The following is a 72089-nucleotide window of genomic DNA, read 5'->3' as shown; positions in this document are numbered from 1 at the left end:
CAAACTCAAGTATTTAAAATCAGTGAGAATTAAAAATATGCAATGTAGCACACAATGTTCTTATTTAGGTGAACAATTAATCCACTGAAATTTGTTTTAGCGGTACTTTTCTGTTGATGTCAGTTTGACAGCTTTAGCCACAATTTTCTTAACCATGCCGCTGTTGCTATAGGGGAATGATGCTCAAAAAAAAGTCCCGCCCCCTACTCAGGTTCATTTTAGTTGCAAGTACATCAACATACTGAAATAAGTAATAATGTGTTTACATTTAAAGCACAGTAAGTCATTTTCGCTGCAGGATTGTGCATAGTCACAACAAACAAAGGCGGATTATGATTTAGCTTGAGTGTTTAATCGCAGATGTCCCTATCCTATCTGACTTAAGCAGTCTTTTGTGTTTCTATGATTTCTATTGAACCAAGCTTGAAAATTAAGGGTGTGTGACATCATTACCGAAACAGAAGGGGTCACAACTAAAAATAGCTTATTTCTAAAAATATTCATTCTTTGAAACGTTTTGGATAATATAAGGACATGAATCAGCAAAAAAAATAATAGTTCTAGAGGTTTTTAAATATTCTAATGAACAAATCTCTCTATGGCATGAACATCACATATAAACAGTTCATTAATACTACTAACTCTACTACTGTTTTTGAAGATGTAAACAGGTTTGTGTATTTGGCTTAAAGATTTGTTTTTAAGTGGACGATTAAAGAACAGCACATTTTTCAGATCCATTTTTCCATCCAACCTAGTGTCACAGTGAATTCATTGGACCAATAAAGTTCCCTTTTAAGTGACTGTTTACTGCCTGAATTAATCAGAATTTCCTTTATGATTATGAACCAACCAGTTAAAAAAAATAACTGTGACTGCAGGCATAGGTGTATGTTACATAGAGGAGATTCTATCATTATAAGTAGTAGTGATAAAATTAAAAACTCTATGGATATATTTACAGCACAAAGGATGGCAACACTTCTGTCACAAATGAGTCCTGTATCAAGCCGGCCAGACACACCGTCCTGTGAAACCTACAAGATCCACCAGTCCAGTGCCTATTTCAGTGAAGAAGAAATGGAGTAAGTAGGGCATTTTTACTCATTTAATATTGTACTGAATTGAACATCTTTACCTTAAGCAGAACATACTATACTATGAGTACTCATCTTTTACAGTAGCTGTGATGTCCTTTATTGATTAATACACCCTTTAAAAAACCTATGAAAATTAATTGACTTGCATTGTTATTTTTAGCAGTGATGTGTTTATTGACTTTCCTGACCAACTCTCTCACCTGGAAGGGATGGTTAGGCGACTGAGCGGTGATCTGCTGAAGGTGAGACTCATTTGGTGCTTAATAAATGAGAAAGGTGTTATAGAGGGCAAACATGCTCAAAACACCATGTGTTCCTCTGTCCTCTGTTCAGGAGAAAAGAGACAAGGTGGCTCTTCTGACAGAGGTGTTGAAGCTCCGCATTAGCAATCAGCATCTGAGAGAAGAGTCGCTCTGTGCTGTTGAACAGCTACACAAAATCAGCAACATTTTAAACACAACACCTGGAGAATAATGCAAGGTTGGAAGAAAAATGTGTGGAAGATAAGATTAAACCTTCATATTACTTATGAATGGGAAAAATTCAGCACACTTTATAGTGGAAAAATAGTGCGTTCTGTTTATTTCCAGACTCAAATTAGAAAATCTAGAGGACCTGCAGCATCCCTGACATCCCTGACTGCTCAATGGGTTAACAGAAGTGAACAATTTGTATTTTTGGTTAGCATTTCGGTTTGATTGTGAATATGATATTTAAGCATTGTATGTGCAAAATCGTTTAAGTGAAGTTTTATAAACTAATTTCGAGAAGAGCACGTGATATGATTGATCATGGCTGGCTTCTGATCCGTAATCAACAATAACCCAATCATATTGATCCAAGCTTACACTAAATAGACGATTTCACCCTACTGCCTTATCTTCATTTTGGAAGAATCCCCCCTTCCACCCCATCTCCTCTTTTTCCTCCCTTTTCAGGGGGAGATCTCGAGACCCACCTGTGCTCGGACCCCCTTTATATGCCTATTGACCAGGTGGGAGCTCGGAGTAGAGCCGCTGCTCCTCCACATTGGGAGATGTCAGCTGAGGTGGCTCGGGCATCTGTTTCGAATGCCTCCTGGACACCTACCTATAGGGAGGTGTTCCAGGCATGTTCCACCAGGAAAGCCTCAGGGAAGACCCAGGACACGCTGGAGAGACTATGTCTCTCGGCTGGCCAGGGAACGCCACAGGATCCTCCCGGAGGAGCTGGAGGAAGTGTCTGGGGTGAGGGAAGTCTGGAGTTCTTTCCTAAGACTGCTGCCCCCACTACCCGGTCCCAGATAAGTGGACGAAAATGACATGACATAAAATGAAGCATTTTCTTCACATATTGGAAAGAGAAAATCTGCAGTATGTCTGAGGTACAGGGAGGCTGCAGAAGTCCAGCCTTCTAATTTAAAGAGCCAGTCAACTGGACGATAAAGCCATCATGTGACTGCTGTTCAAGCTACTGGCAACTGAAAGCGTAATAAAACAACTATAATGTAGAACACAGTAATCCTTTATCATGCTCTTGTGTTTTGTCAGATTGATTTTCAGGTCAGAAATACTAGTTAACCTATAATTGTTTTGAAAGATATTTTGTGGATGTTTTCCTAAGTAATTTTATGTGTCAATGGCATACTTTTTTAACAGTGTTGCATATATTATTTTTGCTGGAAATCAGATGATCTTAATATTGTCACATGCACCTCAACACACAGAATTCGATCCTGTTTAAAAGGATAATTAGTTCAAATAAAAATACACATTAAAATGATTAGTGCTTGTGGCAGGGGTTTATACGAATATTTGTTAGTTAAATGTTTGAATTCAGGGTATATACAGAAATCAGAGAATGAAACTCAATACCTTTTTTAAGGCCTGTTTTAAGACTCGTTCCATACATTTTAGGACCTTACCGCCACTTTAGGTTTCAACCGGTATCTTTGGTAACGTTTTAACTTAGTGTATTTAGTAAATAAACACTGATTGTAAGAAAGCATGACTAAAGACTCTTAGCTTGTGACAATTCAGAAGAGTGGAAAAAAAGAACAAGAATTATTTACCCCCATAAATTTTCATAAAAAAGAGAAATACAAATCAATAATTAGACCTGTGAAAAAAATGATGTGTAGCTTTAGTAAACTCTCTGACCTTTAAATGAATTCATGAAACTTTAGACTCCCATTTAATACAACTCAATACTATCATCTATGAATATACTGATGCACTGATCTTGATATTTAAGGATAGATTGCAATTTTTTTACAAGCAAATTAGAGGATTCCATAATTTAGGAAAAAATAAGTATGTGACTGTTTTTTATCTGCTCTATCACATGGTGAAGCAATAATCTAACTTCCATCATGATTCACACAAAGATTTAACATAGGCCTACATTAGTGTGGGCGAATAGTGATTCAAATAGATTCATTCATTCTTTTCAGTTTAGTGCCTTTATTAATTATGGGTCACCACAGCGGAATGAATCGCCAACTTATCCAGCATATGTTTTACACAGAGGATGCCCTTTCAGCTGCAACCTATCACTGGGAAACACCCATACTGTGCACTCTCATTTACACACAGACATACACTACAGACAATTTAGCTTTCCCAGTTCACCTATAGTGCATGTCTTTTGCCTTGTGGTGGAAACTGGAGCACCCGGAGGAAGCCCACGGGGAGAACATGCAAAACATGCTTACAGAACATGCAAACTCCACACAGAAACGCCAACTGGCCCAACCAGCACTCGAATCAGCAACCTTCTTGCTGTGAGGAGACAGTGCTAACCACTGAGCCACCATGTCGCCTAAACTAAGTTTATTGTAATTATTATCTGTTTTTGTGAAATTATGCTACATTCAACATAACTGCACCTAAATTAAAACATTGCTCATATAGTGGATAAAAATGGGCGGCCTGGTGGTTCAGTGGTTAGCACTGTCGCCTCATAGCAAAAAGGTTGCTGATTCGAGTCCCAGCTGGGCCAGTTGGTATTTCTGTGTGGAGTTTGCATGTTCTTCCCGTGTTCGCGTGGGTTTTCTCCAGGTGCTCCGGTTTCCCCCACAGTGAGCTATAGGTAGAGCCAGACGGAATCTGCGGACGTTTTTTTGCTATTTCTGCAGAGAATTTTGGTAAAAATCTGTGGATTTCTGCAGAATTATTTTGGGAACTAAAACCTTAATATATGAAATAAAAAATAATATCTTTTAAACTTTAATGTTTAAAATGCAAATCCAATTAGAATCACTTTGGTAAACAAAGCAAGTCTCTCATATAATATATCTACTAAAAGACTGTACAAACTGCATTATATCATAAATCAGATGAACATTTTCATATTAGTCAATAATATAACTGTAATTAATTTAAAAACTGAATAAATATCGATTTACACACATTTACTCAAGTAAATAAACAATTAATAATGGGCTAAAAATCTGCGGAATTCTGCGGAAAATCTGCTTAATTCTGGCGCGCAGATTCCGTGTGGGCCTAGCTATAGGTCATTTGAATAAACTAAATTAGCCGTAGTGTATGAGTGTGTGGGAATGAGAGAGTGTATGGGTGTTTCCCAGTACTGGGTTGAGGCTGGAAGGTCATCCGCTGCGTAAAACATATGCCAGAATAGTTGGTGGTTCATTACGCCATGGTGATGCCTGATAAATAAGGGACTAAGTCGAAGGAAAATAAAAGAATGAATAAAAATCCTAAATAAAAGCCAAACAAACTGCCAACTCAATCAACTTTTAATAACAGCCCAAGGTGTACAAACCAGAACAAAACTATAAGGCTGCTAACTCTCTTACATATTACAGCTCCTGTAAGTGAATAATTAGGCTACATCTGTAAAAATAAAGCTATAAAACAGCTTAATGTTAAACATTATAATAAATACATAAATATATATAGATTTTAGAGACAGATACTTAGCAGTTGCCACTTATTATAAATAAGTTTTTTTTTTATCAAACAATGCAAAGTCCCAATAAAAACAGTATACAAAAAAAAAACAGAAAATGTACAAATGCTCTATGATGGTTAAAAACAGTAGAACAATAAAAATATAAATACTTAACCCAATAAATAAGCTACTTTAAAATGCCTGTGTTTAATCACAACAATGAACCTTAATCTAACTGTATTGAACTATACAATGCAGCAGTTTAAAGACCTGTAGTCAGTTTCGCTTGCTTTTCTTAGATTCTTCCAACATATTTTCCCAGTAAATGAGCTGTGAAAACCTTCATTTGACAGTCTCAATCACCTCTTTATAGGCCAGTAGGATGTGCAGAGGACTGGGCGCAGATTGTTCAGCCTTCCTCTCCGCCTCGTGGACTTCAGCACGAACATTGCGATTCTGTTTGCGGCTAAAGCTACAGGCTTTCAGGCTAAAAACAGAGAGAGGTTTATATGAAGCTGGAATGCAATACAATTCAATTCATCTTTATTTCTATAGCACTTTTACAATGTAGATTGTGTCAATACACAAGGCTGACTGAAGTTTAGAGAATTTAGAGAGCATACCAGTACAAACGTCTCTCCCTCTTGGGTAAGATGTGCCATAGGTTAGCCAACTCTTTGGTGACTGTAGTGGAGGGGATCCCAGGATACGATCTGTTGTTTAAAAAAACATATCAATACTGTCTGCCATTAAATGATTATTTATCTAGATGAGTATAATCAAAGTTCCTTTAAGGCAAGTCATTTCAATCGGCGGCCATCTTTGAAACACCTCTTAGTGTATGCTCGGGCATTCTGTTTGAATGGGGAAACATCAAAATGCTCCAAAACTGCTTGCCAAGCTTATGATTAAATTTCATATTAGGAAACATCAACAGAATTAAACAACTGTCTCTTTAGTTTAATTTCTAAATGTCCAAATCACACAAAATCTGCAGAAACTCACATCTGGTCCAAGCCCCTCCCCCAGAGTATCATCAGTCTATAGTAATCGATGATTGGCTCCTGTACTAGAAGGCGGGCTTTTTTCACCATATAGTGATTGATGATTGGCTCCTGAACTAGAAGGCGGGCTTTATTCACCATATAGCAAACGATGATTTGCTCCTGTACTAGAAGGCGGGCTTTATTCACCATATTGACCGTTACACTTTTCCCCATTCAAAAAGATACGAGTGACATGTCTTGTGTATTCTATAGTCTTTGCTATAATACATAGATATTTACATTAGATGTCGCCTACGCTATTGTTGTCTATTGGAAGTGATGGTTCAATAGAGCCACCATTTTAGTACAGGGTAGCGCTCATTTGAAATGAATGCCGGACCAAGGTGCAGTGGAAGAGATATACAAATATAAACATATCAATGATCGTGAGTTTTCCCGGTGGTCAGTACACAAATATTTTTTTAAATTACAAAAATTATAATTATACATCACTTTTCTACATCAATGGATAAGTGACCGCACGGGGACATTGCTGACAAAGAGCGAGTGTTTGTGAGCATGGAAATGTATTATCCTCCCCCCTGTGAAATTTGATCTAATCCTTGTCCTGAAACACACCTCCTCTCCTGCTTTCACTTCTCATTCTAACAGAGGAAGCAATTCATTTGTGACTAAATCCACGTTCACTTAGCTGACAATAATACAAGTTTCTGGCAGCGCAGCAACTTGTTGTCATATTTCATTTACATTGTTTGCTTATTTTATTCCACAAAACTAGCATAAGGCTAGTAACGCTACCTGTTGAGCACAAAAGTTTGTAACACAAAATCGTGAAAAACGATAACACGAAAAAACGATATCTTCACATTGGCAACTATTGCAGTTGAATGACATTTGTCCTGGGAGCCCTGTACAAATGTGGCGACCCTATTGACGCATGCTAAGGAGCCTTTATGCGATATCTAGTGTATATATCTATGAGTATAATACACTAAAAAATGCTATGATGAAAAGTCATGATAACAAAAGTTTTTATGTTACTTTAACTTATTTTAACAAAGTTAATCAGGTTTCAACAAGATTTTCTGAGTTATGCAAAGCTTAACTTAATATTTTAAGTCAGTTTGATTGATGAAAGTTGAACTAAAAAAATGAAGAGAGCAAGAATTTTGTTCACAGTGTAGTAGCATACACACCTGATATATAACTTCCTGTTAATTCGGCAGAACATGAGGAAGCCGTTCACACATTTTTTCTTAGGGTTCGTCTGTGTTGAAACACGTCCTCTTCTTGAAGTGTGCCGGTGCAGACAGACTTTTCTTGCTTTTTTTAGAGGAATGAGTTGTTTTGGTGTCTCGTCTTTGATCTTTGGTTTATTCTTCATGAACACAAATCTGCCAGTTTCCACACTTAAGACAGACTCCTAATTTGAAGTACAAAAAGATATCATAAATAGAGAGCTGACACACAAAAGCCTGTTCACATCATGCATTATGACTGAAAACTTTAAGATAGAGTTCTAAATATAGTAAAGATAACAGCAGATAGAAATAATATCTATGGAATGAGCTTTTTTTCTTTGCTGATGAAGCATGACATCTATCATTAATAAAATGATAAAGTACAGTATTTACCATTATAGTTATCATTCTTAGTCACTAAACTAACTTGAAGTGGGTTCAAAAGATCATTAGTGAAAAAGCTTTTATTTTGCTTTAAAGAAAAAAGACATACAGTTAAAGTCAGAATTAGTAGCCCCTTTTGATTTTTAAAAAATATATATTTCCCAAACTTTGTTTAACAGAGCAAGAAAATGTTCACAGTATGTCTGATATTAGTTTTTCTTCTGGAGAAAGTCTGATTTGTTTTATTTCGGCTAGAATAAAAGCAGCTTTTAATTTTTTAATAACCATTTTAAGGTCAAAATTATTAGCCCCTTTAAGCTATGTTTTTTTTTTTCAATAGTCTACCGAACAAACCATCGTTATACAGTAACTTTCCTAATTACCCTAACTTGCCTAGTTAACCTAATTAACCTAGTTAAGCCTTTAAATGTCACTTTAAGCTGTATAGAAGTGTCTTGAAAAATATCTAATAAAATTTTATTTACTGTCATCATGGCAAAGATTAAATAAATCAGTTATTAGAAATGAGTTATTAAAACTATTATGTGTAGAAATGTGTTGGAAAAAATCTGCTCTCCATTAAACAGAACTTTGGGGGGAAAAAAATAAACGGGGGCTAATAATTCTGACTTCAGACAAAGAGTTTATATGCAAAAACCTCTAAAAGATGTTGATACTGTCATCTAAAATTAGCATTTTTTCCCTCATTAATTTAACTTTAAGGCTCAGTAATTTGGCTTTTATAGTGACATAAGTTATTTACATTGCCTTTAAAGTGAAATAACTGAACATAAACATAGGAGGCTGACAAAAATGCTAATTTTAGGAGAACATTTCAGATGGCCTTTAGGGTTTTTTAACTCTTCATACTTACATAAACCTAGGTATTACAATTCTGCTATTATGCATCTGATATATTTTCAGTGGTCTCAGACTTTTGAACCCTGATGCAATGTATAAAGTATATTTAGGCAAAAAGTTTGGCTTACTGAGTCATTTGCAAAGCTGTCAGACGAACTGGGGCTTTTCAAGATGGTAGATTCATGAGTGACCCACACGTCCTCGAATAATGCTGTTATGGTAAAAAAAATTGTTCAGTCAGCGTTACAGCAACATTGTTTGTAATTTCACACTGCCAGGAATCTGCACATTTGGCTCTAAGCAGATTTGCCTAAACTATTTTTGTTCCATAACAGCATCCATAAAACAACTAATGTACCAGTTTCATAAATGGCATACACACATAAAATGAACAAATGATGAAATGTGTGTGTAGGATCAGCTTTACATTCTAGCGCCCCTTGTCCTTCAGGAAAGAGCGAACGGCTGAGGCCTTGAGAAGGTGATATGAGCAGAGACGGGTTGAGGATATGGCTTTCTGTTTCCTGCAGAGGCCGTACTGGTGTTTTTGGCAGTGTAGTGCTGAAAGCAAAATGCTTTTTCCATGCAATTGGAAAAGCTCCAAGCAACGGATCTTTAAGATGGATTCCTGATCTGAAAACATGGTAAAACATAATGATTTAAAAATGGTGGGAATCAAACAGTTTATGGTTTACATTGAAAAACATTATCATGGGAGTCAATGTTTACTGTAGTGTTGTCAGAAATATAGATATATCAATAAATATTGATACTGAAATATTTAAAATGATACTATCTTGCTTTTGGTTAGTATCGATACTGGATCTGCTCTCTTGTACTCTCGCTTCTCACCAGCAGGGAAATGAATAATTAATAATAATATTATTAATAGATGTTTTTGATTTGTCAGTGTTTTAGTTTATATGTGATTATGCCTGCATGCTTTAAACTGACTTTTTAATTAATTGATTATTATTGTTTTATTTTTTTACCTGTCCAGAGACTGCAGGTGGAAAATAACAATCCTGCTACAACCTGGCACAATGCATCTTCACTTTTGGAGGTTAATCCAATTTTTGTGCATGTCCCCGTTAAATAAATTCATTCATTCATTCATTAAGATTATAAGACTTTGGTTTTAATCAGAAAATATAGATTTTTGTAGATTTGCTGACATTTTTTGATGAGGATTGCTGACACACCTGATATAAGCATTATATGTTTCAGTTATTTCTTTCCCTTTCTACTTAATTTGCATAACTTTAATGCTGTGGAATTTGTTCCCCGCAGTATCGAAAATGGTATGGGATATTGATATTTTTCAAGGTATCATATCGAAGTTGGACATTTCAGTATCGTGACAACACTAGTCTACTTAGTCTCTGGTTACCAACATTCTTCAAAATATCTTCTTTTGTAACTTATACTGGTTTGTAACTTGAAATTGAGTAAATGGTGAGTTTGCATGTTTGAGTGAACTATGCCTTTAGCTACTCACGAACATTGAATAGACAAACCCTAATGGAGGTGTATCCAATGACTTTCTCCCTGGACTATCATCTTCACTTTCACTTTGGACACTACAGGTAGATTCACTGCTGCCTGCTAACAAAAAATACACCAGATTTTTTTTTTAATGCTGAAATGATGTTTAGTAACAAAGAAACATAAGATGTTTTCACCTGTATAGGAAGCGGAAGTTGTGGAGTTGGAGTCTGTAGAGCTTTGTGATGCTTCACTGTCTTCAACAGGCCATGACTCTTTGTCTTCTGTAGGTTGAGTTTGTGACGAGTTGCTTTGTCTGTTGCAAACAAGCTCCTCAACTGCATTTATGATAAATCTCATGCAGTCTTCAGTCTGTGAGTCTCTCTTATTGTCACTCAGTTGTACTGTTTAAAAACAGTATTGTAAGTAGTGTAAGTGTAAATACAACAAAATGTTTTACTCTTTAAAAACGCCTTTACCTGTATACTTGTTTATGCGACTGTAAGTGTTCATGTTCTTGGCTTTCATGAATTGTGGCGGTGTGCTTGGTAATAGAGAGTCCTCACTCTCCCTCTCGGATTCTGCAAGCGCACACAGGACATATACATTTGACTGTTTCACATGTCCATTTTACATATTTAAAAATAAATGTACAAATAATGAGGTGACTGACTTTTCTCGTTGTTTTCAGGGAGACAGTGTGAAAGCACATGGCTATTTTGGTTATGAATGTGACTCTGGTGAAAGTTGAGGCACTGCAGCATGTTTGTCTCCTGTTGACATAAAACTCAGTCAATAACACACTTTTAACTGTATTATCAAATTTTTTAATGTAGGTTTTGCATCTATTAAGGTCATGTAGCAATATTAAAATAGCTTGCATGTATTTAATTTCGTTGGTTCATTCCGCTGTGGCGACCCCTGATTAAAAAAGGGACTAAGCTAAAAAAGAAAATGAATGAATGAATGAATATATTTACTTTCAGTTTGCCTTCATGCGTCTGAAATGCATCAATGAGTTTGAAATTGTATTCATTTATTTATTTTTTAGCAATATCTGAATTTAATAAAAGCAACATATTTCACTGACACACACTCTTGTTCAGCTAGCTTTATGGGGACTTCACAAAGATGTAGTGATTGTAATCCTGTACAAACTGTATTCTATTCCCCTGCCCCTAAACTAGGGGTGCTCAAAATTTTTCTCATGAAGGGCCAAAAATCAACCTTGATTGAGGCTAGTAGGCCGAAGGTAAATATAGTAGCCATGGGTAATTTTGTAATTTCATTCATTTTCTTATCGGCTTAGTCCCTTTATTAATCAGGGGTCACCACAGTGGAATGAACCGCTCATTCAGCATATGGTTCACGTAGCGAATGCCCGTCCAGCTACAACCCATCACTGGGAAACACCCATACACTCTCATTCACACACATACTCTATGGACTATTTAGCCTACCAATTCACCTATAGTGCATGTTTTTGGACTTATGGGGGAAACTGGAGCGCTCGAACCAGCAACCTTCTTGCTGTGAGGCGATTATGCTACCCACTGCGCCACCGTGCTGCCAATTTTGTAATTTATTTAATAATATTTAAAAATGACTAGAAAACATTACTTTATATTAACTAATACGGCATTTCTTACATTTTATATGAATTTATTATAGTAAAAACAAACACAATCTCATTTATAACAGATTGGAGTTGCACTAGTTTTTGTCTTGATTTGCTTACGATGTATAGCCCTCTATATCCATCGAGTATGTTTACATTTTAAAAAATCTGATTCATTTAAAACATTTAATTGAAACATTTCATTTCAGTTTGCTTTTTTGTAGTAAAATAAAAAGGTTACGACAAATTAGAAATGATGATCTCTTTTAAAGGCATTTGCCCCAGCCCTTTCCAGCCTTCTCACTCTCTTCTCAGATAGAATAGTGGGCCAAATCAGGTTACAATAGGCCAACTTTGGGTATCTCTGCCCTAAATCCAACCTGCATTTTTACATGTTAAAAATATCATCAATTCTGTGTGATTTATAAGCTGTTTTCCTCATTGGGACCAAAAAAAAGTCATCAAAAGCTCAAAATTTACTAATATTGCTAAATTTGTGACCTGCACCCTTGTGTATACTTTGACAAAAGAAATACAAGGTACACACACATTATATATATATATATTAAACACTCTAATTATACACACAAATAAAAGACACTGTTGGCGGAGTGTTAGTTACGCGCTTCAAATACATTTAAAAAAACTTTGCAATGGCATGTCAAGTATATTGGTATGTCAATAGGTATGCGTAAGTTATTTTTGTAAACTCTTAAGCATCTCTTTTATTTTCATCTCATATTCTTTTTAAGTATATGCATATTTTCGTTGGTAGATGTAGTCGCCTTACCTGATTTTTCTTGGGGGGTTTAAAAAAGTCACATTATATTGCGGATATATAGTGAATTAAATGTCCGATATAGAGCTTCTTAAAGTGACATTGGACGAGAAAAGAGCCAATCAGCTTCAGCGCTGACGCGGATTGGCTAACGAGAGGCATCGCTTTCTCCAGTAGGTACATTACACAGACCTCGTGACATTTGGTTACTGGGGCCTGTTTTTATGAGCTTCGTGCGTTTTTATGTTTAAAAATTTTTAATGTTTTATAATTTTATGTGGATTTTACTAAAATGTGAAAACACAGACTCCGTGGCACTTTCAAGTTGTATTTGAACATCAAAAAGTTAATCAAGCTTCGACCAATTACGTGCCTTTGGGGCGTGGCTGTCTGCAAAAGGAAGATGAGGTTATACTCAATTGTTGAAGATAATAATAATAATAATAATAATAATAATAATAAAGGACTTTGTGGATTTTGAGAAAACTTATTTGCAATACATTGGTCAATTTCTTTTTGTTACAATAGGGGCGCCAAATAGTATGTGGGTCAAATTCATAAGATAAAATAAAAAATGTCTATCTCAAAATATGTTAATGAGAGACTTAAACCATGTTTTATCTATTACTGAATAATGAAAGCTTTTGATTTTGATAGTGAACATGAAATATACCATGTTTGTTATTATCCTCCATCACTGCCAGAAGAAGTGACAGCGTGGACGCGCAGAGACAGAGAGAGATGAGCAGCTGCGTAGATCGCTGTCCGGTTCTGTCTCAATAACATCTACTGCAGTCTGCAGGACTGTGAATACGATCATTTACAGCCTGCATTATTGCCGAGATGCATAATAAGGACGAATCAGCCCGGCGTTGTTGATGAAATGCTCCCTAGACTCAATCCTCTCGTCGTTCAGCACTATGTGCTGCTCATTTACAGCGACCGCAGTGGATTTGCCAGAGCAGTGGTATGCCAGTCCCGGACAACTGGTAAGTGTGTCTGTTGTGCAGAATCTGCTGGGCATTAGCTACAACTTTCAACGAATTAACCCTGTTTTATTCATTTCAGTCTCTAAATGTTTTCTTATTGCCCATCTTGTTGTATTGTCTGTTTATGCGTTTACATTTATTTTATGTGTTCATTTATAAATTGTGTTTGCAATCTACATTCATTCTATACTCTTCTTACTTGCAGGATTAGTCCAGATTTGGCATCTCTCAGCAACGCAAAATGAACAGCATACGGTACAAAGCAGCGACGGTCAGATGGAGCTGCTCTGTGGCGCGCTGTGATCAGCCCCGCATGTGCCGAGTCCGGTTACTGCTGCTGTGCCTGTGCGTGCTGGTGGCAATGACATTAACACTGGCATTATCACTAGCTAACCAGCACCCGGAGGAGTTTGACTTACCACCCAGACCTCCTGACCTGATCAAAGACAAGGTAAAGGGACTACAGACATTTTTATTTACTGGTGCATTTACTGGTCATTTCAGAAATACAGTCCTGTTGTTGCCCTGTTTTGGAACATGACAGCTTGGTATTAGCTGTTTGACAAGATAATATGTTTCAGAAAACAATAAAACCAGATTTGTTGCTCTTCTAAACTTGGACTGCCTATTTAGCTTACACTAATCAGTTCTTTGCTGAATTGTTATTTGTGGTTGACAGAACAACCCATCTTTACATTAATCAAATCTTTTTTTTATAGTGAATAAGGTTTTTTAGATCTTTTAAAAGGTTCATCACAATTAGAAAAAAATATGTTTCTGTAAAGAACTGTTCTCTAAAAGGACAGAGCCTGCTTATGTAAATTTCTGAGTTCTTGCTTAATGCTCAATGACTTTTTGCATAAAGTAGTTCACCCCCACCCCTCCCCACCCACAAAAAAAATTGTTCATCATTTACTCACACTTCACTTGTTACAAATCTGATTGAGCTTCTTTCTTCTGTTGAGCACAATTGAAGTTATTCAGAAAAATTCAAAAAATTGTTAACCATTGACATACATAACATTTTCCTACTATGGAAGCCAAATTGGTTACTGGTTTCTGACATCTGCAAAATATATCTTTGTGTTCATCAGAAAAAGGAAATCCAAATAGGTTTCAAGTGTTCACACTTAGCTGATGATTGATTATATAGTGTGTTTGGCATGCTGTCCTGAGAGAAAGCCCTCAGCTCATAAGATCCTTTAGCCCTGGGCTCCCTCCCGTTTGCAGGGCGAGAGGGGAGTTTGAGCTCAGGTAGATCTCGATGAACTCCCCCTGGCTTATTTCTGGCTAATGACAAATATAGGATGGCTGAGGAGAGGTGTACTCGCTAAGAGCTTGGCTATGGTATCCATTTGGTATGTTCAATTTACTTATGATTGCATGTTTTTTGGACTGTGGAAGGAAACCAGAAAACCCCGGGAAAACGCACACGAGCATGGGGAGAACAAGCAATCTCCGCACAGAAATGTCAACTGGTTTGGAAAGGACTTTAACCGGAGACATTCTTACTGTGAGGCAACAGTGCTAATCACTGGGCCGCCGTGTTACAATTCTGGAAAGGAGAGCGAGTAGGGGTAGGTAGAGGGGGGTTCTTCAAGTTGAAAATATTGAGATAAGAAAACTTTGGTTATTAATAGTGAGTTAGGAATCGTCTGATTGGAGAATCAATCATGAGCTGATGTGGGACCAGCTGAGAACAATCATAAGCACATGATCTTCTTGAAATTAGTTTATAAATAAACTTAACTTAAAACCATGCGAGGGTGAGTAAATAGTTAGTAATAGTTTTCTTAAACATTTTTCAGAAAGCAAAACAGTTCTTCTATGCCACCACTGTGAAAACCCATTTTTGGAAATTGCCTGGAAATAGGCATTACATTTTAAAACTGAGATTTTATGAGTGTATTGCAATAATGAGTATATCTTGCTAGATTCTGTATGTTTCTGTCACCACATATTCACCATCCTTAACCTCTTGTAGCTGAATCACCAGCCAGGCAAACCCACTGTTGCCCAAGTGAAGCGGCTCATCTCGCAGGTGAATTGGGAAAGACTGTGGTATTTTCAGCTGCGGCCCATTCTCATTCAGCGACAGCCTGGAAGTCGAGGAAGTCGAGCTGTTCGTAAAGTAAGACATGTCTGATTTAGCATTAGATTGAATGAAATGTCAAATCCTACTAAATATGTTAGAATCCATCATAATTCAGTGTCTGCCATTTCTGTGGTTTAGCACATCTTTTCTCAGCTGGATTCTCTTTCGGCTGGCTGGTCTGTTGAAGTGGACTCTTTCATCTCTGAAACACCACGTGGCCCTGTTAGCTTCTCTAATATCCTGGCTGTGTTGGACCCGATGGCTCCCCGAAGATTGCTTTTGGCTTGTCACTATGACTCTAAATTGATACCTTCAGATACAAGTGAGCCACAGAAGGTGTTTGTGGGTGCCAGTGACTCAGCTGTACCCTGTGCCATGATGCTGGAACTGGTCACAGCTTTGGACGCACACCTGAAAAAGCACAAGCAGCTGGTGAGACAAAGTATTACACTCATTCTTTAAAAGAAACTATTTTGAGATATATTTATATACACTTTTAATGTCACTACATTTCAAATTGTAACTTGACTGACTTTAACAAAAACACATAGTTTCTCGTTATTTTGAACTGGAGAAATTATTATGCTATAGCTGTGTTTGACTCATGAACAAGCTGATACTTTCCAGTTAAACTGTTATACTGCTTCAGGCCTGTAGCCAGCCTGGTAAAAAGGGGTAAAGGACTTTTCAGTTCTTTGCCTAATTTTCTATTTAATTATGAGGTTTAAATAATGCATTTTAGTGAGATTTAAAGTTTTTTTTTTTTTTTTTGCTGCATTAGCTTGTCGCATGGTGATTTATAACCACACGGACCAAAATATTTCCTAAAAACTTAAGAAAGGCGTTTGAAACTTGATGAAGAAACTTAATAAAGGAATGCAAAAATTAGATATTTTTTAATACAAATTTATTACAATGTATCATTAGCAAATATATGAATCTGTTAAAGTTTTAAATTAAAAACTGTTTCCTATTGTTATTTATTATGCAAATTGCAAACTAGCCTGCACAACTTTCCTTGTTGTTGAATTTGGCCATTTGAATAATAATAAAAAATCATAATAAATAATATTATTTCTAGCCTGTCTACTAAAAAGTACATTTGAAAAATTATAGATAACAACAATAGCCTAATTAGTATTAAAATTAACTTTAATATGGGCCATTTGTGGTGCTTCATGGCTTTTTATTGGTCATTTTTTAATTATAAGGCCCAGGATTTAGAATAAATGTTACTTCTGAAATGTTTTCTCTATTTAACAACAATACAGTAGGTAAGTAGTAAAAGATGACGTCACTTACGTCAGATTGTATGTTTTCTTGCACAGCTGGATGTTAGACTCATGAAAAAATAATTGCATAGGCCAAAACTGATTAGCTGAAGTCACATCGAAGCAACATCCAACAGATGATTCGGCTTGATTAAAGCCTTTTTCGACTGGTTATTTTCACAATTTATGATGGCATAGCAGTTAAAATAGGACAAATGAGCTCATGTATGGGGCAAATTCTGGACCTTTGTCAGTGGAGGGTGGACCTTTTGAACCACCCGAACCTCTCCTGGCTACAGGCCTGTGCTTCACAAATTGCATTAAATGACTCATTTGTGAAACTGGCAAGTTACAATTTCCTGAATTTACATGTCAGACTCAAAATGAGTAAAGAATATGAGATTCTCAAAGTCTGACGTTACACCCAATTTTAGGAGTTATTATTTTAAATATTATTTAAGTATAGCACTATCTGCTATTAGTGCTATACTTAATTAAATAATGATTAATACTTTCTTTTTTTAAGGAATAACCACACATTGTTTACATGTTTTAATTTTACTCCAAATAAAATGGAATTAAAAGGAAAAAGAAAACTTTTATAGGCTTCAGAAAAACTATCATAGAAATTCTAATAAATAATATAACTAATTAATTTCATTTAAATATATCTGATTAAAATTTCAGTTAAATGAAAATGCTTTAGATTATTCACATTTATTTTAACCATAAAAACAGAAAAAAATGCATCTAGAAGTAGAAAAAAAATAAAAAAAAATAAAAAACTGGAATTTAAAAAAATAAAACCATACTGTGGCATAACATAGCATTCTTTAAAAATGATTAATTAAGTTGCTGTCAATGCATTTGACGTCTGTTTTTGTATTTACTAGTGGTACTACTGTATATAATACATTTGGTTATTTTCACTTGTTTGCACACTTTAATTATTATATACATATTGTGTGCCTCACACAGGTGAGTGGGTTTGACAAACCACCTGTAGAAAACACTCTCTTTCATCTCTTTGACACTTTAACCATCACTTGCACCAGTTTTTGCACATTTGCACCAGACACTTTCTTACAATTACTTGCACTCGTGAAGTGTGCTTCACACAGGTGAGTAAGCTTGACAAACCACCTGTTGTAACACACACCCCCTTTCTTACTCTAGCGCTATAAGTTCCTTTGTATATCTCAATAGTATCTCGATGCAGCCTTTATGATGCAAGTTGAGACTGCATCTCTCAGTGATGCAATGTCAGACACAATGCACTCAATGGAGCTAGTGACGTCACCGTGAGGGGTAGTTAGGGGTGGGGTTAGGTGAGCTCAATAAAAAGCATTTGATGCAGCTCAGATTGCACTGCACCAGGTCTGCATCCAGACCCCTCTCCAATGCCTCCTCAATTGTAAGTCTTTTTAGACAAAAGCTAATTGACTGGAATGTAATGTAATGTAAAATGTCTTCTTGTTATATAAACATTCATCAATCAGTACAATGAATGCATTTACTGGACCAATGTTTTAATAGGTCATTTTACTCTAGTACTTGATTTGTGTTTTTTCGTCCACCATTGCGCATTAGTAGCTCATGCTGTCCTGAGATGAAGAGAGCTGTACAAGTCTCAGAGGAGGTCCCTTCAGCTTTTTCACAGACTTCTGAATAGCTGCAGTGCTGTTGAATTTAGAGTCAGATCTGTTGTTTAACTTGTACCAGAGCCAGCAGCTACAAAACACTGCAAGACTGGAAAGGGTTTTGATGAGGAGAGAAGATCCTTGCAACCTACATGGCAGCTGTAGAATATCAAGTTTCTTATGCTTGGGGACTTGCTATTGATTTTATTTGCATAGTTTAGTATCATAATGAAACGTCTTCCTCCTCATTCAATGTGGAAGTAAAATGGCCATGATTTGAAATGTTTAGTAAACAGAATCCTGCAGCAGTAAGTCATTTGATTGATTTTTGTGTGTGATTTGATTGTCTGTTCACTTTATTTTTGTGAAGATGTCCAGGGTGACCCTTCAGCTGGTCTTCTTTGATGGAGGAGAGGCGTTCGAGCAGTGGTCTCCGACAGACTCATTATATGGTTCACGGCATCTCGCAGAATACATGTCCAGCATTCCTCATCCGCCGGGGTCTAAACAAACCACTCTTCTCAATGCTGTGGTGAGATGACATGAATGTGTATGTGCCTGTGTGTGTGTTGTTGTTTTTAAAGAGATAGTTCACTCAAAAAAAAGAAAATTGACCTCTCTGTGAATCCCACTATCACCCGCTACCCAGCAGGCACATTCAAAAACACTTCAAAAATACAAATAGATTTGATGTCAGTTGACCACCTTAATGTCAAAATAACATGAAATTAACATCTAAAATTGATGTCGAAATACACATCAAAAATCACTTAAAGGACTGTTCTGTCATTGATTTTATGACTCGAGTCATACAGGCATAGAACAGTATGAAGATGAGTAAATACAAATTTGTATGTACTATCTCTATAACTATGTATTTATTGCTCATGAAGTATGAATATATTGAGTTATGACTGTTATTTGCAGGATCTCCTTGTCCTTTTGGATCTGATTGGTGCCGCTGACCCTATGTTTGTGAATCACTTTGACAACACAGCTCGTTGGTTTGACCGCCTAATCGCCGCTGGTAAAGCTGATTTGACTTCCCATTAATACTTAAGTAATGCTGGTTAATCATTAATAGTGTTAAAAACTAATGTTTGCTTTGCAATGACTGAAACTGAAGTAAAAACTTACTGCCACTTTTGCTTTGTTACTTGCTATAAAAAGAAAATTACATTTACCAAGTTTTTATGTCCATTTGTTTAGATTAAAAAAAAAGTTCAGTAATGAATATGGAACATTGAATAAAATAAATGAGTGCTCACAACATCTAAGCTTATTTTAGTATCGGTGAGACGCTATCAAGGTTTTTTAAATAGTTCAAATTAAATATATTAGGTATTATGCTAGTTCTGTGCATTACTTTGTGTGTAGTTTTGTGACTGTTAATATATTACCTATTGTCACTAATCATTTACTAGAACGTAATAAAATCAGAGACTTTCTCACTGAAATTTAAGTAGTTTAATGTTTTAATTAGGTAACTTATCTCGTCAGGCAAGCTTAACTCTCTTTCACATATTTCCCCCTAAAACAATCCACTTTTCTTGACTGAGCATTATTGTCAAAGGCACAATATGTTCGTAATACAACAACTTTCAGCCTTATTCTGCTACATACTTCCACAATCATAAGTTTTGAATACTATAGCTCATCTTTGAACACAATTTTTGCAGGAGTCCTGTAGGATATAAGATGACAACTCCCATGCTTCCACACTTAGTCATCAAACTATGCATTTGTTTGTTGATAATATTACATATTGTACCTTTAGGTGTGGGTGATATCTTGTAAATAACTATAGACTGTATGATAGGGATGTTATACTAAACATGAGCTTGAATTTTGATCTCTTCCACTTATATTTCTGGATTTTTAAGAGAAAAGACTTCACACTTTGGGGCTCCTGACATCCCATCCCAAAGAGCAGAGATATTTCATGAAGGATATGAACATGGGCCCAGTTGAAGATGATCATCTTCCTTTTCTTCAGAGAGGTGAGAGATTAATGTGACTAACAGAAATACGGACATACCCCAGCAAACAATTTTGTGTTTAATAGACGTCTAATAGACATCTAAACGTAGACATCTTGGCTAAAACAAGGGTAAACTTGGGCTGTCAGTAAAAATCTAATAGACATCTAAGAATAGCCCAGCACAAAAAGACCGATTAGACAGACTTTATATGTGTAGTCATTCATTTCTGTTTATTTGATGACTAGTCTAGTTTTGGACTATTCTTAGACGTCTATTAGATTTTCTATTAGACAGCCCAAATTTAGCCTTGTTTTTGCCAAGACGACTATGTTTAGACGTCTATTAGACATCTTTTAAAAACACAAAAATGCTTGCTGGGACAGTATAGCGCCTTCCACTAATATTAGCACCCTTGTTAAATATGAACAAAGTAGGTTAAAAAATGTCTTTATAGCATAACCTCTTGATTTTCAGTGTAAAATATAACCAAAAATATGATTGAGTTTTGGATGAATGTAGAGGCTTTTTTTCTTAAAACCCTATGGTTTGAGGTGATGCAGGTAAAGTCAGATGATTGTTTTGGAGACTTTATAACCAACAAGATCAAACTGACTTTTACAATTCTCCAGCAGTAATTGTTGGAGATTTTTTGGCTGTTGGAACTATGCATGGGACGATAATCAGTTTCATACTGAAGGTATACCGCGGTTTGGAAAAGTCAAGGTTTTAATACCACAAAAATGTTTTGTTATACCATTCCTATGGTATATGTAAGTTATTGTTTTCTTTTATAGTTTTCTTTACCAATATTTTATTTAGTTTTTTAAGGCAACAGTATCTCTAGCATAAAAACACCCTCCATATCAAAATCTACTGGCTAGCCCTTGATTCAGGAAACATCTGAAAAACAAATCTCTTATAAACCAACATGCCAGCATGCTATAAACATGAACAGTAATAATAAATATACTTTGTTAAATGGGGAAAAGTTGTTGTTTTTTACCCAGACATTTAAAAAGGACTTATTTTCGAGCAGTAATCACAATACAGTGAAACAGTGATATTTTTATCCAAAGTTATCATACTGTCAGAATCATATACAGGCCCATGCCTAGTTTGAACATTCATCCTAATAGTGTGTTACGAAAGACAGATATCAACCTCCTTATAAAGAGATGAGTTTTTTTTAGGTTTATCAGTGTCTTTTCATTTGAGAAAAATAACAGTAAGAGCTAAGTGATATGACATGATGCATAAATGTGCATTAAACAGCCGTTTACATGCGTTTGCTGGCTCATTGCAAACATAAGCAGCAACTTTCACAATATACACATTAAACTAACAAAATATACATTTTAAGAGTTGATGAGCGAGTTTGGCATGCGTATTGGACTGTGGGAGGAAACCGGAGAACCCAAGGGAAACCCATGCGAGCACAGGGAGAACATGTAAACTCCGCACAGAAACGATAACTGGCCTGTTAAGCATTTGAACCTGTTCTTACTTTGAGGCAACAGTGCTAACTACTGGGCTGCCGTGCTGCCCTATTAAGGGAAAGGTGGAAGAGTAGGGGTGGACGGGGGATTCCTCAAGGCGAAGATAACTAAAGTAAGAAACTCTGGCTATTTTTAGTGAGTTAGGAATCATCTGATTAGTGAATCGTGTGTTAGTTAATGCGGGACCAGCTGTGATCAATCATAAGCATGTGCTCTTCTTGAAATTATTTTATAAATAAACTTTACTTAAACAGACCTTATACCACTGGGGGGTGGCACGGAATACATTTATACTCCATAAATGTAAAATCCAAATGCTTTGTGGTTTGCTGCCTGCATCTCGGAATGGCTTACTCTTACTTAAAGCCTGTCCCATTTTCAAAATAAGAGTCCCACATACAAAGAGAGTATAAAGTTTAGATAAAAAAATTTAAACTTGAAAATTATTGTAATCAATCAACTTTTTCCCAGCAGTCTTAATGCTCAAATTTACTAATAGTGCCAATAAGGGCAATGTTTTTTTCCTGTAGGACTGACTATATGAATCTTCCATTCATGAACGCAGGAGTTCCAGTGCTACATTTGATTGCAACACCGTTCCCTTCATTCCTGCACACAATGGAGGACACGGCAGACAAGATTCACAGGCACACTGTGGAGAATCTCACCAAAATCCTGGTGGTTTTCTTGGCTGAATATCTGCGGCTATAATATTACATCCGCTGCGGATCGGTCAATACCTCAGCTGCACTGCTTTAGGATATCTGAAAATCAATGTGTTCTCAGAGATGCGTGATGTACTGTATATTCTCAGGCTGCCATCTTGTATCCTCACATATGCTTACCTTTAGACTTTCTGCCATGTTAGTCAATTGGTACTGTGCCTTCAGATAGTTCTGCTATCTAGCAATGCACTATATAGACGGAATAATATAACTATCTGTGCCAAAAAGGTTTACCAATGTTTATTCATCTGTTCGATAACTGTGCAATACTATCAACAGAACGCAAAGTAGATAAGCTCAGGAATGGATGTGAACCTGATGCTATGTAAGAGATTATTATACTATGCACTACAATGAAGCTCTATAATGCTACAACAGTTCTGATCATATTTACTATATTTAATCTCACAAACATTCTCTCAAAGGAGCAGTCTGTAATCTCTAGTAGCTAAATGTTCAATTATGTCTTGATTATATAGTTTTCTAAAAGATATGGAAAGTCGTACTTATGTAGCAAAAAATACTGACTTCAGACTTGACATAGACTTGACTTGTGAGGGACGCTTCCGATCCGAATATCTTTGAATAATGCAGCATTTTTAGATTCGATTTTTTTGTTAGCAAATTATGATAATTTATGGCATTTACTGAGAGGATAATAATTATCTCTTATTGTTTCTTATTATGGGTTAATTAATAAAGGGTCTAAAAAGTAAGTAAAACCCAAATTCCTTTAGAATAGGAGTTTGATTTTATTTGATGCTGTGGATCTAAGGTACCTATACATTTCTTATATAAAGACAAATTATACAATGAAAGATAAATGGTTTAAAAATATTATTTTAATTGCATAGTTTCTGCTAATTTACCTTATATTTTTTTCTAGTTGTACTGTATTTATATTTTGTGACAGATTTATTTACTTTATTATTTATTTTTTGTAATTATATATTTTTATTTAGCTTTTTCAAAAGTTAACAATACAGAACATCGAAACTAATCAGCAAACAAACTAAGGTAAAACATACACACAGTATATAATAAATAAATTAATTTATTGATTAATTAATAAATAAATAAATAAAAAGGGAGGAGATACAGTGTAAACCAATGGGGAAAAACTATTTTGTCAAAGCAAATCATGTGGTACTGTTTTATAAAATTCAAAAATGGATTCCAAATCTTTTAAAATAATTCACCCTTTCCTCTCAATGAGTATGTGATCTTTTCCAGTGGTATACAGTTGCAAACTTCTGAGATCCATAGGCCAATTGGTACATCAATGTCTGTTTTCCATTTTAAAGCAGTACATTTTTAGCGATTTCAGTAAGCTTAATAGCATGGTTATGCTGAAGGTTAGAATTTGTATAATTGCCCAATAAACATATCTCTGTGGAAATGGAAAATCAATTCCGTAAATCGTGATATGATATGGCATACTTGTACCCACAACACTTTCACTTTAGGGCACAGCCATGTAGAATGCAAAAATGTTATAATTTAATTGTTAAAATTAATTTGACTCATTCGTTAGAATTTAATTTATTTATTTACTTAAATCCATTTTTTAATGTAAGCAATACTTTTTGTGGTGATTATTTAATCTATATATCTAATCTATTTATTTTTATATATATATATATATTTAGATTATTCCAGTTTTAATTTATTTCTTTTTAAATTTGTTTCTTTTATACTAATATATGTTTATGTATCTTAATAAGATGTTTCGTTATTTATTAAAACAAGTATTATTAAATATTTATTGATTATTATTTTTACTTGTGTTTTTAACTGTTTCAGACTCCTTAGCTCTTATGGACCTTTAATTTAAAATATGTTATAGATAAGCATTAGTTAATATTCAGGAAAATCCTTCTGTAATACACATATTAACATATATTACATAAACTGTCCTGCATTTAACTAGTCTGTAGCATGTACTGTATTAATAAAATGAACAAAAGAGACTTCAGACTTGACATAAATTTGACTGAAAAACTCGACTCAGACTTGAATTAATGTCTTGAAAATGTGAATATGTCTGTTTTGTAATCCAATAGTAAATATATATCTGTATTTTGCAGTCGCAACATGTCAACATAGACTTTAATAACTTGGTATAGTCTGCTGTTATAGTCTATTTATGTCTAAATAAAGGATAAACACTTGGTCTTTGTGGATTGTGTTGCTGTTCAGCCTGACCGCTAGATGTCAGTATATCTAACTATCACTGCATTTCATAACGTCACAGCATGAGTTAGGAAACACAGGTCATATTTATGTGACTGCTGCTGTCATTGTGTGGAAGACGTCTATTTTTAAGTTAAAACATATACAGCTGACAATGAATGAATGAAATTAGGCGCTGTAACCGACAAGGTAATGTGTCGCTTATTTAACTTAGCTGTCTTTCTGTTTATTTGAATGTGACGTGCTTTTACAGTGTGCTCGACATACTGTACTGTACAATGACAAGAAGTTTAGAGTGTTTGGTGTTAACATGACAAGCCATCAGTATGTGATATTTTCTACATTGTTTACTAATGAATGTACATGCTTTGGAGTGTTCATGACAGCATAATAATTAAGAGGCTACATATAAAATGTTTTTAATAAATTTGAAACCATTGAGATTTAGGTTGAACTTTTAAATATATATCAATGAGTTGTTTTAGGTCATGTTTTGATTTCCAATTCTTGTCTCAATTTTTTGAGATATTAAACAATGAGTTTTTTTTTTATCACTCGACATAAAATGTCAAAACAAATAATTAAATATGTATTACATTGTTCATTAGTTAAGTGCTATATAAATCAGGGCAAGTGTTTGTAAAACAAAAACAAAACGAAGGACTAAACAAAATGGCGCATTAAAATCACAAAAAGTGTAATATACAAATGGAATCGCACAGATTACAAACTATAATTTGTTTCACTTAATATAATAAAAATAGATAAAGTGTAAAAAAAATGCTTTAATATGTACTTTGGATGTTTATTAATAATAATAAAAAAAATAATAATAAATACATGCTATGATAGAGCAAATTTTCAAAATTCACTATAGCATGAAAAAGGTCCTGTAGTGTCTTGCCTTAAATGAACTTGCACACTAACTTTGCACACTTAAGCTATTCATGTGCTCTTTTAATAGTTTATTGAGTACGTGTGAATGCTGCCATGTGAAATTTGTCTGTCACCAAATATGTGCACCAAAACTGCTAAAAAGATTACCAGATATCTTTTTATTCTTATGTTTGAAAATAAAGTAAACCAAAATGAGAGCTATTCCATGCAAATGTCAACCATGCCATCTAAAAAAACTGCGAAATCCTTTCTAGGTTTTTTGTGTCTGCTCGTATTTTACAATACTGCAAAATACTCAAAATGTTTCTGTCAATGTTTTCAAACAATTATATTTGATTTACCAAAGTCACATAAGTGGCAAATTCACATCTGTCAAATCCATAACAAAGCTTTTTCCTCGTAAATGCAAAAAATAAAAAAATAATAATTTTTGTTCTATAGAGCCAACTCTTAAGCATTATTTCTTTTGGGTTGTGCAGTTTAATTCACTGAATTTCTACAAAGTGTGTTGTGTACTGCAAACTCGCAAACTTTTTTTGGTCACATTCATAAGGCATGTTTATTTTCCTCATTTAAAATATGTTTACCGATTGATATTTTTCTGATTCCTTAACTCTGTGATTAGTAGTTTTGGAAAATATAAACAGATGTTTAAATATAATGTTAACACATACTTTGTGTATTTATGTTTTTAGTTTTTACTGAAAATGTCACATCTGTAATGCTGGAATTGCTCAAGAACAACAAGAGCACTGAACTGATGTATGAACACAAAAAAATGTTGTAACAAATACACTTTTAAAAATTCCACAATATATGAAGAGTTTAGATGCAAAAACCTCTAAATACCGTTTTATATTTTCTCCTAAAACTAGCATTTTTCCTCTGACTCTTGTGTGTAGGCTCAGAGGTTTTACTTTTATAGAGACAAATAAGTTCTGTTTATTGCCTTTAAAGTGAAATACTTGAACATAAATATGGAAGGCTGAGAAAAATGCTAATTTCAGGAGAACATTTCGAGGAAAAATTGGAGGTTTTTGCATCTGAACCCTTCAAATGTAATCTCTGATTATGAGACCATAAAACAAAACTCTTCTTTAAGTACAACTTAAAAAAAAAAAAAAACTGTGTCACTGAAATATACAATGCATGACCCATTTGCTAAACAAAGATGCTCTTCTGACCAGGGGCGGATTTTAGGGATTTCAGGGCCCTAAGCATTTCCAGCCATGGGGCCCAACCATCCTAAAATTCACCTATTGTAGTTTTATTAATTTTTTATTAATTTATTTTGCAGTTTTTTTTTATATCACTGAATCTTCTCTCTCATGTTTTATCTTAATGAAATCTCCACATTTTAAAAGATTTGTTTTCTTAAAATGAATTCACGACAAAAAAAAAAAAAGAATTAATCCAAAATAATAAATAGTTTAAAAACTGAATCTTTACCTGACTTAAACTCCATGTTTAGTGGTGTAAGATAAATTTGTGTAGATGTTATAGTTACGTAAAATTTTAATTTGTTAGACCCTCACCATACAAAATATGATAGAAAACAATGTTATGTGTATAATTCTAGGTATTTATTGGGGGCCCCCAAATTTCGTAGGGCCCTAAGTGGCTGCTTACTTCGCTTATTGGTTAAATCCACCCCTGCTTATGACCCACTGCACTGATTAGTGACTACATTATTCCCCTCACAGGCTGAAGTCTCCACTGTCCATCCAGTCAAGAGAGCGGTCAGTTTATGATTCAGCACATTATGGTGCGTCACAGCAAACTCCAGAAGCAGGTATTAGCACTGTATCGACAGTTTCTGCGGGCTGCACAGGACAAACCCGGCTTCATACCCAGAATACGAGATGAATTTCGCACCAATGCAGCCATCAAGAAGACGGACGTCATGCACATAGAATACCTTTATCGCCGAGCTCAGCGCCAGCTTGAACTGCTTAAAGATGCAAACACAAAACAACTGGGATCATTCAGCAAGTGGAAAGAAGACAGTTGACCACTCTCTCGGTCATGTAATCTTTTCTGCTTTGTAAAAATATTGATGGGAAATCACCTTCTTGGCTGGAGCCTTCATAAAAAGCCAAGACCAACAAGGTTCTCACTATTCTCAGGGATGTTTACAACATGGATTCATGTTTTAGGTGACAACTCATTACTGTTTTTTTTTTACAGTGTTCTAGTTTGTAACCAAGATTCTTTGCTGCTACATGACTATACTCCATTACACTTGTATCATTACTGACTAAAATATCTTCAAAGTTACTTTTGCTTGGCACGGTGTAAATGTTTATCTGTTTGTGGCAGCAGTTATCTGTTGTACAGGTAGTATAATGAAGTGTTTATGAACATTCATTTATTTGTTTTGTCTGCTTCAATGCTGTAAAACTATAATAACAGAAAAAAATTTTTCTCCCAAATTGAAATGTTGTCCTGGTGCTTAATTGATCGTATATTTTTAGGGATGTGATATGATGTTTTGATCATAACGATTTTAACAACAACAACAACAACAATAATATTTTCAACTGATTCTAATACGGATTTTCATCGGTTCTTTATGCTGTATTTTCTCTCTTTAAATGTTTTTACTTGACATAGGTTGGATTTATTAAACATTCAGCTTTTCAACATTTTAAGAGAGACACAAGTTAAGAAAAAAATTACAAAACGATGATTTTCAAAGGATTTTTCTATTCCGTATTTCTTTTAAGAGCAGTAACTTTTAAGATAGAAACTACGTTTCTGGTCTTGTTAATGTAATGAAAATAAATACTGAAAATGAGGTCGCAACAATTTTTGCTACACTTCAGCCAAGCTTCAAGTAATGACTAGCCAGTCCATTAGTGGGCGCAATTGCGCAATGAAATCTGTTTTTTTTTTTAGCAGAAGAAGAACAAACTGCAGTAAACAGGAAGATCATGCGAGCGGTGGCAGAGTAAAAAACTACAATTTAACTGTAGTTATTTGTTAACTGTTGAATATAACTAGATTAATACGTGCTGAATTACCTCAATTAGTAAAAAGTAGGTTATTATGGCGGAGTCAAACCGGATGACAGATGCTCAGTTAATCCAGCAGGTGAGTCAAACCCACCTCAGTAACTACTGTTCAAAAAAGCATGAAATATCGTATCGCATGAAATCAATAACATAATTATACTATCAGTAAACTCACAATATCGTTTTAAATGTACGCTTTATCAATCTACCAAATAATGTTTTGATAACTTCACACTGACGCATTTGTTATGCCGTGTCCCGGGTTCAGCTGGCTCTGCTCGGCTGGCTGCGGAGCGACAGTGTCCAGTGTAAGGATCTTCTCACTGCGGTCACCGGGCTGCAGGTCGGCCGGGAGCTGCTGGACAGACTCTCCGGGCAAAGCCGAATAGATGCTTACAGGGTAAGATCAGATTTGATTTGTTCTGGTGTCTTGTTAAAATCTTTATTTGCTTTACAGTGATTTGATGTTGAGCCTAGAGTAACTTGTAACCCACAAGCCTGAAAGGATGACATTCATTTGAGGATGTTTGAAATGTTTTTCCTCTGCTTTTTAAAGTGTTTATATTAAATGTTGTTTGTTAAAAGTTAATGTAAATTACTAGCGAACACTATCACTTACAGTTACATTTTAATTTAAGTGATTATTTGTAAAGCACTTTTCACTAGTCATTACAAAATAAAAGGGCTTTTATGTAGTAACAAAATCAATAAAAAGTGTGATGCTATCCTTCATCTTTACCACGATTTATAGAGTCAGTCATTGCAGTACAAGATTCAGCACAAGTATCATTTTATGACATATTATAAACATGGCTTCTGCAGGTTTCACCAAGTTAAATTCAAGACTTTTAAAGACATTTTAAAGATCATTATGAATAAAAATTTTGACTTATGTGAGGCTAAACGCTAAGGACTTTATTTGAATATCCCATTTGGGAAAAGATTTTCACATGCCCTATTAAAAAGTATTATGATTTAATGCATTTAATAATAATTTAACCATAAATAAATCTAGGTCGGATCATCTCAGCAGTAAATAAATGGAGAACTTTTATACGTATGTTACTGTAAGGAAAGTAATTAAATGCTATTGTTAAATAAAAAGTTCCCTGTATAAAACTCCAAAATACTAATTGTCATTTTTACTGTAAATCTTTGTCATTTTATACTGTTTTACTCATTTGTCAAATCACTTTACTTTATAATTTAAAGTTAAGTAAAAAAAAAATTTTTAAATATAATGTTCACTGAATGGTGAAAGAATTGATATTTCACTCACGTAATGACATTTTATTTTTGCTAAATAAAAAAAATAAATTAGGCAATGCTTTTGTTATGATTTACATATACTGTAAATTATACTTTTTGCCCATAGTTTGTCACCCTTTCAAAAGGGACCCCAGTGTTGGATCTGACAACTTTTAACTCCACAGTATAACAGAGTGACTTTTATTGACGTTTTTAGTAGTTTGAAAGAAACAAAATTGTAAAAAATTATTTATATATATATATATATATATATATATATATATATATATATATATATATATATATATATATATATATATATATATATATGGTTTGTTCAGTAGACTATCGAAGAAAATATACCTTAAAGGGGCTAATAATTTTGACCTTAAAATGGTTTTAAACATTCTGCTGTGGCGACCCCTGATGAATAAAGGGACTAAGCTGAAGGAAAATAAATCAATGAAAATAAATATGTACAACATCAGAACAAATACTTGCAGCCCATTACCTGTTTTCGTGGTATATTAATACACAATTCTGACCAAGGCAGTGTACATTTTCAGACAAATAAAAGTAATACAAATCACATTGTAAAATTTTCAACAAGAAAAGCTGACAGAGCAGATATGAATATCCCATAACACAATTCAAAAAGTATATAAAAAAAAGAAAGAAATGAAAACATCCATGAATCACAGCTACAGGAAACTTAATTAGTGTGAAGAGTAAATTGTGTTGTTTTATACTAAACTTATACTTGTCTATATATATGAATTGTACATGCTTTTTTAATTCATGTTGAAATCACTTGTTCATATTTTTTGTGATTCCTACATCACACAATCAAATCAAATCAATTCATCAGCGAGTTACAGAACAGATTGTAGAGCAGACTCACACAATCATCACGTGTTTCCACAGATGGAGTGCATTCAGAGTGTTGCAGACTATGTGAAGAAGAATCCCAGGGCCTCCCAGCGAGAGCTCAACGCTGAGGTTGAGAAGAACGTGCTCCTGTTTGCCTCTAGAGTGCAGGCTCTATAAAACACTCAGTGAAAACGTCACCGCAGCACTGACCTTCACTCTTCTTTACTGACCAGACTATATGGCTGCCTTTCTTCTTTCTACCTTTTCCTTTTCTGTATATTAACACATGTATCTGTTAAGCTTTATCTTATATGCTTACTATGCAATTTTTTTTTCTTTTTTTTTCTTTTTAAACAGTTATTATGAACAGTTATTTTATGGGCAACAATTTTTTTTAATGGTGTATGTATTGTAATGCTGAATTTACTGGTAATGATATTTTTTTTATTTTACAGATTGTACATTAAGGACTGTAACAATAGAGAAATAAAGTGCTGCAGCTGTGATGCTGTTTGAAGTTTTCCTGTTTTCAAGAACTTGATTCTTTGATGTTTTGTTGAACAATGTAAACTGCACACACTCACACTTCAAAGATTCTTATGTAGTCAATTTTGTTTATCCAAAATAAAACAACTTCAGAATTCACTTTTTTACGTGTTTTTTAAACCATAAACTGAAAGAATCACATGACAAATACCCACAGGAAAATATAATTCTCTCATATTTACACTACACTCACCGGCCACTTTATTAGGTACACATTAATAGTACCAGGTTGGACCCACTTTTGCCTTCAGAACTGCCTTAATCCTTCGTGGCATAGATTCAACAAGGTACTGGAAATATTCCTCAGAGATTTTGGTCCATATTGACATGATGGCATCACGCAGTTGCTGCAGATGTGTTGGCTGCACATCCATGAATCGAATCTCCTGTTCCACCACATCCCAAAGGTGCTCTTCTGATGACTGTGGAGGCCATTTGAGTACAGTGAACTCATTGTCATGTTCAAGAAACCAGTCTGAGATGATTTGCGCTTTATGATATGGTGCGTTATCCTGCTGGACGTAGACATCCGAAGATGGGTACACTGTGGTCTTAAAGAAATGGATATGATCAGCGACAATACTCAGGTAGGCTTTGGCGTTGACACAATGCTCAATTGGTACTAATGGGCTTAGAGTGTGCCAAGAAACTATTCTGCATGACACCACCAGCCGGAACTGTTGATACAAAGCAGGCAGGATCCAAGCTTGCATGTTTGTTGATGCCAAATTCAGACCCTATCATCCGAATGTGGCAGCAGAAATTGAGACTCATCAGACTAGACAACATTTTTCCAATCTTCTATTGTTCAATTTTGCTGAGCCTGTCTGAATTGCAGCCTCAGTTTCCTGTTTCTCGCTGACAGGAGTGGCACCTGGTGTGTTCTGCTGCTGTACCCCATCTGCCTCAAGGTTTGATGTGTTGTGTGTTCAGAGATGCTCTTCGGCAGACCTCGGTAGTAATGAGTGGTTATTTGAGTTACTGTTGCCTTTCTATCAGCTCAAACCAGTCCGGCCATTCTCCTCTTACTTCTGGCATCAGCAAGGCATTTGCGCCCACAGAACTGCCGCTCACTGGATATTTTTTTCTTTTTCAGACCATTATCTGTAAACCCTAAAGATGATTGTGCGTGAAAATCTCAATAGATCAGCAGTTTCTGAAATACTCAGAGCTGCCCGTCTGGCACCAACAACCATGCCACGTTCAAGGCCACTTCAATCACCTTTCTCCTCTATTCTGATGCTCGGTTTGAACTGCAGCAGATCGTCTTGACCATGCCTACATGCCTAAATTCATTGAGTTGCTGCCATATGATTGACTGATTAGAAATTTGTTCCAAAATAGTTCGAAACAAGTCAAGAGAGAGATGTCAGAATTGTCATTTTTGGGTAATGTATACTTTTAAAACTTGTAATTTAAATTTAAACTGAAACAAAGGGCTCATACGAGACCATGTCTTGTGTTTGTCATCATTATACACATATATAACACCGAACAATGACTCATTCATTTACAGTAGTGTGAAGACCACATTTGAGAGCGCTGATTTTAACACATAGGTGACAAAGAGAACAGTGAGGTGGATGAAGAGAAAAGAGACAGACTCCATAATGAGCTTTGGTCCATCACTACATTCATCAAGCAGCACCTGTGATGAATTACATTATGCAGATCACACTTCTCAGATCTCCTGATGACTTTAAAGACAGTGTAGCACTCAGACAAGCAAAACCCGTGATTAGCACCGCTGCTTTTGGAATAATAGGAACGCAAGACATGGCTTTTTGCTGTCTAGCGGCGGCAGTTGCCCAAACACTTGTCTTCCTGATGAGGACAAAGTTTATGAATAAAATACCCCACACTCTTTTGATATAGCGCTTGTCTGTCTGTCTCCAGCGCACCTGGGCACTTACAAGCAATGACCAGTACTCTAATGATGGGGAATACAGTCTTGTGAGCTGGCAGACAAGATGAAAGGCAAGGGTGGGCTGGTCAGAGAGAACAAAGCAATGTCGTCTCAGCCATCTGAGCACATCGCACAATAGAAAGAGAGTACCACGGCTATATTTTTGTCTGTCAACATCAAACAAAGTGATATTTTAATGTCGGTAAAGCAACAAGCAAATGGCGGTCTGTCAGTTGTTTGGAGCCTTTAAATCGTCCTTGTTGAAATGCCCTTGAATTTTCTAGGAGATGATTATAATCGAATAGAGGAGAGGGCGATTTGAGAGTGTTTAGGTATTTATCATGACAATACTTAAACATAAATGACTATACATTGCACTAAAATGCCATTACTAGTACTGTTATGGTGCTACCAAAATGCGTGTGGACTTTTGGCCTTACATAATTAAATAAGTAGGTAATTAAAAATGTATATTACTATGCAGATTTACATAGAACCTGCTTCATATCATCAGCTGTTGATTCATAAAACATTTTCAGTTTACGTCAGTGGAAATGAATGCAAATCAAGTCTTCAAATATCCATGTCACCTCTCCGAAGATTATATGGTTTGAGGGCTTGGTGTCTGAAATCTAAGTAAATCACAGTAATCATCAATACGTCTCTCTGAGTGTGTCTCAAAAACTGGAGCTGCCTAACAAGATGGCCAAGTGCCAAGTCTGGTCTGGACTTTCTCAAATATAGTGTTTTAACAAATCTTTTAGGCACAAAAATAAATCACTGATATTTACTAATGTACACTGACCAAAACCACAGAATGAACTAGTATTAATAAGGCTACCCTGTTTGTATGTTTTTACAGTATGATATAAAGCAAGTTGAAAAAAACTGACATATGGATGTCAAGTTTAGAAAATCGTTACAGCATGCATATTGTTCTGGCAAACATGTCAACTGTAAATATTAAGACTTTTGATTCTGTCAAAAATGAATTTGGTTAATTATGTTGGGCTGTTGGCATAATGTGCTAATTGAGGAGGACAGAATCCGCTGTAATACAAGTTTATTCTATTCTATTTTGTTCTACACTCACCAGCCACTTTAGTAGGTACACCTGTCCAACGGCTTGTTCGCGCAAATGTCTACTCAACCAATCACATGGATGCAATTCAGTGCATTTAGGCTTGTAGACATGCTGAAGATGATCTGCTGCAGTTCAAACCGAGCATCAGAATGGGCAAGAAAGGTGATTTGTGACTTTGAACGTGACATGGTTGTTGGTGTCAGATGGGCTGGTCTGAGTATTTCAAAAACTTTCACGCACAATCATCTCTAGGGTTTACAGAGAATGGTCTGAAAAAGAGAAAATATCCAGTAAGCCGCAGTTCTGTGGGTGCAAATGTCTTACTGATGCCAGAGGTGAGAGGAGAATGGCCAGACTGATTCGAGCTGATGGAAAGACAACAGTAACTCAAATAACCACTCGTTACAACCAAGGTATACAGAAGAGGATCTCTAAATGCACAACTTGTCCAACCTTGAGGCGGATGGGCTACAGCAGCAAAAGACAACACCGGCTTCCACTCCTGTCAGCTAAGAACAGGAAACTGAGGCTACAATTCAGACAGGCTCACCAAAATTGGATAATAGAAGATTGGAAGAGCGTTGCCTGGTCTGATGAGTCTCGATTTTCTGCTGCGACATTCGGAAGGTAGGGTCAGAATTTGGCTTCAGCAACATGAAAGCATGGATTCATCCTGCTGTATCAACGGTTCATGCTGGTGGTAGTGGTGTAATGGTGTAGAGGTTATTTTCTTGGCACACTCTGAGCCCATTAGTACCAATTGAGCATCGTGTCAACGCCACAGCCTACCTAAGTATTGTTGTTGACCATGTCCATTGCTTTATGATCTTCTGATCTTTAGCCATCTTCTGATGTCTACATCCAGCAGGATAATGCGCCATGTCATAAACCGCGAATCTATGTTGAATCTGTTGTTGAATCTATGCCAAGAAGGATTAAGGCAGTTCTGTAAGCAAAAGTGGGTCCAACCCGGTACTAGTAAGGTGTACCTAATAAAGTGGCTGGTGAGTGTATATTATGTCAGGAAAAAATAAATATTAAAACCCTATAATATCCTATGAACTGACAAACATGTCATGGTAAGAAGACCAGTAAAACAGTAGAACATGAACGTCCAATAAACCTCAACTTAGGTTAAAACAAGCATTTCTTAGAGTGTATCTGAATCACTGACTGTCACCATCTTTGGTATCTCTATGAAAATTCAACTTTCACACAGTGGGAAACAGTCTACAACTGGCTGTATAATGCCTAAATATATCCAAACGCTAAACCTTATAAAATATGTCATTTTATCTGAAATGTTCAGCAACTATCGCTCAACCCTCTTATGGGTAGGGCTTAACAGTAGGTGGTTAGACCTCAGTAGTATTTTATAGGCTATTATTTAATTGTATTTTTAACACTAAAAATCTCCATTCTCGAAATTGCAGAGGTTTGTTCTTGGCTTTGCTGAGTTTTTTATTATTTCTAACCTCTATTCAACGTTATTCTAAAAATTATTTGTATTTTTCTGATATTTTTATTAATAAATAGTGTATAATTTACAGTGTTTACAAAAGAGTTAACGTTAAATGCACGAAGGTTATATACTGTCATGTTTGCAGGTAGCTAATATTTTAACTAGGCCTACAATCAAAACTTGTTTATTTTATTTTAACTTTATTTTTGTTTATTTTACTTGTTTAAGTTTATTTTAATGAAGCAAATTAATGTGCTACATAATTTGAACGCCACATTCCAATGACATTTATACATTACTTGAGGGGGCCTAATGAAAAGATGAAAGGATTGTTGACCATTTTCAGTACATCCAGACTGCTGAATAAAACGCGGGTACGAGGATTGGCGTGACACGCGAGGTGCCAATTTTAATGGAAATACCAGGTCACGTGCATATCTCTTTGATACATATTCAGACACATTTAAAGATAAATGTATCAGATTTATATACATGAAATCACCCTGTGAAAACAAAAGTTCCATGAAATAATGAGGGTGGATTTACGTATCAACATGTATTGATAAAATCACGAAAAAAGACTTAAAGGCAACAACTTGTTGCATCCGAAGGAACGAGAGATCTTCTTATCTTCTTTTTTTAAAGGAAACGAAGGATTCTGAGTTAAATTATGACATATTCCCACAGATATTACCAGTACTACAAGCCTATCGGCTCATCACCCCACCCCCCATATCTCTCTCTCTCTCTCTCTCTCTCTCTCTCTCTCTCTCTCTCTCTCTCTCTCTCTCTCTCTCTCCATATTTTGTGTCAGCTGCATCATTCAATCACGCACTGCCAAGGATTCACACTTGCCACGAATAAAAGGCGCCTTTCAGGTTAAACTAAACGTTTCCAACACTTTTGATTCTTTTAACTCTAGTGATTTTGTTAGAGGATTACGGTGACATCAGAGGTGCTCTTCATCTAATATTTCATGTACAGCCAGGTAAGTACCCTTCAATTTCTTCACTTTAAAAGTTTTGTCCTGATGAATTTAACTGGACAAATATGACCGACTTCCTAAATATCAGCTATATTTATGATAAAATAATCCAATTATTTATCAGTAATTCAAAATTCTATCATTTTAGTAATACTGCTCTTTAAAAACCTAAAAATATATAATTTTAAATATACAATATGTGTATGATAGACCAATGCTCATTTTATGTGTGCTTGATAACTTATTTTTAAATCAGTCAGAATCTAGCCATATTTTAATTTGTGTGATTATGTACTCTTTCTTTTAAGTATTATTACACTAATTTAAGTAAAACAGCAATATGTATCCCTTAAACAGCTCAAGGATGATTTCACAACAAGACCACAGCGTTATGTCTGACTGTTGCAGCACCAGCTATACTTGGACAGCGAGATGGGGAAAGATTACAATCTTGCGCTTGCCTGCCTACTGTTACCTGCTAATCCAAAAGGTGTATCTTGAGGTCTTATTTCCTGGACCATGTGTCATTTTACCTGATAACCTTGCTTTTTACCGTGGTCTTGGTCTCTGGGCTGCTGGAGAAAGTGATGCAGTTATGATTCCAGCAGAATGAAGAACTTTGTCCTGTGCTCCTTCATATTTGAACTGCATCTGCGTGCAAGAGCATCACGCAGTTTTCATGTGACTCTGCACCTCATCTAAGGCTGCTGTGGTGAGTGTGTGACAGAGTGTTTGTGTTGTGTGTATGAAAGTGGCTGTGCATGTTTGCCTGTTCTTGTCATTTCCTGCTGATGGTCAAGTCATGCCACGTGGAAGAGATGCCAGCAACAGCTGTTGCCTCCCACTTCACCTGAATGAAGACAATGCCCGTTTCGGCTTGTTGGCAGCCCTCATCCTGCTCTACCTGCTGTGTGGCGCGGTGGTGTTCTCCGCACTCGAGCATCCCTCTGAAGTGCAGGCTCACCAGCGCTGGGAGGAACAGCTGGCCAACTTCACAGAGCAAAACAGTGTTCATCTCAAATCACTGCAGGTCCTGCTCAGACAATATGAGGAGGCATTTGCAGCTGGGATCCGGGTGGACAAACTTAGGGCCCGCTGGGATTTCTCAGGCGCCTTCTACTTTGTTGGCACAGTGATTTCCACTATAGGTGAGTAATGTTGCATTTAGATTTGCTTATCTGCAAACCAGCTTTCCAAAAGAGAATGCCAATTAGAAATAAAATGAAGAATCAAGTTATTAGTTTAATACATTTTTATGCGTCATTATTAAATGGATAATTTGATTGTTATATTTCTAACTGGCACTCCAGCTCCCCAACAAACCAATTCAATTCAAAGTGTTTTTGTCATATGCACAGTAAGGGAAGTGGTTCCATGTACAATTCATAGACAGAAATTCTTATTTTGCTGTCCACACTGACACACTTGACAACTGTTTTTAAACTGTTTACTTTCAATGCATGCAATGTTTTGGAGTGACATGAGAGAAAACAAAGATTTACTCTTTAGAATATTTATTAGAAAACAATGGAGTGTTTCCAGCGGTTAACTTTTATGACAAATAAAGAAATATTATATTGCAACATCAGTGAAGTCACCAAATATTGTTGCTCTCCAACCATATATAGTTAAAGTGCACCCTTTTTTATAGTAATTTATCCATTGACCAAATTTGGCTCTGTTTTCATATCTCCCTCCAGGTTTTGGCATGACCACTCCTGTCACCGTTGCAGGTAAGATCTTTCTGATATTCTACGGACTCCTCGGCTGTGCAGCAACAATCCTTTTCTTCAACCTGTTTCTGGAGCGCATCATTACGATGCTGGCCTACATTATGCGCTGGTGTCATGAGCGCCAGCTTCGGCGCTCTGGCGTGGGAGGAGAGGAGGCCAGAAGTGAGGACGACAGTCTAGAGGGCTGGAAACCTTCGGTCTACTACGTGATGCTCATTCTGGGTATCGCCGCCCTGCTGATCGCATGTAGTGCATCTGCTTTGTACTCTGCCATGGAGGGCTGGGACTACTTTGAGTCCTTGTACTTCTGCTTTGTGGCCTTCAGCACTATTGGCTTTGGGGATGTAGTAAGCAGCCAGCGGGAAAACTATAAAGCTCAGGAGGCCTACCGTTTCGGCAACTGCCTCTTCATCCTGATGGGTGTGTGTTGCATTTATTCCCTGTTCAATGTCATTTCCATCATTATCAAGCAGACGCTCAATTGGATCCTCGGCAAGCTGGATTGCAGTAGGACCCAGTGTCCCTGTCGTGGTCGTCCATACAGGAGGCGAGGTCGGGCCTGCGGTTGCTGCTGTTTTCCACGTATTCCCAACCAGCGCCACAACCACCATCCTCCAGCAGGAAATTCCCGACAGAGGGCACAAAAACGTAACGCCGTGCACCCTGCCCCGGCGAATGAAGCGTCAGGAAAGCGCTTCACTAATGCATCAGTGGAAACAGTTTGTGATAGTGAGACTGATGCTGGCTTAGGACCAGATGGAGGTTATCTGACAGGGCGCAGACTGTCTGGAGAAATGATCTCAGTCAATGACTTTATGGCCAACAAGGTTTCTCTGGCCATTCTGCAGAAGCAACTCTCAGAGACCGCTCACGGTAATCCAAGACAGAGCCATGTTCGCCAGAATGGCTTCTCTGGTGGAGTGGGAGCTTTTGCTATCATGAATAACCGCCTTCAGGAGACCAGCGTGGACAGGTAGCTTGCTTATACAAAGATGATGCTGGACATTCAAACACTACTTGCATATAAAGAAGATGTCTATCTTTCAGAATGACTTTGAGGATGAGAACAGCTTTAAAATGCAGGACATTTAATGAAAAACTGGATGCAGATATGTAATTTACAATGTAAGAAAGCTGAGATGAAGTTAATTACAATGTTAGGCTATTAAATGACATTTATATTCATATAGCTAATTTTTAAGAAGAAAAACAAAGTTCAAGTTTGGTAAAAGGAATATTTCACTGAAATTGAAAATGAAGGCCAATTCACATCAACACAGGATTGCAAGACTTTGTTAATCTCTTAAAGACAAAATAAGATATGTTTTGATGAATAATAGCCTGTTCTTATGTAAATATACTGTATGCCTAAACAGAATTAGGTTTGTGTTAAGTATTAAGTTCCCTTTAGAAGTTTGGGATTAAACCAATTTATTCATTTTTTGAAATGAAGGGACAGAAATCTCTCAGGTTTTCATTAGAGATGAACAAAAGTCTTGTGAGCTAGGAGTGACGAGGGTGAGTAAACGATGACAGAATTGTCGCTTTTTAGTGAACTATTCCTTTAAGAAACATTTTTTTAAAGTTTTTTTTGGAAAATACATATGGTGTGTAAGTCTCACAGTCAAATACTGTAGAAATGTTTAAAATGCCAGCTATACAACTTAATATGGTGAATTCAGGCCAATTAGGACACTTTTCATTGGTCATTTCAATGGCAAAAGTGTGACGATTGACCTGAATTCACCCCTAGTATTTATATATTTCAGAATATTTTCTAAATGAAATGACCGGTGTAAGCACTTATTTTCCCAGGTTTTGTTTGGAATTAGAATTAAAAAATTACTCTTATTATTCCTGATCTAACTTTTTCCTATCGGATTTTGGAAAATTGTTCAAATTTGTTTATTTCTGAACGAAATAACTTTACTGTCAAAAGTCCCTAAGGTGTTAGGTATTCTATACACTACCTGTCAAAAGTCTTGTCGCTTATCCAAGTTTTAGGAACAACAAATAATAACTTGACTTCTAGTTGATCATTTGGTATCAGAAGTGGCTTATATGAAAAGCAAAAGCCTCTAGATTACGCTTATTTTACCAAAATAAAATATGATCATGCCTTGATTTTTTATTATTTAATTAGGACAGTATGGTCTGACTTTGCTGAGACAGAAGTCTTGTTACTTAACAGAAATAATGTACAGTATAGAATATAAAGTCATGGTGCAGTGGGAAATAAATTAATATTGTGTATGACTCCCATGAGCTTGGCTGACTGCATCCATACATCTATGCAATGACTCAAATAACTTCTTAATAAAGTCATCTGGAATGGCAAAGAAAGCGTTCTTGCAGGACTCCCAGAGTTCATCAAGATTCATGGGATTCATCTTTAATGCCTTCTCCTTGATCTTACCCCACCCCAGACATGCTCAGTAATGTTCACATCTGGTGACTGAGCTGGCCAATCTTGGAGCACCTTGACCTTCTTTGCTTTCAGGAACTTTGATGTGGAGGCGGAAGTATGAGAAGGAGCCCTCTCTAAGTAGAATTAGTCCTCTGTAATGTAATGGGCAGCACAAATGTCTTGATACCTCAGACTGTTAATGTTGCCATCCACTCTGCAGATCTCTCACACCCCCACACTGAATGTAACCCCAAACCATGATTTTTACTTAACCAAACTTGACTGATTTCCCTGGGAATCTTGGGTCCATGCAGGTTCCAATAGGTCTTCTGCAGTATTTGTGATGATTGGGATGCAGTTCAACAGATGGGAAAAATCTAACTTCTGCCACTTTTCCAAATGATCAACAAGGAGTCACGTTATTTTTTTGTTGCTCTTACAACTGGGACAGGTAGTGTAGTCTTCGGTAGCTAAGCTGACTGGGAAATTAAGTTCAGAGGTTTCAGCATTTAGGCCTACTGCATGCAAGCAAAATTACATTTACTACTGTAACACAGTTGCTTAATTAGTTTAACTAATTACTCAATATACATGAAGATCACAAGGACGAATGTTAGCATTAATGAATGGCTCAGTGTTTAAGAGGAGACTTTTATTTCTCCCTTTTACATCATTATAAGCAAACCGTGTAATTTTAATGGTAACACCGCTTCTCAGAGTCATTTTGATGCTGAAGTGATTGGCCGGTGTGGTGAGCAATCACACTGTGCTTCTGGAGAGACCCTTTAACAGCTCTTCACGAAAACAGACTGATTTTCAAGAGGCAGACAGATGCAGCCTCGCCACTTACAGACAGACAGTCCCCGGAGGAAGAAACACAAGTGTCAAATCGAAAGGAGATGGTGGTCAGTATTATTCATTGTTTAATCGTTTCTTTCACGCTGCTGCAGCCATGTTGATTGTTTTGAGAAACATCATCTAAATTGAATACAAATACACTTTATTTAATGGGACAGGGGGCCATAATCTATCAAAATACAAGTCATCTACGTTAAATTTTTTTGTAGATACCTTGTATAGGTTTTGTAAGTACAGTATATTGTAAACAAAAGTGTACTACTTTGTTTATTTTGGTATCAGCATGTATGTTTAAATGAAATAACTACTCACATAATTTCACATCTGTGTTACAGCAGTCTCTTGTCATTCATCGAGCTTTTTAAGGTTTCTGAGTGACTGAAAACGCTGTTTTGCAGATGTCAATGACAAATAAATATGGGCTTGCTATCTGGAGAGTGCTATTGCCGCCCAGCGGATAATAGTGGTACTGCTTACTCAGGATAGTTAACCCCAAAAAAGAAGCTTTTGCTGTTCATTTGATCACCCTCAGGCCATTCAAAATGTCAAAATGTAGGTCACTTTTAGTCACTTTCTAACCACCAAGACCAGTTAAGCAGCTGGAATAGCTGGTTTTAGATGATCCTCTAGAGTGATTGAATAGCACATTGTATTTTTTTAAGTGAACTATTTAATTGGGACGTTCTACCAGAAACGTACATTATCTGTCCCTGACGTTAAAACATAAATACAGTGAATAAAAATCATTTCATCCCAAAAATGTCTAAAATGGACTGGTGGTTGATTTCTGTGAGTTGTTCTGTAAAGGAATATGTCATTCATTTGGTTCTCAGATTTTTTTCTTTATGAAAAACACTTTACACTGTACAAACACTATCATTGTCCTTGTCCTCAGCCCAACTGAACCTACAGCTTTAATAGTTTTGTTATGCTAAAAACTGTAATTCAGAAAAAAAACACAGAAATTGCAAGTTTAAGTTGTTATCATTCACAACAATTGATTATAAACATGAAATTACGAATTAATTCTAGAAATAAATACTACAAATATATAATACAAATGAATGTACAGTTGTTCCCATGTTTCTGTCAGTCCTGTCACATTTGCATTAAACTTAACATAGAATGGGTGCAATACACATTAAAGTCTATGACTCGGAACTGACATCATTTGACAGAGAAGAAGCTGACAGTCATCAAGGATGCAATGATCAATGATTCATTGAATTGTATGCTTTTATGGCTGTTTTTATATGATTTATTTGAGGACGACAAGCTTAAGTCAGGCCCTGTCACATTTTTTATAAGTGAAAATGTACGTTTCTGGTAAAATGTCTCAATTAAAGCGGTTTGGGGTTCACCCCAAAATGAAAATGTACTCACTGTTTACTCAACTTCAAGTGGTTTCAACCCTTTAAGAGTTTTTCTATGTTGAACACAAAAGAAGACATTTTGAAGAATGTAAGAAACCTGTAACCATTAACTTCCATAGACAATACCAAGGAAGTCCATGGTTAGCAGTTTCTTACATTTTTCAAAAATTTATTTTGTATTCAACAGAAAAAACCCCAAACAGGGTTGTGACAAGTGAAGGTTGAGTAAATGTTGCCAGAATTTTTTAGTTTTGCCTGAACTATTGCTTTAAGGCCTATTCCCAGCAAAAACGATAACTATAATGATATATAACTATATTTAACGTCAAAACTACTTTAATTGGTTCTTGGCTGTCAACATTTTTCAGGTTCAATGTTTATCAGGCGGAAATAAATGGAATGTGATTCCAACAATCTTATTATTTTATATAATAATGTAGATTTGGCATTGACTTTTAAATTCAGAACTATGTTTTAAACCATATCTTTACTGTTATTGTCAATGGTGTACAGTAAAAATGGGTCTTTTATGCTAAAATCAACAACATAATATATGACTACAATTATCAAAATTGTCTGGTTATGTAGCAGGGCAGACATATAATAATAAACAGAAATATGAATATGACTCGATCTGTTTATTTTACTACTTAACCTTCAACCTTTATTTTAACACAAATATTGCACAAGGTCTGTCAAATGTGCACAAAGATCATTACACAACATGACACAGCACTGCATCAGTTCATTTGCTAGTCATTAGGAAATATCTCAGTAATGTTAACACATTTATATATTGGCATAATTTCAAAGAGGTCAGTAAGGCAACACAGTACAGATCATGCAAACGGAGCAGAGCGTATTACAGGAAACAACTATTCAAAAACAGGAAAAGTTGCACTCTGTGACCATATTATGGGCCTGTAAACCCCAAGATGTGTTGTTTTTAAATAGAATTAGCTTCTTAGAGATCTTCTAATGTAAAGTTTGAATTCTTAAAGCAATAGTTCACACAAAAAGATTATGAATATTTAATAGAATTGTTTGACTATGTGCTGTAAATCATTATTAGGTGAACTATTCCTTTAATAATGCATCAGTGATTTGCTTGTTGCTTGAGTCCAGAGAATAACCACAAATCGATATTTTATGGCATCACTTTCAAAAATGACCTATCATATGCAAAGGCTGAAGATAATCTCAAAGGTTTATCATCACTGCTTGAACACTGTACCTGAGTATTTTCGATTGTAAGACTCATTGAATACATTTGGTAAGGAAAATACTGAACGTATCACAATCTAAAGAATCAAAGTTATATACAGTCATTATTGTCCTGCAATGTGGCACAGCATTGCTTTTTGCAAGTTTCAGATCATTCAGGAAACATACAAAAAGACTGAAGTAAAATGCTTGATTGTTGCTGTCCATAAAGAAGATCTTTTCTTTTTTATATATATAAGCTTAAAGACAGAAAACTGATCACCTTTAGTTCCTCAATCTAACACATCCAGTAAATGCTTAAATAAGATGGACTCTAATTGGCATCAGTAGGACTGAGTTCCTGAAAAGAAACAAGGCAAGAATTCATATTAAAATGCCTAAACTTCAGTATACAGTAATGATAAAAACATTACTCATTATTATCATGACAAGGAAGCTTACCTGGGGTAATCTAGATCTTCGAGCCTCTTTTTGTTGATAGTAGGCAGAAATTATACAGTTCCGCCTGCAAATAAAAAAATTGTAAAGCTTAGGCATGTGTTCAGTTGTTCTACATATGATTTGAGCCCTGCTTGTGGATCTGATTGGTGCTTCGCTTTAGTAAAGGTGTCTGGATCTTGAATCTGAAAGCAGCTGCTGTGTACACAGGGTACCTGGACATCATTCAGCATTTCAAGGGTGGATGTGTCATTTTAGCAGCTTTAATCTAATCCAATTATTTTCTAATCTGTTACATGAAAGTTTGATGATGCAATAAATCCATTTTACACTTCCAAAACTAGAAGAAGAATAAATTAACTCCTAATTAATCATTGAAACAAATATTCTGAGACTGTCCGTGTATTTAAATACATGTCTGAAAGGCTTCTACTGATATAAATGTTATTTAAAATATTTGTAGAAGATGGTATAAAATTGTTTCCCAATTCAGTGGATCTTGAACTTGCTGATAAATTATTAAATTAGCATTATTAAGATAAAAAGAATTAAGCATTCTAATAGTTGCTTCTTATATTGCAAGTAATACCTTGATATTTTAAATAATATTACTACTAATACTTATAATAATAACAACAATAATAATAATTATTACTATTATTATAATTATTATAAGTATATTATTATTATACTTATTAGAACATTTTTCACAATTGTTAATGATAATAATAATAATTATTCATATAATAAATATAAAAAGCATTTATTTTCTACTGTTTCATTGCTTTTATTATTATTTTATTAATAGCAATCAAAATAGGAATAATAAATAGGTAATATAATAATTGCTTCTTAACCATTATTCCGATTATTTGTGCACTTCTCTTGGTGATTTTAATTTGCATATCTGCTCTCCTAAAGAGCCTGTGGTGAAGGAAATATTACACATTATTGATTCATTTAATCTAACTCAATCTGTCTCAAAGCCTACTCATAAATTTGGACACACTTCAGATTTGGTATTATCTTTCCATATCAAATATAGATATTGAAGATGGTTATCTGTCAGATCACAATCCAGTTGGTTTTAATATTTCAATTCCCAGCCCCTTTTTAAATAACAAAACACCAGACTGCCGTGTTTGTTGCCTGAATCCTTCAACGGCCAGTGATTTCATTAAGGCTTACTCACTATTTCCATCTTTGTCCTTTGATTTGGCAATAAATGAGTCAATGTCAATATTTAATTCCACCTGTAATGATATCATGGAGTTGTTTTTAAATGTGCTCTATAAATAAAGCAAACAAACAAACCACAATAATAATAAAAAACTATAATAATAACTAAATTTATTAAAAGTATTAAAAATAAAAATAAAATAATGCTAATTAAAAGCCGTTCAGATCAACTAGAAGTGTGACTTATCTTTCTTATGCAACAGATTTACTAAATATTTCAGTGTAAATCAAGCTATTCTGAGCAGAAGTAAAGCATGATATAAAACATGTACTCACTTGCTTTGAAGGCCGCCTCCTGGTGGAAGTCCAGGAATCACCGTTGAGGCCAGCACTGTCAAAACTGACAGCAGATCAGGCTCATCACCTCTCACGCTCAGCTCTTCAAATATCTCTGCCAAGGAGACATGCATGACAATGATTTAATTCCTTATGCAGACATGCAAAGACTGGTACCATTACTACTTGTAGTGCAAGTCATGTCTTAGGGTCAATAACAACAACAACAAAAAAACAGATTTATTCAGATGGTTTACCAGCCACTTTGGACTCCAAAAAGTCCTCAAGCTCAGCCTCCTGGTGCAGTGCTTCAGGTGACAGCTGGGGGGCGCCAGGGAAACATACTAGAATGATGCTGATGTTATCAAGGCTCCCCTGTTAGCAAAGACACGAAGAGACATAAAAAAGCAATTCATATGATTTCATCGCTAATCTGAGCAGCATCTTTTCTTCCGGTGCTTCTTTAGACAGGACAGGCAGTCGCGTGTCACTAGCCTTGAGGCTTTTGTTTTAAGGACAGCCACCTCACGTTGATGATTAAGTGGATTGGAGTTGGTGTCACTAATGCAAACCTTATCCTTTATTTCTTAGGGATGTTGTAGGTTGTCTCTCCCTACACGGCACAATGCTTGGCAGAATGTTGTAATCTCCTCACACCATGGCTAAAAGTAGTTTATCCCGTACAGCTTAGCGGCTGAATACAGCTTCGCTTTGCAATGGTGGTCGAAAGTGCAGCACTGACAAAGCAAAGATCTGGCTTACTGCGCAGAGAAAGATGTTGACATTTTCAGGTCAGCACGCATCCTTTTCTGCAGCCTAAAGGCCATTCTGTGTTTCTCTTACGTAATGCTACAGCCTGGCTTAAGTCAGCTTGCAGTGTCATAGCCAACAGACTCTAGATTTTGCATTAGAAAATATAGTTGACCACTCCAATGCTAAAAACTCTATGGCTTTATTTTTTATATATATATATTTTAGACAATCTAAAGCACAATTTAAAGCGGCTTGATATAAGTATGTTGCTTTTGAAGAACCATGTCCTTGAAGGTACAAACTGCAATGATACAAATTTGTTTCTTTGTTTGTTGTTTGAAGGTACAATTCTGTTCTATAAGAAGGTACTGCCCAAGTGATAAGGTTTTGTACTTTTTTTGGTACAACATTGTACCATTTTTTTCTGAGAGTGTATACATCCATGGCCATCAAACATAAGCACTGTATGTACAGTTTTGGTGGTAAATCCAATGTGATGAAATGTGAACCAGGCATTTTTTTGTCCCAGTTTTACCCAGTGAAAGAGCAGTTACCAGAACCGCTGATAGCATGCCTAAGTTATGGGAAGCTATGGGAAAAGAGACCTGAATTTGCATGAAAGGTAATTGGTCTAAACCAAACACTGCATAAAATCATTTACTTATACTAACCTTATAGAGGCAAAGGTCGATGACTTGGGAGCAGACCTCCCTCAGGTCTGTGCAGATACGCAGTCGGCTATGTACGAAGGCACAGAGCTCTTCATTACTGACAGTGTCCCACACACCATCACAGGCCAGAATCAGAAACTCATCTGCTGGCGAGCGCTCCACCACAGACACTTCTGGTTCTGGTGATACCATCTGTTCTGTGACCGGCCGCCACTCAACTGTCTTGTAGCTGAAGTCCCCCAATGCTCGAGAGACTGCCAGTGAGCCATTCACTCGCTGCAAAGTAACCGATCCTCCAGCACTCTCTATCCTCTCCTTCTCACCCGGGCTGAAGGGCTTGTGGTCCTCTGTCGAAAATGCCACTCGCCCCGCACGGCACAGAACAGCCCGAGAGTCCCCGCAATTCACAAAGTAGATGTGGTGCGGAGTGATAGCGGTGGAAACGACAGTGGTCCCACCTCGCTCCCAACCCTCACGGCAGGCCATGGCATGAAGGTGCTTGTCCATAAGAAAGAAGCCCTCCTTGATGCCCTCAGTGACCCTTTCCACATCCTCATCTGCTCGGATTTTGCCTGAGAAGTAACCGCTCATGTCACAAATTAACCAACACAATCTAGTCTGCCATTACCAGTGCAGGACCTATCAGTAATCTTCAAACAGATCACATTTGCTTTATTCACAAATGAATCTAAAGGCTTCATTAGTGAAGATTGCAAAGACAAGCCGTTATGTGAAAATAATTGCGTTTCCTACATAGGGAACATGTTGTACACCTCAATTAACTTGTCAGACCGCAGCCTAATGAAGTAATTATGTTGCAGTGGCTTTGGTTGTACAGCAGGTCTACAAATTAATCCAGTCTCAAGAGATTGTCTCAGGTGTAATCTAAAGAGATCAACAATGAACACGTGAGGTGATGATCCGATCTACAGTAACATTATGTACTTTATGTATCTACAGCAGTAGAAACAAAAGGCCACCTGAATTTAGGACAGCTTGTTGCTCACCTGTACCTAAGATGTGATCAAGTAGATTTCGGGAGCAGTTCTGGGCCACAGCACTTCCGGCATGTCCATCGAAAACAGCGAAGAACGCCCAGTGGGACAGTTCCCCTCCTAGCTGAGGGAAGCAATTGTGGAAATCCTCCATGTGGGCCCTCCAGCCCTGCATACTAGCCAGGGCATAGGTAAGTCCCCAGGAGGCACAACCCTCTTGCATGTGCTTGTCCAGAACTGGCCGGTCCAAATAGGGGCTAGGGATCACTCCTTCCTCCTCTGCCCCCTCTTCGCTTTCGGACAGCTCCCCTGCGCCTCCCCCTCGTCCCCCTTTAAAAAAGGAGGTGACCCTTTTTTCCGTCTCCTTCACCAGCTGCCTTACAAAAGCAGGCATTTCAACGCTTCCTTTCCTAGATGTCCTCATGATGTCTTTTTTGCACTCGTTTGAATCCGTTCACGGCCTCCACCCTGTGCTGTAGCTCGCTGGCTTTGGTTTGGCTGTGTGCAGCCTTGCTGTTCAGGGCCTTCACAGCATTATCTCCCGGGAGACTGATTCTGCACCTTCAAGCATCATCGAGTGATCCAATATAGAATGGTTGGTTATCCCTTCTCTCAGTCTACCCATTGCTACAGATCTCACTGAGATCTAATCTATCTGTTGTCACGGTTGCTCCGTCCAATTTGATCCACTTTTATTGCCTTCCTCTCCTATATGTCAGTGATATTCCCTCTCTCTAAGCTTTCTCTCTGTCTGAGCCCGTTATTTTCCTGTCATCCCTCCGATTGGCTGAGCTATTTCTGTGCACCAATCATCTCGCAGGCCCTCCCTCTTGTTGTACACACCAACATGCAATCCTTTCGCAGAGTGGCTCTCTCTCTTTCACATGTTCAGTGCCTCTCCCTCTCTCCCTCCCTCAGCTTCTCCTCTTGAACCCCCTCTGTTAATCATCTGTGCTGAGCATTTGATAATTTTGGATTACCTAACATGCACAGATTAATGTGCATAACAGATTTTCACAGTAGCCCAGCATGAGGGAAAGACATGGAGAAAGAGGGACGGTGTACGTTCCATTGCTCTTCTTAAAAAAGGTTATGTTAGCCAGATTCAGTGATTCACATTAAAGAACACGGTTCGCCTTGAGCAGAATTCATAAATGGCATATTCAAATATGAACTCGGGAGACTCTAACAAGGGTTGTTTCAGACAGATTAGTGGATTATGTAAATCAAAAATGCATTCATAAACATATTATTACGTAACAGGATATTTTTGTCTTTATAACTCTTCTTGTATGTCTGCGGTTTGACACAAACAAAAATGTCACATGAATAAATGTGTTTGACAGCAGAATAATGATCGCATCGTTCTGATAGTACTGACTCATCTGCTGGGTCAAGCTACCTGAAAAAAGAGAGGCCTTTTCATTACTGAAGTAATATGTAAAAAAAAAACACATGCATCCTCAGGTAGGTGTTAAAGGCTAGCTTTTTTGCTAGTATGTCGGAAGATAAAGCACAGCACTCTTTGAGCAATGTCTGAGCAATTTGCTCGTATCTAAGCTTATCCATTTCCCTTGAGATGAAGACTTGTCTGCACACAAACACATGCTGACGTCTCAGGTTCCTTAAGCTCAGAACAGCTCATAAGGGAGTATAGCTGTGTGTGTGTGTGTGTTTGTAAAGATGGGGTGTCCAAGTGGTTGAGATATTATTAGGTCAGGCCAACCCCTTCCTGCTGACAACGCTAAGATGGCCAAAAAAAGCCCAGAGGGTTCGTGGAGTGCTAGGAGGAGAGGGGGTTTGGTGTGGAAGCAGCAGAAATGGCCAGCAAAGGTGAGAGTCTTGAGCAGGACTGAACAGCACGGGGAATCAAGCTCTCATGAGCTGTATTGTTTACACGTGTAATGAGCTGGTACACGAATAGCAGGTTGGCAGTAACTGAGGTAGGTTGGCGGGAGGATAAGAGATCAGATTGAAGTTGAGTGGTGCTCACTAGAGGTATACTGTAGTAATGCTGCTGACTAGTCAGCACATCATACAGGACTTTTCCCAACGGGAGTTTGGCAGGCCGATGGGATCTGATGGATGGACTACCTTCAGGAGCGGAGTGAAGGATTTACATTTTGAGGCAGAGGGAGAAAAGGAGTCATTGATTTCTGAATGAACGAGGTGAGATCTTCTCTCAGTCTTATTTTGGCAGTGCTGGCAGATGTCTCCCCGGAGAGATTCAATCTGACCCAGCCATGTTAGGCTGCAGTAAAGTACATTAGCAGGAGGCCTCGTGGAGGGTTTCATGCAGAGAAGATTTTTGAAGGTTTGGACTGATCTAATAAAGGCTCATTCGGCTTTGCACCAGTGTGCACACAGCATTCGTTCAAGATTTGCACCTGCATTTGGAGGATAATCAGATTCAACAGCTGTTGGGCTCTGTTGGCTTCACAAGAGAAGGGGCGTGCTAATGCACACTGCCATTAGCTGTTCTGCCCTGATTGTGTCCATGTGCTCTCAAACACTCTAAAGAGCTTCTTGGTCATTTATGTCATGTGTTTGTCTTAGTGATGTAACATTTGCACTAAATTAATGTGCAGTTATGTGATAGATGAGCTCATGGACAACTGCAGTGGACTTTGGATTCAGATTAGTCTATTTGTGTGTGTAAAAAAAAAAACTGAATGTGATTACAGCCTTGACATGTCTGGCACAGCCTGGGGTGTATAACGTGACCAAGCTGTTGGACAATTGCACGATTTCATCAAGTGTTTCTGGCTGAGTCTGCCTTGATGATCACATGTCTGCTTGTCATAAAAATCAATGCTAAATGAAAACCTCTGGCAGCCTCCATCAATTAGTCAATACATTTAATTTATAAGTTAAGTCCTTGACAATATTAAGGCCAATTTTTCAGTTTTACCTTTTCTTTTCTCTTTTCTCAGTTTTATTGTGCTGTTTGAGTGTTTTTAGCCTGATTGATTTCACACTGTCTGACAAAACCAAAATACCAAATGCCTGGCAATGTCTAGCATGACAAAGTATATTTTTAAAATTCTGTTTTTAGATGCTTACTGGATATAAACTGAACCCCTCTTATTACCACTGCATCACTTGCACACAAACAAAGTGAATTCTGGCTGGCTAAATTACATTAGCATTAACATTATCTTTAAAAGTTAATGAAAATAATCTGTTTATGCTTTATAACATTGTGTTTGGTCAATAAGGCAGCATTTTAAACATCATTCTAACATAATTACCTACTTTTATGAAATTAGAAGTCCTACTGAACTGAAGCCAGTTTTCAACTATTTTCATTCAATCCAAAAAAAATTTTACATTTAGAGGACAATAGACATTTAATAGATTATATAAATTATTCATTCTAAAGTGAATTAATTTAACTAAAGATATTGGACTGGACCTCAGAATAGTGGAAATTTGCATTTGATTGTAATTTCATTGTCTGTGGCAGGCAGTGTAACACAAATTGCCAGACACCCGGTGGAAACATGCACATCTGACCACACAAATACTCCACTACAAATCCCCCTTGAGACCGACTTCAAAGTAGTACTCCATAGTCTTTGCATTTTTTCCCTCAGTCTCTCTCTTTCCATCATTCTGCCTGATGATTTGTTTATATTTTTATTTCCCTGACATTTCACACATTTTTTTTCTTGCCCTCTCTAGTGTTGGATCTGATATACTGGCGGAATTTGGCAACCACCGGGGTGGTGTTTACAGGTTTGGTTGTGGGTTTGGCTTCGTTGTTTCAGCTCAGTGCCATTACAATCCTGTCCAACCTCGGTTTGGGCATTATGGCCTTTACCCTCCCTGTACGCTTGCTTTACAAAGCCATGACAGTTACCCGTCTCAATGATGGATCGCATCCCTTCCAGTGAGTATGCTGTGCAACTAAAACAATAGCTATATACAATTATAACCTGAAATATGTAACAGATATTTTTGTTTGCTTAATTTATGAATTAAGGTGACTGTAACAACAGGAATAGTTTCTCCCACTCCACTTTTTTTTCAATGAGCTGTGTTGTTGTTTGTGGCTTTATGTGCATTTAAATCACTGGAATGGTTGTTTCAAAAACACTTTTGCAACATTTTAGTTCTCTTACTTCCCTAACAGTATGTAATTTTTTGTGAAGTAAAGTTCATACATTTGAATGTTTTGCAAAATAGACTGAACTCCCTTTATCTTTCCATATATCTTCTTAAGGTCCTCAAGAAATCAAAACTAAGCATTCTGTTAGCTCACATTGTTATTTTTGTTATGAACAATTCATCTGTGCATGCCATTAAGAAGTTAGCCCTTTTAATCTTTAATTGAAATCTGAAAATTCACTTCCTGTTTTTTTTTAGTAAATTTGTCAGATTACACATATTTTAGGAATTGGCAGTGGCTAACATATTTAATCACGCAGCTCGAACTGTCAGTTTTGACAACAAACAGAAATGGTGGACAGGAGGTGCCTGTTGTAATATCTCTCCGCAAACCCTTTCCCCATCTTTCTGAATGAAATGCCTACTTTACTACAGCCATTCAGCTCGCAGTAGACAAAACAAGCCACGAACCCTGTTGGCTCATTTAATATTCTGATTCTCTAGGAACTGTCACAATAAGAAAGAAATGACGATCGCAGCTTCCAGTTCATGGGGACTTGAAAGGGATAGAAATCAATATTCTGTCTTAAATTACAAATTTTTGACAAACCTGTATGAGTTTTCTGTCTTCTTTTGAACTAAGGAAGATACACTGAGCAATGTCGGAAAAATCTGCAATTGACTTTCAGAATATTTCTTTAAAATAGTTTTGTTCATATGGATGTAAATGGCTGCATTTTTCCAACATTCTTCAGGATATCTTGTTTTGTGTTCAACAGAAGGTTGAAAATTTAGAACCACTTGAGTAAATAGTACGGAAATTTTCCAACTGGGTGAACTATTCCTTTAACAACCATTCTTGCGCCGGTGGTGTAGTGGTTGGTGCGTCGACTCATGCACTCCGGTGCTCACGGCGACCCGAGTTTGATTCCCGCCTCGCAGTCCTATGCCGATCCTTCCTCTCTTTCTGCTCCCTATGCTTTCCTGTCAATAATATCTACTGTCATATACATTAGAGGTGAAAACAAAATTTGTCTTTAGGCATGTTTTTTCCTTAATTAATTCTTCTTTCAAATGGTAAAGAAATATTAACCTCTAGAATGTGGATGGATCTGTTGGCCTGCTTAGAATTTCCACCTGGAAGAGTATACACCATCCACTCACTTTAGACGCACTCATTTCAACATATTACGATTTGGGAAACACTAATTATAATTTTAAATATTATTTAGGACTGGTATAGTTTTCAAATGTAATACTCAAAGAGGTTTGAAAAATCAGCAGTTACTTTATTTTCACTGATAAGGTTAAAAAAAGTAACTGTTAATTCTGTGCTAATTCTTGACTATTCTAAAGCATAAAAACACCATTATATGTTTGCAGATATTTGAGAAACATGCTAAGTGAACATTCTTGTTTATCTAAAAAACAATGCTAAAGTCAGATATTTTCCTTTGAAAATGTGCTTTCCGTGCCGAAACGGCTGTCTTCATTTTGGTTATTTTAACCCACCCAATGCCAGTTTAGCCAAATATATTTCAGCACACCGGTTTGCCTTGGTGGAAAACAATTTATTTCCTTCATTCAGTCATGAAGGCTCTCATAGTGTCGGCTACTAAAATGCGACCTCTGGTGAACAGTAGCAGGCTCCAAAATGAGATGCAGATTCAGAGTTCCACATGAAGTTATTAATTAGCAAATAATATAAATATTACAATAGTTGAGCAGGTTACATTGTAACCCCATGGCTTCCGCTACATTCATTCTTCCATGGCGGGGCGCCACGCCAAAATTGATCCCGCCCCGGCTACATTACAGCTTCTCATTCAACACATTCAGTCATGTTTTTTTTTTATAGTGGGGGATAATCACACCAAAGCGTATTAAAAGGTAAGGGAATTATAACATCGCAAACTTTTCTGTAACAGTAGCAGGTGACTGAGACTGACAGGTGCGTGATGCGTGAGTCCAGAAAACACGATGTATAGCAATTTCACTTTACTTCAGGACGCATTAATACCGCTCTGTAGGTCTATTGGAAACATTCATAAATATTCCTTGCAAATCAAATAAATGTTGCATAAACGCACTAAATCTCACTTCAGGAGCGTTTATTTAAGAGCGCACAAGAAGATCTGCGCTTGAGCAGCGTATATTTGAGGGGGCGTGCAAAAAGTTTTGTGCATGAGCAGAGGAAAACAGTGTGCAAGCAAAGAGATTCGCATGCTTGTAGGCTATTACATAAATGCGAATGCAATCTTGTAATACTGCGCTCACGACATTTCTCATTGAAATAACGCCACAGGCAGTTGGTAGATCTGTGTAAAAAAGGTCCGCCGCCACAGCTGGAAAAGATCCTAGAGGAAACATTGAACCCCGTGTCCTAACAACACTCTATGTGAAGAAATTTGCAGTGATAAGCAATTTGGCTTTTTGCACCAGACGAAACACGACATATATTTAAATACAGCCATTCAGATGCACAGAATATACACTTATTCACAAAATGGTAACGTTTATAAACGAATTAATACACATTAAACCTCTTAAACATTATTATATGTACATGCTGAATGATTGATATTTGTTTTGTAACTTGGCTTGCACTGAGTCACAGTTCTAAACTTCAATTTCAAATGGTTTATTTTATTTTCAAGATCTGAGGTGAACTATCTGCTGCTGCTTTCAGTAGTATGGCAATAGATGTCATGAAAAATGCCATTCAAACTCACATTATTAGCATTTAACACTGAATAAAGCAATAAAGCATTCAGAAATAATTCAGTTAGCCTTAGCTTTTAGGCTCGATATTCAAGTACACTCACGTCAATCTGGCAACCCGAGCTTGCGTTTGTTTTGATCCAGGAGTGCAATACCTAGTTCAACCACTGGGTGTCAAACTTACATACTGCATTTTTAAATGCATTTTTTAATTAATAATGCTACTTGTATGATATAATTGAAATGAAGAGTTCTTTTGCAAAAACAGCTACAGTTTTAGAATAATTTTGCAATTGAATGAAACAATCCATTGAAATCCATTGAGAAAATGAAATTGATTGCAGCTGAACAAAATCTAGAAATTTTTTGACTGATGAAAAATTTAAATCAACACATTTGCAACAATATATAGTTCATGAGTGCTATTAAACAACCTATCCCTTGAATTTTCATAAATACAAGATACAATATACTGCATAATAGTATAACATTATAAATATATTGATAATGTAATAATAATTGGCATTGTAAGATACTGTTAATGTTTTCATTCTGTAATCATTCTGTGATGGCAAGACAGAATCAATCAATCAGTGATAAAGTTACTGTAGTTCAAATAATCATTTTATGCAATAACGCAGGTTTTGTCATAGTCAGATTGTTGTGCTTTTGCAAAACAAACAAACAAAAAAACAACAACAACAACTAGTTTTAATGCTTAAGTTCATTTTGATCTATCAAGTTAATGAGGAGTTAAAATATAAATTCTTGAGATGCATACCAGATGTGCAGATTTACAGCAAATATTGAACCTTTGGCAGGAGCTTGATGTAGGGAAAAAGCAACTCACATAAGTCAGGATTAATACATGTAATCTTTCTCAGCTGGTCCACTTTTCTTTATTAAAAAGGTCATATTTGGATGAGGACCACACGCTGACAGACGAGGACACAGTTCGCATGGCGGAACAAATGGTTCTGCTGTTTGCAACGGCTGTCAGTGAGCTGAAGAGGCTGTTCTTCATCGACAGCATCATGGACTCAGTGAAGGTCTCTCACATGCCTTAAATATCTCACCTCAGAGCAGCTTTTACACTTGCACTGCAATTTATGACCTACTTTCACTACATCAGGGGAGACTTCTGGCTTACGCTATTAGCAGGCCCACACTGAAACTGTGTCCACAGAAATCTGCAAAAAAGAGTGCCGATTGTTGAGCCCATCATTCATTGTATTTACCTATTGTGTTTAAATATATGAGCAATATCACAAGAGTAGCAGTGCAATATGGCTGTATATCGGCACTGGTGGGAGGCGTGCACCTTAGTGACGATATACAGCCACATCGCATTGCTACGAGTGTGATATTGCGTTCATAAAACAGTTTGATGGCATAATCGTGTATATAAAAAAGAAAATCAAACACGGAGAGTCTTAAAAACCCTTTTGTATGAGGAACTACTTTCTTCCGCCATTCCTTTACATCTGCAGATGATGTCAGAACAGAAGAAACCGTTACTAATTCACAAATGTCACTTTAGAGCTAGTGTTTGAATGATTCTCTAGCGTAATGTCTAAAGTGATGACAAAACAGATGATTTTGCTCACATTTTAAGATTATAAGGCTGAACGGCATGAAATGCCATCAGTCTACAGAGATTTCTCAGTATTTCTCTGTTGCAATCGGGATATCACAATAAGTAACCTCCAAAAAAAGCAGCTCAAACACTACCAGATTACTGTTGCGTTTGCGATAAGGAAAAACACTAAACACTTGTGGGCATTTCTTCTTTCTTTCTGTTTACTGAACTAGTCTGCAGTAACGAAATCAGAAGACTCAGAAACAAACAGATGGCCAACCAAAAATTAACTCAAGATTATACAAAGAGTGGCCAACACAAAATACATACATTCCTAATATGTGAGTCCCATCTCACACTCAACACACTTCAATTACTATGGTATAAATGCAGTACTACAACATACGAAAGTGAGAGATCAACTTAGAAGGTCACTTACCAGTTTTATAATGATTTGATCAGCTGTAGTTTAAAATAATGCTGGATTTTTTCTCCTCTAAGGGCTTATTATGCGGTCTCTGTCTGTATACAATAGTTGCAATCTAAACAACATTCTCGCCTAAAAAAGCCTCAGACATGCATTATGTTATCCAATAGCTCCAATATTTGTCAAACTGTAGTGTTTATTGATCTGCTGTCACTCTATGTGGGTGGAGTAATACAGAAGGGTGAGGAGGCTGTAGAGAATATTGAGATATTTTGCAGAATATCATACTGCTATCAGCCAATTAGATTCGAGAAACAGACAGAACTGTTGTATAAATTTAATTATTCAGTATTTTATATTTATTTTTTTTATTTTACAGAAAAAAAAGATGATTTAGATTTAGAAATAGATGTTGATGAATAGACGATTTGTAAAGTCATACTTTATTCATCTTTTAGCGGATGTATACAGTACAGTAGGTTACTTGAGATCTGCTGTAGACCTACCAAATGCACTGTTTTAAGTGATTAGTTATTTAACTTAAAAAAGTTGACTTTGCCTAATAATTATGCACATAGTTCGTTTACTTTAAAAGCAACTAAACTAAGCAACCCTAAACAGGTTAACTCACCCTTAAAAAGTAACATCAACTAATCACTTTTTTTTTTTTTTTCACAGTAGTACTATTTAGATTTACATTGTAGACCTTAAATGAAAATTTCTGTAAGACGTTTTCAGCTCTCAAAATCATTCGAATAAATCTGCAGAAGTTCTGTGCAGAAATAGCAATGTACATCCACAAGTCTGGCCCTTGTAATTAGTCCTAAACTGTTACGCCATAAAAATCTACTTTTCTAGTCATCTCAACTTACAGTTGAAGTCAGAACTATTAGACCTCCTGTATATATCCCCCCCCCCCCCCCCCCAATTTCTGTTAAACAGCAAAAAGATATTTTCAACACATTTCTAAACATAACAGTCTTAATAACTCATTTCTAATAATTGATTTCTTTTATCTTAACAGCATGACAGTACATATATTTTACTAGGTATTTTTCAAGATACTAGTATTCAGCAGTTTAAAGGCTTAACTAGGTTAACTAGGCAGGTTAGGGTAATTAGGCAATTTATTGTATAAGGATGGTTTGTTCTGTAGACTATCGAAAAAAATATTGCTTAACATGGCTAATAATATTGACCTTAAGATATTTTTTAGATAATTTAAAACTGCTTCTATTCTAGCCAAAATAAAAACAAATAAGACTTTTTTCCAGAAGAAAATATTATAGGAAATACTCTGTTAAAAAAAAAAAATTAATAAAATCACAGCAGGGCTAATAATTTAGATTTTGATTCGTAGCTTTGAAAAGTAGCTGAAACATGATTCACTTATTAAAATAAGTTAAAGTAACATAAAAACATTAGTTGACATCTTATTGTCGTATCATTTTTTTACAGTGTCAATGTTAATCATTCGCAAAGGTGTCGGGAGAATAAGCCTGTGTGTAAATTAAGAAATTCATATTTGGGGAAAAATTCATCTGACCTGGTACAATATATAGAGTGTTTTCATAACTCATCATCATTCAGCCATGATGGAGAGCAGAATGTAAACAACACTGAACCAAACAACACTTGCATATATGATTACATGCTGAAAATGATCAATTAATGTCATGATTTGGCCTATACTATACCAGGTTAGACTAAAGTCAGAATATAACCTATTAAACTCAGTCTGTCAAAATATTTGACTTTTTCCTGCTTACTAAGCCATTCTTAAATGATTTAGAAGCTTCTATGCATTTTCCTGTGGTTTAGATAGCATACATAAACAGAACAACATGTTCAGTCATAGATTACGATACAGTCCACTGCTGGTGTTTACATCTGAGAATCTCCATCATGGCTGGGCATACTGTACTGTACGGGTAACTGACTAAATCATGACATGTGAAACTCTATCTCTTAATTTTGCATGGTTGATCTCCTAACAGCAACTCACATGTGAATAAATGTGATGGTAATCTGAAGTAAGAATGAAATAGAATGTTTTTATCTCAATGACTGTATATTTTTGTTTGTGTAGTTTGTTGTGTTCCTATATTTGTTGACCTATGTGGGGGTCCAAGCCAACGGTCTCACGCTGGTGATGTCCGGTAAGAATATCCCATTAATTTTGTAAAGTTCAACACAAATCATGGCTAATAATTTGACTGAACATTTAGTCATAATGAAGTGGATCATACTTTATTAAGTAAAGGTGTTTTGTTGTTAATTTACAATAATTGTTTGACCTCTTGACAGGTGTGATATGCGCTTTTTCTCTGCCATTGCTGTATAAACTCCAGCAGGTAATTCCCCAGCAAAGAATGTATCACAGAATGTTCTTATTTGGTTCCCCTGAAGAAAAACCCAAACAGGAACCACATGGGAATGTTAGGGGAACGTTCTTTGTTTGATGTGTGCCTTAGTTGGATTTTGCACATTGGTTTATATTCAAATACTTATAATAAAAAAAAAGTATTAACAGGTCTAGACTGTTTCTGACTTGACAGTTATGTTTTTTTTTTTTACAGGAGAGGATCGACAAGGTGGTAAAAGCAATCAAACTCCTTGTGGAAAAAATCACTGAAATGTAAGTCTTTATCATTCTGGCATAATAATGAAATCTGTTAAACTTAGAGTAAATTTAACAATAAAAAGATTAGTTTGCTATTTTGTAATCGCTTGGGTACAAGGAACAGTGTTGTTGAAAATATTGTTGATGAAAAAGGGTTGTTGAATGAGACGACTTCTCAAAATTCTCTGTTTCTCTGGACTTGTTTGACAATTTTTTTATTTTGTAAATTTCTCATTACATTTATTTCAAATTTATAATAGAAGGTTGTGTTTTAAACCATTTTTGGCATAAATAACAAAATACACCATATTTTGAGACCATATATTGCCATATTTCATATGTTTATGTTCATTTTTATATAACACAACACTAATGTTTTCACTTCAGAAGAGTTAAAATATCAATATTTGGTGAAGTAACCCTGATCTTTAATCTCAGCAATGAAAACATTTGTTTTTGTGATCAATCAAATTTAGCAATATTTTTTATTGAAATTCGAAAGAAATGTTATCTGACCTTGGATAATTTACAATATTAAGAATAAAATATTTACATTTGACTTAAATACATGCTTATTACATCCAGTTCATCCAGAGGAAGATCTCTTTTAGTTCCCCTTCAATGATTGGTGGAATTTTCTGTATACAGCATTATGGGTAATGTAGTTTTTCTGCACAAAATATGCTAATAAACACAGATAATGTCAACAATCAATTGGATCTCAAAACCAGTTTGCCTAGTTACTGTAAAAATAATTCAATATCCCTGTTGAGAAAATGAATGACGTTTTTACACCCGGAACCCGACTGTTACACTCTGTAAATCATGTAAATTATTTTATTAAAAAATATATAATAATAAATCAGTTGTGATATTAATTTAACCTTTAAATGTAATTTCTTCTTTCAGATAAACAAACAAAAGCCAAAACACATTCTGTATGATGTATTTCATAATATATGTTCTCTATTTCATTTTTTTCTTTTTTTTTTTTTTACTTTCCCCCCAAGGGTTGATCTTGTGGTTTCTCTGGCCAAACCTTCCCCAGCCCCAGCACCTCCTCCTGCCCCTGCATTAAAACATAAACAGAAGACTAAATGAACAGAAGTGTGGTGAGAAGCAGAAATGTGGAGCTCACTGAACAAACAAAGAAAGTCTTACGGTGCAGCTGAAGTCCTGTATGTCAGACAGGTTCAAGGGTTTGAGGCTTATGAATGAACATTATGTTTTACAGTAACACTCAAGGTGCTAGGAGACACTTCATTAACTATTTTGAAAATAATTAAAGCGACAGGACACCAAAAAAGAAAAGAAAACTCATCATTTACTCAGCCTCCACTTATTTCAAACCCATTTGAGTTTATTTCTTCTGTTGAACACAAACTAATATAATTTGAAGAATGTTAAAAAGAAAATCGCCATTGATTTCTATATAATATATAGATTTTTTTTTTCAACAGAAATGAAAAAGGGATTTGGAATCACCTGAGGGTGAATAAATGAGTGCATTTTCATCTTTGGGTGAACTTTCCATTCATTTTATTTAACATAAACTCTCTTTTATAATTAATAACTATATACAGATGTGTAATATTTATAATTACTGGTTCATTTTGCCTAACCAAGCTTTTTTTTTTTTTTTACACTGATTTTCATATTAAATGGTGAACCTATAGTGACAGTTGTAAGTATGTTATTGTCCACTAGAGAGCGCAATGCGACCACAAAATCACGACAGTTCTGGGTCAAGTTGTAGAAATTCTGCCATGTAAAACTTTTTAAAACATTAGAGCTTAAAGTGAGGATGTTTGGTATTTTATTCAATATTCAATACGTAATGTTTTGCGTTTCAGATTTAAAACTAATTTATGTCACTTTAAAACAAGTCATGTTTTGCTTCCCTGTGTTTGTGCATCTTTTGTGCGACATGACCCCAAGTAAACACGTGTTTTCAATGTTATTTGCCTTCATATTTTTTGCATCTGACAACATAGTACAAAACATCACATCGTATATTTTCTTAGCTCAGAAATGCTTCTTTTGTGGCAAATTAGCATCTGCTTGAGGATGTAACCTCGTTCAGAAAGTCAAAACGTATGCTGATTTCAAAACATTCAATTAAATACTGCTTGCAGATGACATGCTGAACAGAGACAGATAGAAGATGGCCTTTGATGTTCAAATGCGGCCATGCTAGGGTGGAGATAAACAAAATCTGGTAATTGTCTTCACAGGCTTTTAAGAGAGTACCATCCGTAAAATGACATTGCTTCAGAATTTATGGAGGGGTCTGTTTAGAAAGCACGAGAGGAACATTTTGCACATCGCGGTAAGACAGTTTGATGCAGGATGGTCTCAGAAGAACACACACAATACTCCACTGACAAGAACAACTGCACTCGAAGGAACACTCTGTATTCATTGATGTTTTAAACAACCTTTTTCAGACTGACTCGTCTGTCACTGTTTGTTATTAGGTAGTATTGGGAAATAATATTAGAAGTTATTTGCTTTATCAAGTTTCATTCTATAGGTGTATGCAAATAAATGTCCTGTCAGATTGACAAAAAATATGTAAATATGTATACACTACCTGACAAAAGTCTTGTTGTCGATCCCAGTTGTGAGAGCAACAAATAATAACTTGACTTCTAGTTGATCATTTGGTGGCAGAAGGTAGATTTTTCCGAAGAATCATCTGTTAAACTGGATCCCAATCATCCCAAATACTGCAGAAGACCTATTGGAACCCGCATGGACCCAAGATGCTCACAAAAATCAGTCAAGTTTGGTGAAGGAAAAATCAGGGTTTGGGGTTACATTCAGTATGAAGGCTTGCGAGAGATCTGCAGAGTGGATAGCAACATCAACAGCATGAGGTATCAAGACATTTGTGCTGCCCATTACATTACAAATCACAGGAGATGGCAAATTCTTCAGCAGGATAGCGCTCCTTCTCATACTTCAGCCTCCACATCAAAGTTCCTGAAAGCAAAGAAGGTCAAGGTTCTCCAGGATTGGCCAGCCCAGTCACCAAATATGAACATTATTGAGCATGTCTCTGGTAAGATGGAGACATTGAAGATGAATCCAAAGAATCTTGATGAACTCTGGGAGTCCTGCAAGAATGCTTTCTTTGCCATTCCAGATGACTTTATTAATAAGTTATTTGAGTCATTGCAGAGATGTATGGATGCAGTCGTCCAATCTCACTGGAGTCATACACAATATTAATTCCTTTGCCACTGCACCATGACTTTATTATATATTCTATACTGAACATTATTTTTGTTAAGTGACAAGACTTTTGTCTAAGCAAAGTCAGACCATACTGTCCTAATTAAATAATTAAAAATCAAGGCATGATCATATTTTATTTTGGTAAAATAAAAATCTAGAGGCTTTTGTCTTTTATATAAGTTATTTCAATTAGCATTCCAATAGGTCCTTTTATTTGATATTTGAAAAGAAATGTTAAAGTATTTTATTTAAACCTATACCTAATAAAAATTATTGATTAAATCCACATGTTTATATTGTCAGGCATATTTATAAATATATTATTATATATTATATACAGCAGAAAAGACTCTTACTTTTCTTTAAAACCTGTCCTGTTTTCAAAATAAGAGTCCCACAAGAATAAAGCTCAGATAAGCTTATAGCTACATGTGAAGTTTGTCTATTTAATTTTTATTAGTCTATTTTGCATTATTGTTTGTTGTCTATTAGATGTTCACTGACTGCTCAAATTTTGCATCTTTGCCAAGACGTCTATATTTGGATGCCTATTATAAGTCTTTTAAACACAAAAAAGCTTGTTTACTATAGTCAAATATGTGACATGTGATGACCAGTAAATTAGTCAAATCACGTAATCTAATGTTTGTAATTTAACACATTCGAGAAGCAATTTTTATACACATTCTTATAATAATTTACATTCCCATTCTTCACCACCAGGATCCAATATTTCACAAAGCCATGATCATAAAGCAAAGGAGTACACAGGATAATAAACTGTAATTTTGTCCATGATGAGATCCTCGCCGATGATTCTGCCAACACATTTAAGGATTGTGGTTGTATAAAAGCTGCAGAGGGAAATACTATCTCGAGTGCGTCAGCAAGATTGAGCTCTGCTTCTTGCACTTGACCAGAAACATCTGCAATGAAATGAGACAAATAACTAAACGAAAAATAACTCAAAATGCCTTAAAGTGACATCAAATGAAGAATCGATTGGCCATGCAATTCATCAGCAGCCATCAGACACAAACAGCACCAGACTGCAGCTGCATCAGACACGGATACGAGCACCTTGAGCCAATTAAAGAACACTAAGCTTTGTATTCCTCAATTGGTTGAACATGATCTCACAGCAGGGACTGTCCAGTGGCATGATGGGATAGCCGAGGAAGCAGTGCACTACAGCTGAGTGCAGGTCATACATGAGGCCGTCTGGCGAAGATGTGGTAATTGAGTTTTAGAGAAAGTGCTTTCACAGCGAGAGCAGCGGCACAGAGAGATCATTGCTAGGTGAGTCACAGAAATCTCTTTTTATAGATCAGAAAAGTCAGAAATTTTACCACAATAGCTAAAATGATATGAATTTATTTGGAAAAAAGAGCAGCCGTTCATTGCTGGTTTAATATTATCGATTGTCTTAATGGATGCTATAAATTGAGCACTCACCATTCTTGTTTTCTCTCTGTACTGATGTGGCTAGTTTTACTTAGGGTGCTTTCACATCTGCGGTTTGGTTCATTTGGTCTGGACCAAAGGCAACAAATGATATATTGTAGCATTTTTCTGCTGTTATTGTGTCCTTTTCACACCACACTGGTTGCTTATTTGGTCTGAACCAGTTGAAAAGAACCAAAATGCAGTCATGTGACAAAATCCTTATCACTCATTGGCCAGATGTTATTAAATGTATTTCCTAAACCGATTTTTGATTGGTCAGAATTAACGTGGGAAAATGCCAATGGAACTTTACTCCTGCAAGTAAACAAACCGGCAGACACAAAATGTCGCTGTTTACTATGGAGGAATGACTGCGCTGGCTGATTGTATGCTTGGTCATAGTACAGTATAACATAGTATTCTGAGAACGTAGTCCCCTGGACGTTTCTGGAGACCGCGAAATACGTAGCCGGGGGTACGTAAGGCTGCATTTCATTTTTTTTTTTAGGCGAACGCTGCGGGGCTGACCACGACGACGACGACCGGGTTCGAGTCCAGGGAAGAGCAGTTCCAGAAATCAGGTAAGAAAACAAAAACAAAATCCAAAAAATGAAGCGAACAAGTTCGTCACAGGGTGAGAATGTGGTCAAAATCCGAAAACGTGGTAAAAATCAGACGAGGGCTTTTCTTTTTCTGGATGGCTTTTGTGAATCGTCGTTGGTTGGGTTTAGGGACGGAGGAGGGTGGGTCAGCCGATTGGCCGGTTGCACGGTCAATCATTCTTTCATCCAGGCAGACAGGCGGAAGGCCGTTCGACAGCGGCCTCTAGCGGGTTTAGCCGAGAACGGCGCGGGAAATAGCGCGCACAGCGGCCTCTCGCGGATTCGCGAAAACAAAAACTGCAAAAATACGTACCTCAGGGACGTATTTCGCGGTCTCCAGAAACGTCCACGAGACTACGTTCTCAGAATGAGCCTGGGTTGCTTAAAACATTGTTTTCCAGCCGCAGCCGTGCTTCATTCTCGAAATGTATAGTTTGTCTAAAGTGATGTATACAAACTACACTCTCAGAAATAACGGTACGCAAGCTGTCACTGGGGTCCATATTATTACCTTAAAAGTAAATATTAGTACCTACAAATTTTAAGAGGAACACTTTTGTACTTTTTAGGTACTAATATGTACCTTTGAGGTATTAATATGGAACTTGTACAATTTTTTTATACCTTTTGAAAAGGTACTACCCCAGTGACAGCTCGCATACCTTCATTCCTAGATATTCCTTTATATAGTTTGTATACATCACTTTAAACAAGCTATACATTTGGAGAGTGTAGCTCGGCTGTGGCTGGAAAACAATGTTTTAATGCATTGCAAATGGCGAAGGTGCATCGCAAGTCACTTCAGGAGGAGGCGTGAATTAATTTAGCTAAACTGCGACATGGTCATCTTCCGGAAATATTACCAAAGATCCATCAGGTAAAGTTTTTCCCCTCTCTCTCTATTTAAAACTATTGGTAAAGCGCTGTCAACAAATATTTTTCCTCCACATCCCTTAAGATGGGACAGCGTATCAGACTACAGCAGCTGGATTAGTTCAAAAAGGCGCAGTACTTTTTGCGGTTGGGTCTGATGGATCATATTCTCACGGCAAACGAACCGTTCCAGGGAGACCACCTGTTCTTCTTTTGGTGGGCTCTCGAGTCCGATTGCGACATTCACACCTGCCCAAACGAACCACACCAAGAGGGAAAACAAACTCTAGTGCGATTCAACTGAACTCAATATGGCAGGTTTGAAAACACCCTTAGACATCGACATCACACACACAAATAGAGTTGGTTTTTATAGTTGGCAAACTACTGACCTTTTTGACTTGTAATTTTATAGCGAGCAGTTTTAATTAAGAGTTGAACTCTTTCTCTCTGTCCTTTTCATTTTGCGGAAGACGCTTCAATGATCTCATTCACTGAGCCCAAATGCCACAATGGCCCCAGATAATGACTGGGACAGGCTAAGAGAGCTTCTCTTTGTTCCTGAAATTATTCAAGGAAACTTCTCCAAGTCAGTCTGGATGACTTTGTTGGGTATGCGGACAAGGGGTCGGGAGAAGGGAAGCAGTGTGTGTCTTGTACCATCCCAGCTGTCCCAAAGGATATGCAGTGCTCCGCTCTCTCTGTCCATCCGTGAAGCTTCTGGCCAAATAGTGTCGAGATTATGTTGCTATCAGCAGGGATGCAGTAATGTCCCAATCACACTGAGATATGCTGAGATGTTTATTGCATGTTTTTTGAGTGTCAAAAACAAACTCTGTATGAATAAACAATATGAATAAAGCAATACAATTTTATCTCAGTCACTTTGGTGTATTTCTCAGATCAGAATTTAAATTCTCAAGCTGTTCAATCTGCACATCATCGTGCCACTTGTGCACATCCAAAAAGCAAAGGACACTTATGTTGACAACATGACTAAACAATTTGACTTATCGGCACACAATGACCAAGGACTTGTCATTCTGATGACACTGACATGTACATTAACACAGATGTTTATTTATGAGAGATGAACTAAAGATTATAAGCAAGAGGCTTATAGTTTTGAGAGATGCTAGAGAAATGCACTAAATTGACTGAGAAAAACTAATATAATGAGCAAATCTATTTTGGGTTTTTATTCCCAGATTAATTAGCAAACAATGTTTACAAAATTTACATTTGGTCACAGAGCCTCGATCATGCTTGCTTGTCACGTGAGAACCAATGAGATTTGTTCTTGAGCGTTAAGCAGGTTTGGCGGACATTCTGTTTATGTTTGAGGATCAATGTTGAAATGTGAATAAAAGCCAAAATTATGTGTTCACTAAGTAAAGCTATTATTTCTGGGCAGAATGATTTGATTAATCCACCTGATTTGCATATTTATTATTTGATCTTTTTAACGAAGATTTGGGCGCATTAAGAAAGGACTGAAATTTCACATTTCACTGAAAACATCTTCCTTCGTGTTCTGAATATCAACAAAAGGCTTGATGAGGGTGAAAAAATGATGACAGAACTTTCATTTTGGGGTCAACAAGGATAAATTTAATATATTCACTTAAGGAAAGTGTATGCTAAATGAATAAATATACAGCTGAAGTCAAATTTATTTGCCCTCCTGTGAATTTTCTTTTTCAAATTTTGCAAATGATGTTTAACATAGCAAGGATTTTTTTTCACAGTATGTCTGATAATGTTTTTTCTTCTGGAGAAAGTCTTATTTGTTTTATTCTGGCTAGAATAAAAGCAGTTTTTAATAAAAAAAAAGGATTTTAAGGTCAATATTATTAGCCCCCTTAAGCTATATTTATTTTGATAGTTTACAGAACAAACCATCGTTATACAATGTCTAGCCTAATTACCCTGACTTGCCTAATTAACCTAGTTAAGTCTTTAAATGTCACTTTAAGCTGAATGCTAATATCTTGAAAAACATCTAGTCAAATATTTTACTGTCATCATGGCAAAGATAAAAGAAATCAGTTATAAGTTATTAAAACTTGTTTAGAAATATGTTGAAAAGATTTTTCTGTTAAACAAATTGGGGAATAAATATAGAGGGGGGCTAATAATTCAGGAGGGCTAATAATTCTGACTTCAACTGTATATGTAAATGATAATCTTTGACATCATTTCCCTTGCACTGAAGGTCAAATGAAGTACAGTAATATCACAGATAAGCAATCCAAATTCCTGAGGAAGCTGTGAAAATAGTCTGAAAAAAAAAGCCCTGCCTGTGCAGTGGCAGTCCTCAGGGAATAGATGGACAAATGGAGAAAAAGCAGGGAATTGAGCGAGTGAGAGAGAAAGAGAGAAAGAGAGGTAGATGACGTATTTAGACATTGAGCAGAATCAATTGTTCACGTGATCTTGCCCCTCCATAGGGCACCTTGATCCCCCTGGTGTTAACAAAACACTTGCATACACATATTCTCTCTTAAAACACCAGATGTATCGTCCACAATTTCTGTGTCCGAGCCTGAAATGCCTCGACATTCACTAACAAAGAAAAATGTATGCTATTTTTGGCTTCCTGTAAAAAAAAAAAAAGGAGAAAAAAGAACAAAGAAAGCCTCTCGCTTACAAAAAACCCAGAACGGAACTGAGAAAAAACTCATAAATAATGATTAGAAAGGAAGAGAAGTTGGGCGAAAGAGTCTCACAGTTTCAATCCAATAAGGGGAGTGACTGGGTTTAACAACAGCAGAGAAATCACAAGGGTGTCTGGGAGAGGAAGACATAGTGCAATGTTATACAGTAAAGCGCAATTTTGTATTGATTTGTATACAGCAAAGTCATTGCATACTGCAGAGGTGCTTGACTAGTTTTGCTTTTAGTTTGTTTCCTCAGATTGTGTTTTTCTCTGTATAATGCTTTTCCCCGCTAGTCTGACGCAGTCGTTCCCATCCTGGCTGTATTTGAACCACTTTAAAAAAAATCTCTTTGTTCTGTAAGAATTTATTCATTCATTTTCCTCCAGCTTACTCCTTTATTTATCAGAGGTCGCCACAGTGGAATGAACCGCCAACTATTCTGGCATATGTTTTATGCAGCATATGCCCTTTCAGCCGCAATCCAGTACTGGGAAACACATACACACTCATTCACACGCACACTTATACACAACTGTCAGTTTAGTTCATCCAGTTCACCTATAGCTCATCTTTATACTGTGGGGGAAACCGAAAATGTGCAATCCTCATAAAGTAATGCCAACTGGCCCAGCCGAGACTCGAACCAGCAACCTTCTAGCTGTGAGGCGACAGTGCTTAACCACTGAGCCACCGCACTGCCTTGTAAGAATATTTCTGTCTGAAAAAATAAGCAATAAGCAAAAAAATGCATTGTGACATTTTTAATTCAGGTTAATCTGCCGCGATACACTTAAAGTAATAGTCATACCTGTCAACCCTCCCATTTTTCCCAGGATTCTCCCGTATTTTACAGTTCTATCCCGCTATCATCCCGTATAGGTATTTTTCCGTATTTCTCCCATATTTTCAGTCTTTCTATGAAGGGTGGCAATAAACATGAAAGAGTTGATCCTCCCTATACGCAACCTATACTGTCGAACCACCAGGGGCCGCCCTTTGCTCTTAAATGTGAGTCTGTTCTGTGCTTTCGTTTTATTTAGACATGAAAACACTTTGAAATGAATATAAAACAGTGGGATTCCCTTCTTTTCCATTAGTTGCCGTCGCCTTTCCTATGCAATCCTCAAAACAGTTATATAGCGGTGTGTGACTGTCAGCTGACGCGCTCCATAGTGATAAATAGACGATGTTTCCCAAACTAATTCTGTACATGTGATTTGAAGAGGAGCAAAAGTCTGGGTTTTGGGTGCGAGCTTGAACAGACATATTCACATAAATAATAAGAATAACATCTAAAGATGTCGATCTTGGTGTTTTTTTTTAAACACAACTAATTTAGTCCTAAATATGCATAAAAAGTAAGGAAAGCAATCGAACGCTTTCATTATAACGTTATATGTGTGCATTTTTAAAGTGAAACCTGTTATCAAATGGGGTTGGGGTTGGGTCTCCCTTATTATGGTGGACATATCCCTTATTTTCACATGCCAATGTTGACAGGTATGGTAGTAATTGACCAAAAAATTAATATTTGCCATTAATTTACTCACCCACAGACCATGCAAAAAAGTAGGTGACTATTCCTACTGTAAGTGTATCCCATCATTCTTCATGTTCAGGAACTCCTGTGCTGGAATTAGAATTGTTAAGCAAAATGTTGCTGTGTAAGTTTAATTAAATATAAAATCTGAAAATACAACATGCTTGTAGACAAGTAAGTGTTCAAGTTACAATAACAACAATAGGAATGATCAGGCTGTTCCTCATAAAAGAACTGGTTTGTTTGCCTTGTCATGTTACTCTCGACCTCACAAGTTGATATCCATTCTTTACATTCTAGGTTTTATATTCTAGGCTAGAATATTCTAGTTGTTTTTTCCCCAAAATTAGGTTAAAATTAAATTAAATGGGACAATCAAGCTGGGTGTACAATGTAGGACTTTCCAGTATGTGTCACTATTGTTTGCATATGTATATTATAAGTGATAGAAGTTATTATTTTCCGGGGTATTTGAAAAAGTAAGTGTATATATTTACAATGCTATTTTAAATGCAGACACATTCATGTTGTATTTCATATCCGTCATAATTCTACTAGATTACGGATATGTGTATTACCGTTCTGACATTTTTTTGGGGTTCTATAAATGTTAACATTCAGTGGAGGAGAACATGGTTATTACCATATTCATGTTGTATTCCTAATAAAATAAAAGAGGTGCACTTTCAAATTTTGCACATTTAGCCATGTAATGCACTTTAATCCAAAAACTGTGATGTTACTGATATTTGCGCCTTGTGTGGGAATGAGTGTGAAGACATTTGTCACTTGTTTTTTCATGCAATGTATCATCATTGTTCTGGAAATGTTTAAGTTCATATTGCTTTTCCAAGGTTAATATGAGTGGCAATTTGCACATTAAGAATGTTATTTGTTATTTTGAATTGCAAAACAAGTTGTTAGAAGCCAATGTGGAATTCTTATACTTACTGGGAAATTTTACTTTCACAAACAGAAGTTCCGTAAAAAAAATCTAAATTTTATAGACTTCTTATGTGAAATAGAACATTTAATTAAATGAAGTAAATATGATGAGATCTTTCATGCTACTTAAATGTTTTTTGCATTATTATTTATTTTATTTATTACTTTTTTTACTGTACTTTTTTGTGTTTGTTTTTTTAGTTTTGCTCTTTATCCTGTGTATGTAATGTGAGTATTGTGTAAAAGAACTGTTCTCTTTTTCTGTATTCTAAGTTGCATTATACAGTTTCTTGAAATTTATTTAAAAAAAACAAAGTGTATTTCTGTTCCTAGCCAATAGATTGTCCGTGTATGCATCAAGACGCAAGAGTCGTTTTTTCAGGGCTGGGACACTTGCCGGTTTATAACCTAGCAACTGTTTAATTAAATGAGGAAAAACATCGAAGTTTTGATAGAATAGTGTAGCGTTAGTACTCAGGCTGCCTAGTTTGTGGATGAACCATGTGTATGCAATAATAAGTTCAATAGTGGCTCCAGTTGTTACCATCGTGCTTGCCCTGAAACCCTTCCAGTGGGGAGTTTATT

General features: G+C 36.3%; 6 protein-coding genes across 8 annotated transcripts in view; 5 read left to right on the top strand and 1 right to left on the bottom strand.

Annotated features, from left to right (window-relative positions):
* The window catches only part of LOC130214860 (signal-induced proliferation-associated 1-like protein 1), a 7893-nt gene extending 6291 nt beyond the window's left edge, over positions 1 to 1602 (top strand). For both annotated transcript variants that reach the window (XR_008835640.1, XM_056446695.1), the window contains exons 4-6: positions 965 to 1085; positions 1261 to 1342; positions 1434 to 1602. Coding sequence is in view for 1 of the 2 variants with exons in the window: in XM_056446695.1 (XP_056302670.1) it covers positions 973 to 1085; positions 1261 to 1342; positions 1434 to 1574 (336 nt within the window). In the remaining variant the exon portion in view is untranslated. The remainder of the gene's footprint in view (positions 1 to 964; positions 1086 to 1260; positions 1343 to 1433) is intronic.
* An 11538-nt stretch (positions 1603 to 13140) lies between these two features.
* Positions 13141 to 23135, top strand: qpctlb (glutaminyl-peptide cyclotransferase-like b). Its single transcript, XM_056446650.1, has 8 exons — positions 13141 to 13357; positions 13563 to 13808; positions 15342 to 15488; positions 15591 to 15884; positions 18734 to 18895; positions 19291 to 19390; positions 20247 to 20363; positions 22407 to 23135. Exons 2-8 carry the CDS (start codon positions 13599 to 13601, stop codon positions 22550 to 22552), a joined length of 1176 nt encoding a protein of 391 aa, XP_056302625.1. The 5' UTR covers positions 13141 to 13357; positions 13563 to 13598; the 3' UTR covers positions 22553 to 23135.
* A 1690-nt stretch (positions 23136 to 24825) lies between these two features.
* On the top strand, positions 24826 to 28074 carry sdhaf1 (succinate dehydrogenase complex assembly factor 1). The gene is made up of 2 exons (XM_056446596.1): positions 24826 to 24948; positions 27360 to 28074. The coding sequence occupies exon 2, from the start codon at positions 27404 to 27406 to the stop codon at positions 27665 to 27667; it is 264 nt and encodes an 87-aa protein (XP_056302571.1). The 5' UTR covers positions 24826 to 24948; positions 27360 to 27403; the 3' UTR covers positions 27668 to 28074.
* A 9499-nt stretch (positions 28075 to 37573) lies between these two features.
* On the top strand, positions 37574 to 39481 carry kcnk12l (potassium channel, subfamily K, member 12 like). The gene is made up of 2 exons (XM_056446931.1): positions 37574 to 37919; positions 38472 to 39481. Exons 1-2 carry the CDS (start codon positions 37574 to 37576, stop codon positions 39479 to 39481), a joined length of 1356 nt encoding a protein of 451 aa, XP_056302906.1.
* A 4296-nt stretch (positions 39482 to 43777) lies between these two features.
* On the bottom strand, positions 43778 to 49474 carry ppm1nb (protein phosphatase, Mg2+/Mn2+ dependent, 1Nb (putative)). 2 transcript variants are annotated; one of them, XM_056446874.1, is made up of 6 exons: positions 48751 to 49474; positions 47744 to 48315; positions 46577 to 46694; positions 46320 to 46434; positions 44808 to 44871; positions 43778 to 44706 (listed from the first exon to the last, which is right to left on the bottom strand). In XM_056446874.1, the coding sequence occupies exons 1-6, from the start codon at positions 49160 to 49162 to the stop codon at positions 44680 to 44682; spliced, it is 1308 nt and encodes a 435-aa protein (XP_056302849.1). In that variant the 5' UTR covers positions 49163 to 49474; the 3' UTR covers positions 43778 to 44679. The 2 variants fall into 2 exon arrangements, with proteins under 2 accessions (XP_056302849.1, XP_056302850.1); XM_056446875.1 differs by having other exon boundaries at positions 48757 to 49474.
* Positions 49475 to 50472: 998 nt separating this feature from the next.
* On the top strand, positions 50473 to 62158 carry rtn2b (reticulon 2b). The gene is made up of 7 exons (XM_056446614.1): positions 50473 to 50571; positions 52423 to 52630; positions 56480 to 56618; positions 59665 to 59734; positions 59883 to 59929; positions 60155 to 60213; positions 61209 to 62158. Exons 1-7 carry the CDS (start codon positions 50559 to 50561, stop codon positions 61297 to 61299), a joined length of 627 nt encoding a protein of 208 aa, XP_056302589.1. The 5' UTR covers positions 50473 to 50558; the 3' UTR covers positions 61300 to 62158.
* Positions 62159 to 72089: the final 9931 nt, after the last annotated feature.

The sequence above is a fragment of the Danio aesculapii genome, chromosome 21 (assembly GCF_903798145.1).
Source record: "Danio aesculapii chromosome 21, fDanAes4.1, whole genome shotgun sequence".
Taxonomy (NCBI): Eukaryota; Metazoa; Chordata; class Actinopteri; order Cypriniformes; family Danionidae; genus Danio; species Danio aesculapii.
Note: the sequence above shows the minus strand (reverse complement) of the source record. Positions and strands in the feature narration are given on the sequence as shown.

Bases quoted from the DNA above. Each gene is read 5' to 3' on its own strand.
- qpctlb (XM_056446650.1), top strand. From the start codon at position 13,599: ATGAACAGCATACGGTACAAAGCAGCGACGGTCAGATGGAGCTGCTCT. The intron at 13,809-15,341 runs GTAAAGGGACTA...AACCTCTTGTAG, and splicing joins CTGACCTGATCAAAGACAAG to CTGAATCACCAGCCAGGCAA. The intron at 15,489-15,590 runs GTAAGACATGTC...TCTGTGGTTTAG, and splicing joins GAAGTCGAGCTGTTCGTAAA to CACATCTTTTCTCAGCTGGA.
- ppm1nb (XM_056446874.1), bottom strand. From the start codon at position 49,162: ATGAGGACATCTAGGAAAGGAAGCGTTGAAATGCCTGCTTTTGTAAGG. The intron at 46,695-47,743 runs GTTAGTATAAGT...CTTTGCTAACAG, and splicing joins TCGACCTTTGCCTCTATAAG to GGGAGCCTTGATAACATCAG. The intron at 46,435-46,576 runs GTAAACCATCTG...TCTCCTTGGCAG, and splicing joins TTTGGAGTCCAAAGTGGCTG to AGATATTTGAAGAGCTGAGC.
- kcnk12l (XM_056446931.1), top strand. From the start codon at position 37,574: ATGCCACGTGGAAGAGATGCCAGCAACAGCTGTTGCCTCCCACTTCAC. The intron at 37,920-38,471 runs GTGAGTAATGTT...ATCTCCCTCCAG, and splicing joins CACAGTGATTTCCACTATAG to GTTTTGGCATGACCACTCCT.
- rtn2b (XM_056446614.1), top strand. The intron at 59,735-59,882 runs GTAAGAATATCC...ACCTCTTGACAG, and splicing joins TCTCACGCTGGTGATGTCCG to GTGTGATATGCGCTTTTTCT. The intron at 59,930-60,154 runs GTAATTCCCCAG...TTTTTTTTACAG, and splicing joins TGCTGTATAAACTCCAGCAG to GAGAGGATCGACAAGGTGGT.
- sdhaf1 (XM_056446596.1), top strand. From the start codon at position 27,404: ATGATTCAGCACATTATGGTGCGTCACAGCAAACTCCAGAAGCAGGTA.